Below are 60,948 nucleotides of genomic sequence, written 5' to 3'. Positions count from 1 at the left end.
GCAAGCAGGGCTGGTTCAGCTTGCGTGCGTGGACATGCAGGCACAATGAAAGCAGCACTGGTCCTCGTGCGCCGGATCCAATCAGTGGACGAACAATTCATAAGGATCCAGCACATTCATCAATCTCCTGCTTTTGATGATTCAGGCATCTTCAAGGTGATGAGTAGAAAAGTTGTAATGGAGAACTGTAGGAAATCCGACCGATGGGAACGAGCAGAGACTAAAGACTGGGGATTAGGGGGAAGCTGGAGGAAACTACACTTTCCCAGGTTCTGCCTCAAGCAGCAGAGGGATCCCTTGCTCTAGAGAGGCCAAGGAAGTGGGCTTGCAAAAGGAAGTTTAAATAAATCTAAACTTTGACTCTCCATTTCTTCCTAGATGTTTGTAGTATTCTAGGACTGGTAACCCCTCCTACTTCCAGCCCACCCGACCTTTGCATATATTGTGACGATTCGAATTGATAATTCCATGAAATAAAGTTGTCTTCCCAATGGTTCCACTCTATGCCCACATCATTGGCACAGGCTGGTCCTCTTCCAGTTTCATGGCTGAGGTAACAAAGATTTTCAAACGCAGCTGAGGGCTTTCGCTGCTCAAGGACAGTTATCGCTGATCTATTCTGAAGCCATAGCAATGAGAGTCTGGTGACGCAATATCTTGGGTTATTAGATACCAGATTTGGGGGGTCTTTACCGATCAATCATTTGACAGCACACCTTCAGATGAAGTGTAATACGGTGGTCTGTTTATACAGAACAAAGACCAGCACCAGACGTGACGGGCATTTGCTACAAGACTGTACAGGAAACACCACAGAATGACCACGTTTCCAAAGTCAAAGTCTGGAGTGTAGCCACACGTCCGAGGCAGCTCCTAAATACTCCTAGATGGTGGCCTCATTGTGGAGAGCAGTGCCTGAATCATGAGAATTTGCTCTTCCCAAACGGAACCATCGAACATGGGAGAACTACATGTTACGAGTTTTGTTAGTTTGTGGTGACTGACTGGGGTGGGGTGGGGTGGGGGGTTGAGTGGTCAGAGAGTTGTACTGTATTATATGGTGTTGGTCTGGGACGGGTGTGATCTGTACAGGAAGTGGTATCCGGGGGGAGGGGGGGGGGTTGCTAGGTAAACGCTTATGCTGGCACCAGTATCTCTGCCAGGTGGGGCAAGATTCCCAAACATCTACCCCATTTAGCAGTCATTCCTTCTCTGCTGCCAGGGGGTTGGGGGGGTTGGATAATCCTCCATGTCTGTGGCAGAAAAGAACCTGGAATGGCATCTTCTCCCTGTGCTCAGGCATTGCCTTGACCCAGACCGCAGGCCCCTCCTGGACAGTATCTTTAATAAAGGAGAGTGGGCACAGGGGTCGAGTCCCTTTTCAGGTCCGTGTTGACCAAAAGTTGTGTATACAAAAGATTTCTTCATAGAACCAGGTAGTAGAACGGGTACAAGTGGATCGATTTTTCACACCGTCAAAAATTACAAAGACTAGGGGACACTCGATGAAGTTACAAGGAAATACTTTTAAAACCAATAGGAGGAAATATTTTTTCACTCAGAGAATAGTTAAGTTCTGGAACGCTTTGCCAGAGGATGTGGTAAGAGCGGATAGCGTAGCTGGTTTTAAGAAAGGTTTGGACAAGTTCCTGGAGGAAAAGTCCATAGTCTGTTATTGAGAAAGGCATGGGGGAAGCCACTGCTTACCCTGGATCGGTAGCATGGACTATTGCTACTCCTTGGGTTTTGGCCAGGTACTAGTGACCTGGATTGGCCACCATGAGGATGGGCTACTGGGCTTGATGTAAGGTCATTCTTATGTTCGTATACATTAGACCTTTGCTAACATCCTATTTGAATGAAAGAAATGTCCCAGGCTCCTGTCAGTCTGACACGAGGCTTCTGCGTTTGCTTTCCTAGTGGGAGATGGGGAGAGAAAGGAAATTCCTATGCAATTCACCTGCCTTGAGGATAACCCTCGACATGCAGAGGAGCTTCTCCCCCTCTGCCAGCATCCCCACATTTTCTGTGTGGGCGGTGCAGGGTGCTAAAGAGATGGGGAGGGGCGGGGTGTCCGTTATCTCTCCTGTGTTGGCTGCGGTGCGGTAGGGGGAGTGTCACACAGGGTGCAAAGCGAGTTCAGGATGCTTCCGAGTGTCTCAGTCCTCATCTCATTAAATGGAAGATCAGAGGGAGTGGGAGCTTGAAAACATAGGCCTAGATTCACGAAACTCACCTTTCCGATCCGATCCATGGCCGAGTCTTGCCGGGCGACCGATTCACAACAATTCCTCCATTGAAATGATCTGATCGGAAGCACGCCCACAAGGGATCCCACGGATTGGTGTAGAGTGATCACGACACATGCGCAGGAATTATCTCAACTTGTGCAGAATGGAACAGAAAGTCCACCCAGTCAGCGCTACAGGGGGAAGGAGTTCATCCACCCACAGAATGGCAGTTCAGGGAAGTGGGAGACTCCTGCCAAAGCATCCCAGCCACAGCCACAGCATGAAGAGCTTTACGCGCCTCCACCTCCTCCTCTTGCTGGTCCTGTTCGTAGCCTGGACAGCTCCCTCGAAACTATGGAACAGAACACACTTTAAACCCGCGGGCTCGAAGGGTGGCAGAGAGCAGGGCACTTTTTGCACAAGGGAGATGTTTTATTTCAGGGTTGCAGGGCTGGGATTTCAGGACGGAAGCGAGTAGGACAGTCGGAAAGGACGTGAGTGACTGCTCCTCAGCAGTGGCTTCTTTTGTGATTGGCCAGCCCAGTCGATGTTCCTTCTTCTCTTTGGTGAATTCCTGCCTTCCCACTTTGCATGCCATTCCCCCTCATTTGCATGTGCGGATTGGATCGGGTGCGGATTGGATTGGGAGGAAGATTAGTGAATTGGGTTGGGGCATGATCAGTAAGCTTAGTGAATCTAGGCCACCATTTTTCATAGCCCTTCTCTAAAGAAGGCAGCGTGAATTCCAGGCTGCGCATGTGACATTTGTGTATGTGGCTTTGGACTGAATGTGGAGTTCAGATTTTGTTAACACTTTTTTTTTTCCAAACCTAAACTTGGTGAGTTACAGTTCAGGCATTCTTGTAAATCTTTCCATGCCTGATAGGTTGTACCTGAAGCCCAAGGCTGGAAGGAACAGCAGTGGGCAAACTGGGATTGGAACCCTGATGTCGGGAACAGAAGTGTTTTCATTGCGTGTATCTGTCTTTGCCACTGTGGGTCAGGTGAAAGAGCTCGTGTCACCGACAAACTGAGGCGCGGCTGGTGGTGACAGGAGCTTCTGCTCTCTCCTTGGCTCAGACCCGCACTCCAGGACTGAAGGACGAGGTTGGTGCAGTCTCTCTCCAGCGCTCCCTTCATCTTCTCCGTGACCACCGGAGTGAAGCCAGATCCACATTAAAATATACTCTGTCTCCTGTTTTTCCCTCGAGCTGCAGGAAGAAAGCACAATCCAAATAAGGGAGAGGGTCCCTGCCTGAAAGAGCTTACAGCCTAAGAGCTCCTTTCACAAAGCCACAGAAGCCATCCTAGGAATGGAATGAGCTTTGGTGCATTTGCCGTGGGAGAATCACCTACCTCAGCTTTGTAAAAGGGGCCGCAAAGGCCAGATTCGCTAAAGGGCGCCAAACGTTCAGCACCGTTTAGACGCCTAAATTAATTGGCAAAATCCCCTTAATAGCTTCAATAATTGAAAAAAAAAAAAAAATGAATTGGGCAATCAGTGCGTAGCGAGGGTGAACAGCGCCTGGGGTGGTGGTGCCCCTCCCCCGCCCCTTTTTAACTTCGGCACAAGCGGACACCATCTTGCTGCCCACATTGGCTTCAGCACTCTCTCTGATGTCACTTCCTAGACGCAGGTCCCGGAAACCACGTCAGAGAGAGCGCCGAATCCAAGATGGTGGCCGCTTACGCCGAAGTTAAAAAGGTGCGGGGGAAGGGAAAGGGTACGCGTGCGGCAGGGGAAGGAGGGGGAAGGGGGCAGAGAGGAGGGGGAGGGGGGCCAGCACCCAGAGCAGACCCCCCCCCCACCCCACTGTGGGCAATAAAAGGTAGGCACCTAGCGTATGGCTCTTAGCAGTGCCTGATGCCCAAGTGGGCATTTTTATGGGTGGAGCGTGATATTCGCCAAAAACTTCGGCCTTTAAAACCCTCACCCACATTTCCAACATCTTTGACACCCGGCTGGTGCCATTTTTTTTGGTGCCGTTTACAGAATCCAGGCCTAAATGTGTGCTGAGGAGACTCCCATTACTTAACCACACTCATATGTTGCCCCTCACAAGAGGTTGTAGAGCATTAGAACTGCCACCGAAAGTATATCATTAGATTCCTCTCCCCCTGTACTCCTGTAAAATCCGGCCCCATGGCCCTGCCCCTCGGCCTGTCCAGTTCTACCCATCCCCACCCCTTTCCATCCAAGTCATGCCCCATTCTGCCCAGCCCTGCCCCATCCCTGCCCCCTCAACCTCTCTTGCTCTCATCGGGAGAGCATTTGGACATGCGAAGGTGTGAGGCGATGACATTACAGCCATCATATGAATGAAGCAGTGAAGTAAAGGTACGTTATATATATGATTGCAAGGTGTCTTGCCCGTATCACACTACTCTTATCTCCTTGGCATTTTGAGCAGTTGACATCACCCTCTGGGTCCCTTCAGAAAGAATTTCGAAACATGGTCCGTGTCAGGGACCTGCTGACACAGTTGAGAGCTAAGTGGGAGCTTCTTTCTCTCTTTTGCCATTGAAAATTAGTTGAGCATTTGAACAGTTTGTTCTTTTTCAAAATAAGTCATACACAGTGATGGAGCGGTGGGTTTGGCTCTTGCTCAAATTTCACAATTCTGAGTGTATGTAAACACTTTACTTACTTTATATGCCAGACATATATGTTGCTTATTTGTATATTGAGAAGTCTTATCCAGTTATACAGTATTACACATATATGCCAATGCACGTGCAGATGCAATCCTGACGCAGTCCCATGCTGGAAGCTTTTCAAAACCTGGACAAAAGGCAACCCCCCCTATATGCTAAACTCCCCTCCCCCATCCCAGCCTGCTCCTACCTGTGTGATGGAAGATTGAACTCCGGTACCCCGGATCCTTCTGTAGCTGAACTTCTTTTAAGGAGAAGACGGAGGTGTCTGTGAGAAAGAGGAGAATGTGTCTGAGCTGCTGAAATGTTGGCAGAACAAAGTCCTGAGAAGTCCTGAGCCACAGTTTAGCATCTGCTGGTGCCGTTTACTGTCCGTGATCATGCATCCCCAAAGCCAGACATTTCATAACGCAGTATTTCTATCTGAATATCAAGGACTGGCCAGAACCAAGCGCAATCTTCCTGGGAGAATGCCTTGGATTTGGCCCAGAACCGGGGGAAATACAGCAGAAATGATACTCCCTATTAGCTAAGCTGACAAGAGGTTGGGGTGCAATTTTAAGAGGAAGATTCTCAGCATGCATGCACCCCTTTCCCCGTACCCCTAGTCATCCTAGAAACACAGGCCTCAGTCTCGGAGGCAACCAAAATATACACTTACACCCTGGAGCAACACCTTGAGGCCTAGATGAACTAACAGGATCGGTAAGACCATGTGGGTCTGGCCCGATCTGATTTTGTGACCGATTCAGAAAGAGCTATTGATGCACTAAAAAGTTTGCAGCCAAAAAAGGAGACGATCACCTCTGCACAACTAACCACAAGGTCCAAGAGAAGAGAGCAGAGTGCGCCTAGTCTTCAAAATCCATGCAAACAGTCACCTTGTCAATCATAAACACATGTAGCAAAACATAGTAGCTCATGGAAGCGTCACGGCTAGATTGCTTGCATCAGGAGCCCTAGAACATGTGGAGGGGCATAATCAAAACAAGCGTCTAAGTCTGTTTTGGGCCTAGGGCAGCGTCCAAAGTCCATTCTCGAAAAATACATCCAAAATTTTTTTCCCAAAAATCATCTACTGCTACGTCCAGCCATTTCACCGTCCAAACCGCTAGTACGTCTATCTTTATGCTACACCAGGTGGGCTGGTGACCTGGTCGAAGGGGCAGGGCAGCACCTGCCACCCCCGAGACCCTTGCTGGCAAGGACGGGGCCATGGGGCTAAAAAGCTGTTTATATGATATTGTTTGGTAGCTGGATGGTTGTGTTCTAATTGCAACTCAGTTTTTTCCAAAATGATTTTTGTGGGACTTATTAAGGGTATAGTAGGGAAGGGGTCTCTGGGGAATGGGGTGAGGGGGGAGACCGCAGGGCCTTTCCAGATCCAGTTGTTAATGACATTGGTTACACTACAGAGAAACTAAAACAGACTTTGACTGAAACAATGTAGCAAAAAAGGAACTCAATAAACCTCCAGTGAGATACATTTCTCATCTTCTGATCTGATACATTGTAGCAAAAGGTCAATGATTACGTGGAAGATTCGAAAAGAGAAGGAACGTCTTGATCCTAAAGGAGTATGCGTGGTACTTGTTTTGGTTAAAATATTAAAAAGCTTATAAAATGAACTAGTTTTTAAGCCCGTTACATTAACGGGTGCTAGAATAGATGTGTCTGTCTGTCTGTCTTTCTTTCTGTCTCTCTCCTTGGCTGCTGTCTGTCTTTCTTTCTCTCTCCTTGGCCACTGTCTTTCTTTCTTTCTTTCTGTCTCTATTCTTGGTCGCCTTCTGTCTTTCTTTCTCTATCTCTCCTTGGCCACTGTCTGTCTGTTTTTCTTTCTTTCTTTCTGTCTCTCTCTCTCACTCTCCTTGGCCACTGTCTGTGTGTCTGTCTTTCTTTCTATCTGTCTCTCTCTCTGTCACTGCCTAACTTTTCCATCTTAGCATCAATGTGTGTCATTCTGTGTATATTCAGTCGGCACCTCTTGCTTTACACTACCCAAACTGTGGCCTTCTTCCCGGTTCTTGTCTTCACCATTCTCATTCTGCTGGGCTGCAAATTCTCCATTCCCTGGGACAGAAACATCTGCACAGGGCTCCTTCCTCTCTGTCTCGTTCGTAGCTTCCTCTCCTGTTAGCTTCTCAACGTTCCTCATGCTGTTTTTGTTTGTTTTCTGAAGTGGCCCCCTCAGCACGGGCTTTGTTTTCCTTCTGATTTGGTTTCCTTGCTGACTCGGACTGCTGCTTCTTCACGTCATCACCAGTGTTGCTGTCACTATCACTGTCCTGCCCTTTTTCCATCTGTTCTCCGGAACTGCCACACGTGCCATAAACTGCCACAGGCTCCACCATTGTTCGCATCGCAGAAGCAGCATTGAGAGATAAGCGCTGCACCGCGCTACCGCTGGCTTTGCCGTCTTCTATCCACTGCGGCCCGCCCTCTCTGACTACTTCCTGTTTCCGCTAGGGTTGGCCGCAGTGGACAGACCTACGGATCAGGGAGGACAGATCACGCAGGTCTGAGTGCGCATGCGCGGCTAGCTTTTTATTATATAGGATGTTCTGTACCATTGTATATGGGGTTAAATCAAATAAAACCAATGAGGTCACACCCGAGTCAAGTGATTACAAAAAGAGTGTAAAACCACCATAGGGCCAGTGTCAAAAAGCGTGCTTGCAAGACACGTCAAAACAGAGAGAGTAAAGATCATGAAAATATATAAAGTTATGGTATTTAAAATGGAGAAACGGTCTCACTGCTGACGTATAACAAGAGGTTTATTCAAACTGAAAATAAAAGCGTGCTCCTTCCCCGCTAAAAAAAGAGAATAAAAACAGAAAAGATAAAACAAGCCAGCAGCATCAAACGAAACATGACAGCAGAAGGCCCAAGCACGCGAGATGAGTATGCAAAATTAAGATCTGAACAGTGTAAAGGTAACATAAAAGCGGTCACTTTTTAGAGCATCAGTCGCTCGACTAGCTTACATGGCATTTTAATATTAATCAGCTTATTTGCATGGTCAGATCGGGGAATGAGCGATCGTGCCCAAAACGAGGTGGCATCGGATCAGCAAATGCGATCATGGCTAAAGCTGTTAAAACAGGTTTAGTGATGATCACTGGGCCTCAGTTTTCCAACGTTCACCCACCCAAGAATTCCTGCCTCACCCCCAATAAACATTCAGCCTCTCATAAATGACCTCTTTCAGTCGTTCCCGCATTCCTAGGTCAGACCTGCGCAAAAGGGTGTCTCATTCCTAGGGCTTCCATACCTCAGGGAAAACCCAGATATGCCCTCTTGTTAGAGGACTGTCTGGGTGTCCAGGCCTTTTTTTAAATTATTTTAAATTAGGGGAATTTGTAGTTGTCTGGCCAGGTTTGAAAAAAGTGAATCGTCCACAAGTCCACCCACCCACTTTGGGATCAGTGTAAATTATGCATCCAACTTCCCTCCCCCTTCCCATAGTTTGGCTTGTCTTCACTCTTCCTCTTCTCCAGGCTGCCCTGCACTTCCTCTCTGGTCCCTCCCTGTCCCCCCCCCCCCCGTCCCCCCAGTCTTCCAAGCCTTGGATTCGTTACTGGCAACGTCAGTGATTGAGACACCCAGTGCCGGTCGGCTCCTCCTGAACTCTTCTCTCTGCCATATCCCACATCCTGTGATGCAATTTCCTGTTCCAGCACAGGTGGGACACAGCAGAGAGAAAAGTAGAGGGGCATAGAAAGAGGGCAGATGGTGGATGAAAGGGGCAGGTGCTGGATTGAAGAGACAGAAGAGGGAAGATGCTGGATGGAAGGGAGTGAAGAGAAGATGAGGAATGCAAAAACCAGAGATGACAAAGGTAAAAAAAAAAAAAAAAAAGAATTTTAAAAACTTTTTTCCCTTTAGGATAAAGTAGTATTGTATTGGAGGCGGGGCTGGGGGTAGGGCAAGGTCCTCTCTTTTGTCTTCACAAATATGGTGACCTTACTCATTCCCCCACTCTGCCCTGGACCAAGTCCCAAAACCTGGCCCCAATCCCTCCCTACATGCGCTTTTGCCATGGAAACACACTAGAGAGGAGGGGGTGAGGTTGAAACAAATAGGACAGAAAACCAAAATGGCTTTACTCCCTTCTCAGTTCTGTCCCTTTCTGCTTCCTGCAGGCTACCTGGAGGAGGGAGACTGGATCATTAAATGGGGAGGGGGAGAACCTGGGTCTTGACAAACTACATCCCCCTTTGGTCACTCACTGTCAGGCAGGCTATGCACACGTTCTCCCAAATGTTTGAAGTAGGGATGTCGCAGCCCCGCCTCAGCAGAGATCCGTCGTTTGGCTTCATACTAAAATAGAACACACATTAAATTATAGAGACCTGCAAACTCCAGCTCTCGTCATGCACACAACATGCTTTATCTGGGACTCTCTAGTCATGGTACATGGATTTTTTCTTGCCACTGGGGCTTGCGTGCATCTGTGAAGCTGAAAGCTATGCCGTCGGCGGTCCCACCCCCATCTGGGCAGCAGCGTTGGAGGCGGAGGATCGCGTTTGATGCAACAATGGCGACTGCATCAAGGCACAAGGACTCAAACATGAGCCGATGGCACCTACCAAATTCTCTGAGACTATTCAAACATCACCTCATGGCCTTCCTCCACTTGCTGCAGCTCCTCCCTGTGTTTTCGCCAACCTCTTCTTGCTCTCCCCCTTCTAAACTTTTAGTTCACATCCTCTCTTCCAAGGTCCTCTTTGCCCCATCCTGTCTATTGCTGTCAGCCTTCACTTAGAAAGTAAGCTCTCAGCGGTAGGGATTTCTCATCTGCAGCAACTGATGATTTTGTGTAGCTGTAATATGGCAGCCTCTCCCTCTCCCCATGTGAACATTTGACACTGCTTTGGCATTCTTTGACACTGCTTTGGCAAGTCTTAACAGAGATTTCGGCAGTTGGAACCCAAGCACAGGGTAAAGCTTTGGATTCTTGCCCAGAAATAGCTAAGAAGAAAAAATTAAAAAATTTAAATTGAATCAGGTTGGGCAGACTGGATGGACCATTCGGGTCTTTATCTGCCGTCATCTACTATGTTACTATGTTACTATTCATAAATAAGGCTTAATACAGACGGGCTAGTGATAAAACCCTTGCAAACAGATTGTACATCTCGGTGATTTTCTCATGCTTTGTTCCTCTGACCATCATTTCAAGAGCTACTGGGCCATGTTGAATCAGACCAATGGTCCATTGAACCCAACCTGGAAGTGTTCAGACTTTCTTGGGAAGAAAGGGGGGGAAATGTCACCCACTAAAACCCTTCTACCTCAGGTGGGGGCACCAGGGGGACTCCTGCCAGGCTGGGCTTTGAACCCAGGGATGCTCCTGAGGGAAGTGCTCGGATTCTACTGGGGAAATCTCTTTCCTTTGGCACACTCCCAGGCAGTGGCATAGTGAGGGTGAGGGGTGCCCTTCCCTGCCCCTTTCCGACCCCCCCCCCCCCCCCGCATTTTTAATTTTCCAGGTGTGAGCAACAGCACAAACTTGCTGCTCGCATCATGTCGGCTCACTCTTTGACATCACTTCCTAGGCGTGGTCCCGCAAGTGACATCAGAGGGAGCGCCGATGCCAATGCGGGTAGAAATCTCGCATCGGGGAAGTAAAAAAGGTAAGGGGAAGGCAAGGGACATGTGCGTGTGGCAAGGAGAGGAGCGGGGGTGAGGCAGAGAGGAGGATGCATGCCGTGCCCTTAGGAAGATGATGGCCAGAGTGGACCCCCTGCAAGACCTCTCTCAGATCTCCCCTCAAACCCCAACCGCTTTGGCTTTCCCACACAGAGGAATTGAAATGAGGAGCAGTTAGAGCCTGAAGCGAGAGAGCGACTGCCACCGTCACATATGGCACTGTGTCAAATGCAATGCTTCCTGGATGCTTTAGACACACCTTTACACATCTGGTTATAAATGCACCAAGGTATAAATTCCTTGATACTTCCCCTCCTCACTGCTAGAAGATCAGATGAGCAGTCTCCAATATTGGCCCCTTAGTACCTCTCATTCTGCAGTGCCCTCGCTTTCCCGTCTCACCTATTCACCCCATCTGCATTCCTAATTACTATTTATAAATCTCTTGGCTTAAAGATTGTTTAATTAAAGGTCCCATCAGCCCCTTGAGGATGGCATTATGGTCTGTTTATAGTCTTCGTGCACACAGAATCTATAGCATGATAAAAATATGTATAATCCATCCAGCTCTCCTTCTGCCTTTATTCCCTCCCCTTTCACCTTTCACTCTTTCTCTTATCTCTGCTGGCCTAACCTCCATCTGCCCCTTTATCTGTCCAGGGCCATCTATCTACAATTGTACTGAGTTTTGCATCTTCAAATGCACTCATTGATTAGAAGTTACCTGTGAGAGATTTAACCTACCAGAAGGAGGCTTGTGAGTAGGTCTAGACCTTCGATATCCAACCTGAGAAAAACAGAGGAGGAGAGAGAGACCCTTTACATATTACTGAGTTCAAAGTCTGATGAGGTATCTACAAATTCCATGAGAGATGAAACTTCCACCTTTATATCCATAATAAATCAGATGCTATGTCACTGGACTGACCAGTTCCTTCAGGGCTTGTGTTATTAAATCACACTGAACCACCTGCTCCTGGGTGACTGTCGGCTTCCTCTCCCCACCCTCCCCCCACCCCCCCCCCGTCTTAGTTTAAAAGCTGCTCTATCTCCTTTTTAAATGTTAGCGCCTGCAGCCTGGTTTCATCCCGGTTAAGGTGGAGTCCCGTCCTTTCAGATTAGGCTCCCCCTTTCTCAGAAGGTTGCCCAGTTCCTAACAAATCTAAATCCCTCATCCATGCACCATCGTCTCAACCACGCATTGAGACTTCGGAGCTCTGCCTGCCTTTTGGGTTCTGAAAATGCTACCCTGGAGGATCTGGCTTTCAGCTTTCTACCTATGAGCCTAAATTTGGCTTCCAGAACCTTCCTCCCACATTTTCCTATGTCATTAGTACCTCCATGTACCAAAACAGCTGGTTCCTCCCCAGCACCATCTAATATCCTATCTAAGTGACGCGCGAGGTCCGCCATCTACACACCAGGCAGACAAGTGACCAGGCGATCCTCACGCCCACCAGTTCAAACCTTTGGAGCCAGACAATGAATGCTAATGTACAAAAGCAGTTGCTGTATTTCTAAAAATGAATAGTCTTACAAGCTGCAGCTTTACTCAAAATCTTACAGACATCTGAATCAAAGCTGTTTGGCATATTAATAGGTTTAGCAATACAATATATTTTCTCTGAATGGAAGAATAGATCTGTTTTATCTGAGGTTGCACGGTGGAATGTCGTCTGTTTAATACGAAAATATGAAGAGGCTGCTTGAAAAAAGTGTAACAATTCATTTTAAAAGAGTTTGGAAACTGATGGATTTATATTTTCAGTCTATTGATTAATGTGTCGTATTGGGTAGAAAAATATTTCAATATAAAAACTGTGTGTACTACACTGGGGCAGGTTTACAAACCAGTAGACTTATTTCTGAGAATATCTTAATTGCAGTGTATTTAGTATCTGTCCAGTTTTGGTGCTAGAAGCAAAGAATATAACTGCAGTAATTTTAATTCTTTCAAAAATCATAATCTTGTTCTCCTGGGTTTTCATGGATGGTGTCATGATTGTTGTAGGTGTCCGGTTCTATCTACCCAGATGCGGCGAACCCGGACACCTGCAACAATCAGTAATAATCTTATTCCAGTAAATATTTGCTGTTCTTTAGCACGGAGGGTTGTGATTTGCTGAGATCTTACCGTGGTGCATGGTTTATCAAAGGCTGAGCTCTATACTGGGGGAAATGATAGCCTCGGAATTCTTCGTTAGCTGTTATTCCACACCAGGTCTCTTCTGTCGGGGCACCTGCAGTGAGCAAGAGAGATGGAACCAAACATATCTTCGAACTGTATATCCAGAGCTTCTGACCCAGTTCCCCAGGGCTCATAGCTTTACTGGACTTCTCTCTCTTTACCCTACGTCGCTCACTGCAGTCAATTCTGTAGCCACTAAGCTAAATTCTCAAAATGGATTAGCATAACTTTTGTGACAATGAACCCACAGTGATGTACCACTTGCCTAGCACCATATGCTGATATGGAGTGAGGTGTATAAATGTGAGTATATAGCTGTCTCTGTGTTACTTATTCACCAGGTTCCCAGAGAGAGAGATGTGATCCTTGTCTCCCTCTGGTGGTCAATAGGGAGAATGCAGACTCACCCAACAGCCGGAATATGAGATGCAACTCTTCTTTCACAGTGGAGCCAGGGAACATGGGCCGACCAGTGGCCATCTCGTACAGAATGCAGCCCACCCCCCTGAAAAAGACAGATGGAAACCAATAAGAGCCCAGCTCAGGTGCACAGGACAGTATGTCCACTTCAGGAAGCAGTTAAAAACCTGGCTCTTCTCTCAAGCCTTTAGTGGATGAAGGGTCTAACACCAGCTGACTTGCTTATCCCCTCCTACTCTGGCTGAAATCAATTTCCTATACCTTCACCGTTTCTTTTAGGCCTGTTCTGCGGTATCTTATCTGTCCATTACAATGTTTTAACTGTTCCCCTTAAGTGTATCCATGACACCTTGTTTGTCTGTCTTAGCTGTTTAGATTGTAAGCTCTTTCGAGCAGGGACTGTTTTCTTATTCTTTATGACTCTGATAGCACTATAAAAATAATTAATAGGAGTAACAGTAAAGTGTATTGCTCGGATATTCTCAGTAGGATACTATGCCAGGCGTATTCCTGCGATTGTCTATTGCTTAGATTCAACGTATTCTTGTGAATCTCTTCAAAAAGGCAGTAAATAAACCAAATAAAAATTAATTTTCTGTTTTCCAATGCTTTTCATAAGCATCAGCTTTTAGAATCTGTACTATCAAACTCACCAGATGACCATCCCCTATACTTCATGCGTTATCCTTCCCTTATACTTTTCTATCATAAATTGTATTTCTTCCCTTTGTTACGTATTGTGTTATAATTATTTTGTTGTTTTATTTTTTAATATTTTAATTATTTGTACTTATATACATGTAAGCTGTTACACGATTTGCGAGATATCAAAAACTAATAAACTTGAAACATACCTTTATATATCTGGTTATAAATGCACTAAGGTAAAAATCCCTTGACACTTCCCCGCTCCCAATTCTGGCCACTCAGAACCTCACGTCCTGCAAGGCCTTCACTCTCCCTTCTCACCTACTCACCCCAATAGCCAAGACACATAATACTACCTCCTATGAGAACAGGTGAGCAGGATTTTAAACATTACAGCAGGAGGTGAAATCTCTTTAAAACCAAGAGCAACCTATCCCTCTCAGATTTCTTCTGGGGACTACATGAGGAGACGTTTCTTTATTTTGTTTTAAAAAGGACATAGCCCACCTTCGGTACATTGAGGTTCAGCTGAAGATACCCAAGTAGAATGGATCAGAATAGTAATTCGTAGAAGGGGGAGGGGAAGGTTGATCCCATGATTCCAAGGCCCTCTTCTACCTGGGTATCAAGATGCCTATGCTTTTTTGTCTGACGAAAGCGGCAGCTCACCACATATCGATCTGTGTGGAGTACTCTGTGGATCCCAGGAGGACATCGGGCGGGCGGTACCACAGTGTGACCACCTCATTGGAGTAGGTTTTTGTAGGGACAGATTTGGCTCTGGCAAGACCTGTTAAAGGGGAGAGAGAAGGCATGTCACAGAGGGGATCTGCAGTAGGGATGTTACCCCGGAAACCTTTTGCAGGCATTAGAGCCCAGAAATCTCAACTCCTGATAAGAGGAAGAATGACCAGATCCAAAGAACAGTGTTTCTGCCCGACTAAACCTCCCCTGCCAGTTCACACTGTCCTCACCAAAATCAGCCAGTTTCAGCTCCCCATTCTCGTTTATAAGCAGGTTCTGGGGCTTCAGGTCTCGGTGCAGAATCTTCCGCCGGTGGCAATACGCAAGACCCCGTAGGAGCTGAAACATAAAGATCTGAAGCAAAGGGAGGGGTGGGTGGGGGGGGGGGGACACACAGAGAGTTAGAGCCTGGTTCTAGCCACGGAAAGGAAAACATGACATGGGCTACGTTACACAGAGTTCAGGGGGGAGATTACTGGTTTCATCCAGAACGCACTCTTTAGGCAGTTTGAACATGCTGCATCTTTCCTGTTCAACGTCCCCCACATGTCACCCCTCACCCCATGTCTAGCCTGGAGTTGGAGCTACAGCCAGTTAGGGAGTATATGGGGAGACGCTGTCAGCCCGCCTTACTGTCCGTCTCCCTGTGCCCAGGTCCGTGACCTGATGCATGCGTGCAGGACAATTGTGCCCTGTGCACTATCAATCGTGCTCCATACAGCGGATACTATTTTTTCTTTTTTTTGAGGGGGTGGGGTGGGGGGGGGGATCACTTGCCATCTAGTGTTAGGCTAAGATTTAGATGAGGATTACCCTAACACCAGCATGATTGACAAGCGCCATTGAACTGCGTGCACTTGTCAGGGCGCCATTGGTGTGGCCCAATTGTCCCGGTGCACGATTGACGGGACACATTTGTTGGGGCGCAATTGACGTGGTGCAAATGGCGGTGAACCGCCCAGGTCCTGCGCTGACCTTACCTTCATGTTGTGTATACTCATCAGGTTCCCACAGTTATCCAAATACTGCTTCAAGTCGCTGTCCTGAAAGCAGAAAGACAGCACTCAGGTCAGTGTCCGACATGGCCACACTCAGGCGCCACGTCCACAGGGCTTCCTCCAAAGAGTGGCTACACATCTCACGCTGCGGTCCGAAGGGGTCGGGGGGGGGGAGGGGACTCTTTCTTACCAGGTACTCAAAGACCAGCGTGAGGGAGCGCTCCGTGTGAATGATGTCATGCAGGGTCACAATGTTGGCATGTTTGAGGTTCTTCAGGAGAGAGACTACAAGAAATCAACAGTTAGCACTTTGGATCAGTCAGGATATTCGTCACGGAGCGCGGTACCACCCATTCTCCCAGAGTAAAGGGCGAGTGGGACCACCTTGCACTAGACCCCAAAGAGACTGTCTGAGCCAGGCTTCCTCTGCTGCAGGCTCAGTGCACAGAGAGTTCCTGGCCCTGGGATCTGCACGCGGCTTGTGCTGCCATCTGCTCAGTCCGTTCCTGAATAATTCCACCCAGTTCCGCTTTTTCAGCATCTGTTTCATGGTCGCTTATTGACTCTGTTCCAAGAAATGCTGCCTCAGAACATACTGCTACTTTGAGGGACCTCATTTGCATAAAACAGCTACTCAGGAAGTGAGACGGAACGGACGGGCAGAAGACACAGCTGCAGCGATTATCTCAGACCCTATGAAAGGGCCAGACTGCAGATACCCTCAGTCTGGAGACTGCTACAAGCAAGGCTGGAACTAGTGGTCCAGGCAGACTTCCAGGTTAGGAATAGAAACATAGAAACATAGAAAGGTGACGGCAGAAAAGGGCCACAGCCCATCAAGTCTGCCCACTCTACTGACCCACCCCATTAAGTCTGAGTGCTGATGACTTAGTTCCTTAGCTCGACCCTCGTAGGGATCCCACGTGGATATCCCATCTATTTTTAAAGTCGGATCCTTTTATTTCAAATGTGAACAATATTTAATCTCTTGGGTGATGGGAGATGGCTAATGAGGCTTTAACCTCTCGGTGAAAGCAGAAGCTAGCCCCACAAACGGTGACAGGACTCTTTGGCTCCTGCTTCTGACCTGGTATTTTTCTCACGCAAGAGTTTCCTACCTTCCCGTATGGCAGTGCAAGGTGCCCCCTCCTCGTGCTCCAGCCGGATCTCCTTCAGGGCCACCAGGTTTTCTGTCAGCTTGCTCCGGCCTTTGAATACAGTGGCATAGGTGCCCTGGAGTGACAAATACAGAAAACAGCATGAACCTCGAGGGAATGGGCCACTCCTTGGCTACTTCAGGACACTTGTTACAGGAACGTACACAGGAACCCAACACAGGCTGTGTTTCAATGAAAGGTCGCCTGCCTCAGGGGTCACAGAGGTACCGACAAGTACAATAATGAGAAAATCTTTCAACAAAGTCTGTCATTTCATTTAGAAACAGAGCATAGTCGGCAGGCACGTGTCCGTAATTAAAATATGAAAAACTCCAGGACCTCATCGGCAAAAGGAACGTTAGCGGGATACATGAACTGTCTCTTCTCCTGATCTGTGGCCTCCTGCACTGCCCAAGAAGCAGAGTCAAAGACCCAGAAATAATCACTGGGCTGCTGGTGCTAAACGAGTCCTCTTCCCTCCCCAGTAAGAACTTTTGTCCAGTCTTACCTCCCCCAGTTTGTCCAGTTTGATGTAGGTTTCCAGTTTCCCAAACCCAATATCTGACTGCAGAAGAGAAAAAGAAAATGAATGAGAGAGAGCATGGCCCCTTCTCTTTAAATGCTAGGAAGGCTGATTCGAGGACACAGGCCCAGATGATGGAAGAGGGTGGATGTGGAGGTGGTGGAAAGACCCTCTTCTTAATTTCTGCCCCAGCATGTCTAACACTGGCCCTAATGGGCGTACACAGCTGTATCCACCCACTGCAGCCCACCCATCAAGGGAAGGGACGTGCATACTGCCTTTTTATGCTTACACATTCAAAGTTGTTTACTTAATTTGTACCTGGAGGCCTAAGTGACTTACCCAGGGCCACAAAGATTCAAGGGCATATGAGGTTGTGTTGTGTGGATTGTACGTTTGCTGTCAGCGTTGGTAATGGACAAGCTGGAGCCTATAAGGCCACTGTCAGGCTGGGCTTTGGTGGAGGGGGTGAGGGGTGGGGCAATCACACTGGTTCCAGTCCCTGATGTGGACTGAGCTGGTTTGGAAATTCTTGTTCTGATCCACATTCATGCAGGGGTAATGTATAATTATAGATTATCACAATGGCTTCAGCTCTACAGATGGCCCACCAGTGTCACTGAGCCACGCCACATTCTCAGAAGTAAGACAACACCTGGGATTATTCATTAGGTAAAATTCGGGATCGTTAATGCTGGAGGAGTCCCTGTGTTTGTTTCCTTTCCATGGTGGCGCTTACCAGAGAGGCACGGCGGGACATTCTGCTTAGAGGCTTGGGTAGCTCCGGACTCTCCATCTGCAGCTTTTGCAGGAACTCCTGGGGCAGCCGGATGTCCATGGGCAAGGAGAGTCTCTTGCTAAGGTCCTGTGCGGAGAAAGCAAATGGGCAGTGTTAACATGCTAGTGCCACTAACCGAAAGCAAGGCTGCTCTGCCAGGGCTCCATGACATTGGGGTGCAGAGAACCAAGCTGCAGTTGTAGGGGCTGAGAAGTGGTGGAGAAATGCAAATTAAAAAAAAATCGGCCTAGCTGCTTCTCTTTCTCCGCCTTTTACGAGGTTCTTATCATTTTGAAGCGACAGACTTTCAGGTACAAGATCCTTTATCGAAAATGTTCATAACCAGAGACATTTTGGATTTTAGAATTTTCCATTTTTGGAATGGTGTCGCCAGTGGCCAGGGCGATTCACCTCCTGCACTTGCCATTTCCTGCCTTGTTGACATCACTTCCTCTTTCCTTCCTGGCTGGACACGACAGAGAAAAGCATGTGGGCAACAAAGATGAATCGCTGCGGCCACCGGTAACACCTCAAAGGTGAAGTAAGATGAAAAAACTGAACTGCTCTCAGCACAGAGTGAGGGCTTTAAAGTGACTTTGGGGCCAGGTTTCACTTTTGATGCTAAAAGTAAGCTTTTTTTGTACAAGTTAGTAATGCAACAACGCTACAGAAAAAAAATTCATTTTTTTGAGCTTTTTGGTTTTTAGAATTTCGGATAAAGGATCTTGTGCCTGTACTATATTCAAGAGAACAGACAGTGAGTGAATACACATGGGACTGGGTGAACAACTGCACCAGAAAGATCTAAATGGAAACGGTAACCCCCCCTCCCCCCTTGCTTCTATCACCGAAACTACAATCCCTTCATTTGGCCTTCTTGCTCAGAAGCCACAGGTTCTTCTATGGCTCTTAGGGGAGATCCACATCTCCAAATGCCTCTTACTCTCATTCAAGATTAAGTTCCGTAAAGCAGCTGTTTCATCATCTGGCTAAAGAGCCGTTGAATTCAGATATGGTTTTAATCACTCTGTCCCCTTTCACCTCCAACCTCTGCTCCATTATAGCAGAGCTTCCTTTCAGCTAAACGCATTTATCACTCTCTCACCTCTCAGCCAGGAAATGCCTATTTAAATCGGTGTCATGTCAAAAGCGCGCCGGGACAAAGGCGCGCACAGACAATTGAGCGCAGCGTGGAGGCGCGCGCTGCAGAAAATTAGTTTTTAGGGCTCCGACGGGGGGGGGGGGGGGGTGAGAGATTGTGCCGCGTTGTGGGGGGTTTCGGGGGTTGTAACCCCCCACATTTTACTGAAAACTTCACTTTTTCCCTGTTTTTTGGGAAAAAGTTAAGTTAAGCTGAGCAGGTGTCCTCCAGCTGCATTGCTACCACTAGGGGGTGGAATATTTTCAGTCGCTAAGGACAGGTATGTTCCCTGGAGTCCTGCAGAACTTGCCTGTCCCTCACAATTGAAAAATGTGACAGTAAAACAGCACCCTCTATTGGTGAGACTGTGGGTGGAGGACTCCTGCTCAGCTTAGAGGGAACGCCAAACCCCCCCACAACGCCGGCGCGATCTCTATTAAGTAAACTGGGGGGCTCCCCAACAAACCTCCCCGTCGGAGCCCCTAAAAACTGTAATTTTCTTCAGCGCGCGCCTTTGTCTTTCGCGGGGTTGTCTATGAACCGTTTAAATCTTCATGTTTTCCCCTATATGCTTAACAGCAAAGACCTCTGGACTATCACCTCCCTCTGGCCATTCCTCTCCCAATGCATCCATGCATCTTTCTGGCTCTTCCAATTCTCTTATCGACCTCTTTGGCCACCTTAAGATTATCAGGTATAATCACATCGCCTCTTGTATCTTACAGACTAATCAATACATTCAGCTTTCGAGGACCAGACTCCATGCTGTAAGGGGAAGTTAATAATAATAACTTTATTCTTTTATACCGCCATCACCAGCAGTTCTAGGCGGTTTACATAAAAGAGAAAATACAATCGCACAATGGATACACTAATTCCAATCTTAAAAGACTCCTAATTTAAGTAATAAATTTATCAAACAAATTGGTCTTAACTCATTTTCGAAAGGAACAATATGACAGGGCTTGACGGATACATTCGCCTAACCAAACGCCAATGTCCTTTTTAGGAAAGTCTTGTATCGACAAGCTTTTACCTTGGGATAGGTAAATAAATGAGATCTTTTAGTTTCCCTCAAAGGCCTGTATAATTCAAAGTGGGAGGAAAGATACAATCCCGATACCAATTTAAAGCAAGTGCAAGCAAATTTGAACAATACTCTTGCTTCAATAGGCAACCAGTGCAATGGTCAATAGCACCTATGGGCTAACGTGGTCGTTCTTTTTTAAGCCAAAGATCAAACGAACAGCTGTATTCTGGATTATCCTCAGTCTTCTTAAAATTTTCTTGTAAGATCCTAAGTAGATGATATTACAGTAATCCAAAGTGGACAAAATCAATGACTCTACTAGTAATCTAAATGATGCTGGATCATAATATTTACTGCATCTGATGCACAGAATTCCTTTGGAACAACACAGGATTCTCTGCACACACTGGTTGAAGAAAGTGAACATTACCTGAAGCACCACATCTCAGCCTATGACCAAGGAGGATTTTTGCACGCACAGTCTATAGCTTCAATCATTTCTCAACCACCAGACATATCTGCTTCAGCTGTACCAGTTTCCTGCCCTTCTCTAACCAGGGACTGTTTGATATAAAAGGTTCTTACAATGCCCCTTATAAAAGATAAGGGAAGGGGGCTGTGAAGCTTTTCAGAGGTCGTGTCCCATTGAGCTCTGGTGATCTCTTGAGGTTAAAGTGAAAGGCTGCACTTGCCTCCATGGAGAACCTGCGTCGACTGTTATTTCTGTAACGCACGGCAGTCGGGGATCCACCCTCTGAGGAGGACAGCATGCTGGGCTCTGCCCCATAGCCCCTTCCCAGGTGATTGAGATGCAAGTGTCCTTGTGCTGTACCTGGGGAGATGGAAAGAGAGTCTATCATTTCTTCACCTTCCTGCTCCCACTGGTCACACAACATTGTGCAAGCTCCCCAAATCCTTTCCTGTGTACAGCATTCTCTATAATGCTCATAAAACACTTCGCCTGTCATCTTGGCATTGGCTTCCTTATAAATTAAAGCATAAGATGTCCCTGGGGGTTGGTAGAATGGAATCTTGCTACTTTTGGGGATCCTGCCGGGTACCTGTGACCTGGATTGGCCACTGTAGAATACTGGGTTAGATCAGGGCTGGGCAACCACGGTCTTCCTTGAGGGCCACAACCCAGTCAGGTTTTCAGGGTTTCCACGATGAATGGGCATGAGAATGGTTTGCATCCATTGTATGCAAACCATTGAAGGCCATAGTTGTCCATCCCTGGGCAAGATGGAGGAAGAACATAACAGTTGCAATACTGGGTCAGACCAGAGTTTTGTGTACAGATTTGCCTTCATACCTATCATCGTTTCTGGTCTTACCTTGTTTGCAAAATGAACATCATCTGTCCTATCCTCTTTAGGGTCATTCATCGTAACTACTCAATAGTCTGCCTTCTCGGGCCTAGCTCCCTCTGCTTGCTTTCACTAGAGTCTAAATGACTTTATCAGCATTTTAAACTGGACTGGTATCTTTTTTCCATTCTGGGGTCTTCCTGGTCCACTGCGTGCATTGCTCAGGGGCTCACAGCCTGCCTGCCAGACCTCTCTGTCTCCTGCCACTAAGCTTTTCTCTCTTCCTCTGTTTCTTAGTTGATCAGAAACAGCTCTGGTGTTAATGCAGGAATGGCATAAACTGAATTATACCAAGCAAGAATTAACCTGGCTGGTTCCTTTCCAGCATTCTTTGAAGCTCCGTTATTCAACAAGTAAATATTCATTTGAAGTCTTTGATGAATAAATCTTTTGAATATGTAGGAACCAAACTTTGGAATGATCTTCCTGCTGAATTAAGGAAAGTTTCTTCATAATATATCTTTGGAAAATTTTTAAAACCTCATTATTTTTAATTGATTTATTGTAAATTTGATGAGAACTTTGATGTATTATTTTTAAATATTGTTATCCGTCTAGAATCAGATTGGAGATTAGAGCGGGCTATAAACATTATATAGAATAGATGCACTATCAGTTGCGCTGCCTTTCCGTTCATCGCTGCGTGCTCTTGCTGCACCTCAGTGCTGGACTTGGAAGGAGTGTCCGAGCAGCTGAACCGCTCTGATCTTTCCCTATTTATCACATAGATTTCCTCTTGTGACTCAGTCAGAATGATGAAATCTCAGAGGCTATCAAAGCGTAAAGAGCGTGAGTTGTGCGGCATCACCAATTTCTCTTTGTCATCTATTAAACACAGCCTCGGCTTTGATCTCCAAACACAGAGGGAGACATTTTCTCGAAGCAGTAATTAAAAAATGTAAATCAGCGCTCAGGTCTGGTCTGTTTCCCTAACTCTCAACGTAATGGAGAGTAAGCCGAGGGCAGTCTTCGTTAGAGACAAATCTTCACCCACCCCAAATCTTTCTCTTAGTGACCTGGACTGGCCACTGGTTCATTTAAATAGTATTTATTATTGAAGATTTAGCTTAGGTAACTCTGGGCAGGCTATACTCAGGTGGTATTTCCCTGACCCCTAAGTTCAAACCTGAGCCACCGGAAAGAAGTGATTTGCCAGAGCTCATGAGGGGCTGTGGGGGAAGTTGAACTGTGGATCTCAATCCTGCACCCAGCCCCTACCACCATTCTGAAAGACAACCAACTCATTTCTCAATCAGGCTACGGCCTAGACCAGAGGTTCCCAAATCTAGGGTTACCAGACATGTATTCTTTTTAGAGGACTGTCCGGGTGTTTGTCCAGGGTTTGCAAAGCTCTGGCAGCGTCTGGCAGGCCTCTGAGCATGGGTGGATGTTGTCACATGCATCCACACATTCTCAGAAGCCCTCAGATGCATCCAGGGGGGTCAGGAATAAAAAGATGAATCTTTCATGGGGGAGGTGGAATGGGGCAGGACTAGAGGCGGAACAGGGCAAGACTGGAGGTAGAATGGGGCGGAGCTAAGGCAGACCAAGGCAGGGCTGGGGCAGAAAGGGGCATGGCCACGTGGCTGGGATTTTTCAACACAAAATATAGTAACCCTACCCAAACCTGACCTGGGTTTTTAAGACATTGATAAGGAATATGCATGAGATAAATTTGCGGGCACCGCCTCCATCCCATGCAAATCTAGCTCCTGAATATTCACCGTGGCTTCTTGAACAGCCAACTGCTGAGGGTCCTCCAGTTCAGGGCTGGGAACTTCAGCTTTATACGCAGCCTTTTCATATCAGAGGTTCTCAACCCAGTCTTGAGACATACTTAGCCAGTGTGGTTTTCAAGATACCATCAATAAATATGCATGAATAGATTTACATACAGTAGAGGAAATGCATGCAAATTTATCTCATTTATTAATCACTTCCTCCCAGAAGAGCTTAGAATGGGTTCTAAGTTTACATAACAAGGTATAGTAATGTAGAGTATCAGATGATAGGACAATGCGTAGGGGAGGATATGACAGGACATGGGGTTTGGTATGACATTGACAGTGTCTTATGGTGCCTGGCAGGACATAACAGAGCATGGCATGGCGGTACGATACGTACTTGTGAATGATACGCTATGTGTGGTATAGCATGGAATATCTGACAAAGTGTGGGAGTATCAGCAATGACAGTGCATAATATGTTAGGTATGACATGGATGGTAGGGCAGGACGGTATCAGTGGTGGTTGATCTGGCTGTGTGTAGAGAGTGGTATTTTGACTGGAGCTATTTCATAGAAGGTTAGAGGAAGAGGTGAGTTTTTGTTGCCTTCCTGAAGTTCAGTAGTCCATCTAGTGATCTGATGAGAGGTGATAGTTGGTTCCAGAGATGTGGTAGGATCTTTTCCGGGCGTTCTCAAGGCAGAGGGAGTGTCCTAAAGGTGTGCGTAATCTTTTCTTCTTGCGTGTATATTTATTACGAATATCCAGAAAACCTGATTAGGAAACTATGTCCCAAGGACTGGCTCAGGAACCGCTGTTGTATATAATTAAAGACATGACTCCATGTCACCTTGAACAGGCTAATCCAGTCCTCATGCTACCCTGTTCCATGCATGGAATGAGCTAAAAGCAGAACTCGGTAGGGTTACCAGACGTCTGGGAAAACCGGGACATGTCCTCTTTGTAGAGGACTGTCCACAGATTTTCAAAGTCTAGTAGTTTGTCCAGGTTTCCCGAGCTTGGAACCACGTCTGGAGAGCCTCCAAGCATGTGTGAATGTGACGTGATGATGTATGACATCATTGCGCCACATTCGTGCATGCTTGGAGGTCCTTCAGACATGGCCCTGAGCTTGGGAAAGGAAATGAGGGGGCGGGGCTGGAGATGGAATGGGGCGGGGCCATATGTCCTCTTTTTGTGGAGAAGAAATCCGATGACTCTACCTCTCGGAGCTGAGGGAGCTGAGATGGGCATCAGCTTTCACTTTTTGCTGACAAAGCTCTCTTGCAGTTTCTACTGATAATTTGGATTTAGAAAGGCCCAAAGTGTAGAGACGTTATTATTAGCAACTGTTGACGAACTACATTTAGGAATGGATCAGGGGATTGGTTTTATATGGTTTCTCTTGATACATCCTCTGCTTTTGACTCACTTGATCCTGAACTGTTGCTATGGAGACTTAGGAAGTTGGGGATTGCAGGGACAGTGTGGGAATGGTTTAGGGCATTTCTAATAGGAAGAAAGATGTGTGTTCAAAGTAATAGGGAAATTTCAACTGAAACGAGAAACGAGATGTCCTTCAAGGATCAGCATTGTCTGCTATACTGTTCAATGTATACCTATCACCTTTAGGGAAGCTATTAGGAGAGATGGGTGTTTCCTACAGAATGTATGCTGATGACATTCAGGTTTTAAGATCACAGAATGGGGTGAAAAATTGATACTAGAGTTAAATGATTATATAAATAAGATCAATGACTGAATGCATAAGAACATAAGAATGACCACTGGTCCAACATGCCCAGCAGTCCGAAAACAGAGATAATGATTGTAAGGGATCAATATGAGCATCTAGGGTCCCATGAAGTGCTTCTAAATGGTTAAGGAGGAGATCATGGTGTTAGGGGTTATTCTTGATGCAAAATTACCATGAAACTTGCAAGTGGCGAGAGTAGTACAGTCAGCATTATTTTGCGATGAGAAAGTTATCCCAGTTGAAGAATGTACTGACTGGTTGGGACTTTAGACAAGTCCTACAAATGATGGTACTATCAAAGCTTGATTATTGTATGAAAGCATTGCAGATTGTTCAGAATTCAGCAGCTTGGGTTTTGAGAGGGAAATCTCGTTTTGAGCATATCTCTCCAATTTTGAAGAAACTCTATTGGTTACCGGTTTATCTTCATGTACAATTTAAAATCCTGAAGATAATCCAACAAGGGATTTATGGTGCTTTACCAGATTATTTTACTGAGTGCTTGGCATTGTGTAGGCCAAGTAGATCATTAAAGATCGAAAAATTGTATGTTATTAGACATACAAAAAAGAGAAGAGGTAAAGTATGTTAGTTTTATAAAAACAATCCGTTCTGTTCCAGGCCCAGTTTTATGAAACGAGATATCTGGAGTAATAAGATTCTGCAAAAAATGTGTTACAATTTAGGAAATTACTTTGTTCAAGCTTTTGGTTGATGCTAAAACTTCTTGTCAGTCGAAGTGATGGTGGAGTAAGACCTTGGCGAAGAGATCAAGATTTTTCAAATACCTTACTGAAGAATTTATAGGTCTTATTTTCAGATGTGTGGATATTATTTTGAAAACTGATTTGTATTGGTTTTCGTTTATGTTGTGACTCCAGGTGGTATATTAAGTTTTTAAATAAATAAAAATAAGATCAAATTGGATAGGATAATCTATTGTTTTTACTTATTTTGATAGTAAGGTATGTTTCATTGTGAGCCACTTAAGCGGATTATGAATATTTTAAATAAAAATAAATAAATAATTCTTCCACCATGGCCCAGCAGAGGTCTTTAACGAGGAGCAGCTAATGTTCACTCCCTCTCCTCCTCCTCCATCACAACACCTCTTCCGTTTCCTAAATTGCCAATTTGATCCCTTTCAGACTGCGGCAAAGAGGAACACCGGCTAAACATTGGCCATTATCAACTGCTGAGCTTTGCAGGGGTCATAGACCACAGCAGAGAAGGAAGAGCTTGTTTCCCACATGTTTAGTGGCTGTTCTCCAGAACGGATTGATGTCTGGCAAGCTCAGATCCAAAAATATGGCTTATTATTTCCTGCTGAATTCTAGAGGGTCAATGTTTAAAGTGATATAACTGAGCAGAAGAGGCTCCCGCTCGCTTAAATCACCTATGCAGGGTTATCCAGGAGCACTTAAGTGGATAATGTCACTGAATAACCCCTCAAACCGCCTAAGCCAAAACCATCTAGGTGGTCCACGGACAGAGTCAGCACTTATGTGGTTAAGTTAAGGTTACCAGACGTCTTTTAAGAGGACTATCCAGATACCCAGACAGACTTTCCAAAACCCGGCAGTTTGTCCAGATTTTAGAAAGCCACGATGAGCTCCAGCCACATCTAGAGGGCCTCTGAGCATGTGAGGATGACATGACACACATCCACGCATGCTCCAGGCCCACCATACACGGCTGGAGCTCATCAAGGAAGAAGAAAAGAGGCTTTGTGGGGGGTGGGGCTGGGGACAGAATGGGGTTGGGGATGGAGGTGTTTTGCAGCTCAAAATATGGTAACCCTAGGTTAAGTGATAGTATTCAGTATGTAACAGGATAAGGTAACCAATCAAATCAGACTGCATAAAAAGCACAGTTCTATCCTTCTCCAGTACGCCTGAACCAGGTTAAGCGATGGCCATCCACACATGATTGCTGGTGTGCAGACAAGGCACAGCATTGAATATTTGGGCTTAAAGCCACTGCCAGCTAAGATAATTGCTCTCCGCCCCTGGCAGAATATTTACCCCTAGGTTTTCTCCTCAACACTGCCCTCAAGTGGCCTGAGAACCAGGAACCTCACAGTTCAAATCCCAGCAATGTGTCCAGTGACCTTGGGCAAGATCCCTTAACCTCCATTGCTCTAGGTACAAACTTGGGGGCTTTGAGCACAGCTTTTGTGCTCAGTCTTGCGTGTGCCCTATATAGAAGCAAGTTGTACGCATGAAGCCCCGGGCAGGCATTAACACACAGCATCTTCAAATTCATGTGATGGTGCTCTTAGCTGTTCTAGGCAGATGTCAGAAAAGTGTCTTGAAATTGCAAAGGCTGAGTGAGTGCAGTGCCCGATGCTAAACAGAAGATCTGAGGAGCAGAAAAAGTTTAGATGGCTTTTCTGCAATAACATTAGAAAGGATTTCATGCCTCTTTCTAAAGATTCCTCAGTAGGCAGGAAGTTCAACAATATAATTTGAATGGTCTACTTGGGAGGCTGATATGGGGGTCTGAATGGAAGAGAGTGTTTCACGATGTACAAAAAACTTCTCCTTGTGTTTTAATAAAAGAAAATGCTTACAAGATATTTACATGATAGTATGATAACCCAATTAAAATTAAGGCAATATTCCCTAATGTAGCTACAGATGTTTTTTGGCAAGAAAAGGGTTCTTTTTAATATTTGGCAATTTTGGTTGTCTATTGTGGGTCTGGGCTCCTACCCTATCCCTAGACCCTAAAACACATCTACTAGGCCTACACAAGCCACACAAAAGAAAACCAATTCACTGCAAAATCTGTCTGCGCTGTTGAACTGGCCCCTCTGTCTGAAAAATTGCAAAATTGAGAGTTACTTGAGTGCCAGCTGGACCTGTTGTGCCAAAGCTCAGTGCGGGAAACTCAAACATACCATCAATCCTCCTGTTGTTCAGCTGGTTAAACTGCTCCGTGAACTCAGTCAGCGACTCCTCAATGGTTTCCGTCCGTGGGACCGAGAGAGAGAAACGGCGTTTAAAACTCTTCATTCTGTTCATTGTTTGGGGAAAATATGGGGTGACCCTGTAAAGTAAAGAGGTATCTGTAAGATCCGCAACACACACAAACCCCGTTGTCCTGGGGCTACATTTTGGAGTGGGTGGGGGTCCTCAAATGTTGTGAATACTAAAGCTGAATTGACCCCCCCACCCCTCAAAGCAAGCAGATGTCAAAATGAAATCTCTCATTAATAAATCGCATGATTACTTAAGAATGACTTTAGCATGTAAACTGCCTTGCTATGTTTCTCAGTAAGTCTAGTGAACCATGACTACTTAAGTGCCTCCCTTCCCAGGAGTGTGTAGGATCTTGAGTTAGGTGAAGGTATGCATTTGGTCTTTCAGCAGGATCACTAAAGCTTCAGCCATAGTGAGCATAATAAGTCTGTCTTGCTTCTGTTCATGGAGCTCCCCCTCCTGGAAGTGCTGTGGAACTGTGCTGTGGATTTTGGAAATTCTTAAATTTGATTTTTAACAGGACTGATTTGGTTATTGGTGGTATCTTTCCTGTGAATCTTTATGTAAACCTCCTCTGAGCTGGTGGCCTCTGATGGTTTGGGGTTGGTCTGCTGCTTATAATGGCAGTTTTACCAGTGAATTGGTTTTCTTTTGTGTAAACTCTAGCCTCATCTGTTGGCCTTCACTCATGTTTATATCTTGTGTGATACCATATTGTAATTGCAGCTTGCTGTGCACATCTGGACACAGCTGGTTTCACTGGGGAAGTAGCATTTACATGATTTAATTAAAAGAAACCCCCCCCATAAATTTCCGTTACAAAATAGTAGACATAGGGCTACATTATAGAACTCATTGCCCAAAGAATTGAAAATGATTATTCTTACAAACATTTTAGACAAAAAAAGTAAAAATTAGCTTTTTTGTAAATACCTGTTAAGTACATGGAGGGGCATAATCAAAAGAAAAGTCTAAGTCCGATTTAGATGTTGCAACATCAGAGAGAAGGCTTCCGGTTCAAGAGCAGGATGCCCGTAGGAGCCACTGCTCATGGCTTTGTGCACTGAATCAGTTAGGAAGAGGGAGCTGGCTCGAAGATAACGCCGCATCAATCGCACCGTGGACCGGCGGTAGAAGAACACTGTTTTGGGCCTGATGCATGTGCTAGCCCTCTGGACCGGCAGGAAATTTCTGTGGACCAGCACTGGTCCATGGACCGGTGATTAAAGAACACTGTTCTAGATAGAACCGAAGTCTTGTTCTAGATCTGATATATTTAAATGTTGCTATCGTGGCCCTCCTTCCCGCCCCAGGTTTCACATTTCAGCTTCATTTGTTATACTGGCGGTCAGGCTCAGAGTAACCCATGGGAATTTGGGATAAGCAAAGAATTACACAGAAGACAATTATAATGCAGAACAAAAAAAAGGACCTCTGACTGGGAGGGAGACAACCAGGGGACAGGGAGGATGGAGGTCCAGCAGCAGACACAGCTGAGGTTCTGAATCCAGGAGGAGTCCTTTCCAAAACGATGGTTCTTGAACTGGAACCATGAAGTGATTTCATTCAACCTGCCGACACCTCATACAACAAAAATCAATTCATTCAGAAACCTCCACTCTTTAAAACAACCATCAGAGACCAACACATCCATATGATTCGACATAGGCAGACTTGATCTTGATTTGTCCTTGCCATGATCAGGGCACAAACCGTAGAAGTCTGCCAGGCTCTAGCCAGATTCTCCAACTACTGAAGCTGTCATTGAAGCCCCACGCCAGCCCTTCCAAATCTCTCCAGTCATGATCAGGGCACAGGCCTTAGACGTCTGCCCAGCACCGGCTTTGCTTCTCAATGACTAGTGTTCCCATCTAATCATCATCTACCTTCTAACTTTCGCTTCTGTAAACCTTAACCTGTGTACACCAATCGAAATGAATATCCCTTCTGTGGTTCCTCATTTCTGAAAACTCCCTTCCAGTTAAATGCCACATCAAAAGCCAAGGCCTGCACCTCCAACCTCATCTCCTTCACGGAGTGAATCCTGCAGCAGCCATCTTGTACCAGTAGATGACACTTAAAACCATCACCAAACACTCCAACTCCTCACCTGGACCTGAGAGAAAGCATCAAACATACCCCAGGTCAACCAATGAAATTCTTGTAAATAGGGAGAGATGCTTTCTCAACTGAGACCCCATCAGCATTTTGAAAGAGCTGAAGAGATCTTGTCACACACGGAGAGACGAGCACGGTTGCAGTGCTCTTTGTGGATCCACAGGAGTCCTCGAGGCGTTTAGTTGCAATTTGTTGACGGACATACAGATTTTGATTTTGATCCCCTCTTCTCTGTCTTTCCCTTTCACTCCCACTGTTCTGTCTTCCTCACACACAAACACAAGGCCATCCCTGCCCCCAGGTGAATTGCCAGGTCCCATTCCCACCACTGCCAGCCAGGAGGGATGGCGACTGAGCACTTGCACATGTACTGCCAGTCTAGGGTCCACCACCACCAAGGAAAGCATAGCTCTATCAGTGGATGGAGAATAACAGCAGCAGGGAAAAGGAACGGGGCGAGATGCTGGACACCACGGGGATAGAAAAAGAGGGAGATGCTGGACTATGAAGGGGAGGGGAGGACCTTGAGATGCCCTTGAAAGTTCACCCCCTTGAGCTACCACCCGAGATCAGCAGGTTTCTGCCTCCATGTCTGCTGCTCCAGCTGAAGGGCTTGTGGTTGACTTTCCTGCAAATCTGGACTTTTTTCTCTGAGAAATCGCAGTGCAATGTGCCAGCCAGAGCAGCAGAAACGGAGCTCAGTACCAAATGCACGAGAAAGGCAAGATAAGCAGCAGTCTAGGGTGAAGGTCCCCTCTCCCCCTGCTTGGCCAGCACTGCTCCTTCCCTTTTGATGCAGCGGTGCTGTTCATCACTCTCCTGTTTGTCATCATTTAGACAGCACCACACTGCTCCCTCGTTTGTGGGTGTGCGGGGGAGGATGTCTTTGCTGCTTCTGTTTTTAAGGCCACATCTTCTGACACATACTGAATATCTTAATGAACCAAAATAGATGAAATGAGCAGACACAGGGGATAATTGCCTTACAGTCCTCTTTCTCTCCTGTGCTCCAGTCACTGTGTGGGTGGCTCTGGAGGATTATGAGCAGACTTTGGAAGTGACAGATTTATAGTAATCTCTGTAGCAGTAACTCTCCAAGCCCCAGAAATCGAACCCTGGCATTTCGGCTCAGCTAATGAGCTGCAGTGATGCTTTTTCAATTAATTACCAGGGGGTGCCGAAAAGTTCTCAGCCCAAGCAACCAGCTTCCTAAATTCTGAGCTGAAAAGTGTTACCTTGTTTCGTTAAGTGCCAATGTGTAGGAGTCAATCTGTTCCTGGTTGGGCCGAGAACTTTTCAGCACCCCCTCATATGTCTGGCCAAAAACAAAACCTCTGCCCTGCTGGGCTGTTGGAGCATTGAAGGGCCTCAAGGGATTTGGATCCCCACAAACTGCCTCACGGTCAGAACACCTGTGTCTCCCCCTCTTTCCACAAATTGTACAGACTTCACTGCTCTGCACAAATCTGAAATCTCTTCTCTGCTAGCTTGTCCTTAGAAGGGGTAGAACAGATGGTGAAGGCTTTGCAAAAGCAGAATGTTCACATATTGCTTTAGTTAAAAAAAAAAAAAAAAGCAGCACTTTTAATGTTTGAATTAAGATAATTGTGCTGGTCATGCGGTGCAGAGCTCCAGATTCTAATTCCACTACTTTCAATTAATATGTGATCTTGAAGAAAACGCTCCCTTTCTACAGGCAGAGTAAAAAAACAAATGTCACCATTCCTCCCCATCCTATGCCATATGCCCAGAAATGACCTCCTTGGTCATATTCAGTCCCGCCTCTGGACCAGAATGTAACTCGCCAGTCATCTCAAATTTAGTCCATTTTCGGTACCATTCTCCCAGGTGGTTTACATGAATTTATTCAGGTACTCAAGCATTTCACTGTCTGTCCTGGTGGACTCACAATCTATCTAACTGGGGCAATGGGGGGGGATTAAGTGACTTGCTTAGGGTCACAGGGAGCAATGTGGGCTTGAACCACTGCACCACACTCTCCCCTTTAAGCAATGTTTTTCAAAGGCTACTTTTCTCTCTTGAATCCTAACTCTCCCTAATCACAGCTCAGCTGAGTTTTAAACCATGTTCACTATAAGAAATACAGTTCATGAAGCCTCTTGTTTTTGGCTGCGTCTTGACTAGTCTGTAAGCTCTTAAGAGAAGGGACCGGTTCTCAGTGCTGTGTACCTCTAGAAACCAGATAAAAATGATTAGTGGGAAGGGATAAGTCTCATGACCCTTCCTTCTGCTTTCACATCTTATCAAATGACTAAAACAAGACTCACAGGTCAGCATAATCCTGTTTCTCCTAGGACAAGCAGGATGAGTCAGCCACAATGTGGCTGACTATCCTGCTGTCCACGGAGAACCTACGTTACAGGTAAGTAACTACACTTTCCCTTCAGCTCATATTAATTTTATATCCCACTGTTCACAGAAGTAACAGTTTACAAGAACAGGTAAAAACAAATACGTTTCTAAAAGCCATCAATCAGACAAGCAACTTCCTCTGTGGCTCCAGCTCATTCCCAGAGGAAAGGTCGAATTTCAGTCATCACATGACATGGTCGTATAGTCAAATGACTATATTTTGAATGGACTGCCGTTTTGTAAGGACTGGAAGACTGGAAGACCAGCAGTCCAACTTTGAGGAAATCAACACGTATCAACGTAAGGATGGCCAGATTGTATAAGACAGAGGGAATGGAAACAGGACCATGTTCCTGGCACGGAGGGGCGATATCGATCCAAACTCCCAGGTATTTAAAAGAACTTACCAGAGAGAGAGGGGGTGATAGAAGGCGAAGATAAGGAGCCTGTAACTCAACGTGCTACTGTCTTCTGGGTATCCATTGCCAGTCGGTTATCAAGCAGCCAAATTTAGATGGCTCTAAGATCTGGGTACGATCTGAAAGGACGTCAGCTGCATAAATAAAGCCATGGATTTGAGATTTTTGAATCACTAAGACAAGTGGGGTTGGGAAACAACAAGGGGGAAAGTACCAAACCCTGGGGGACCCCACAAGAGAGACGGCAGCTAGGAGATTCTGAAGACTCAAAGGAAACAGGGCTCCTTATCACCCTGGGCAAATCACTTAATTCTCCATTGCCCTGGGCACCATGTTGGTGTGGGTGCGGGCACCCATCCTCCTCTCCCCCCCCCCCCCCCGGCTTCTTCCCATTTCTCCCCTCCAGGCGCTCACCCCTTTCCCATCCTGTGTACCTCTAGTTGAACTTGTGTTTCATGGCGGTCAATTCGCTCTTCATGACCCCGTCAGCTCTCCCACTGGTGTCGCTTCCGGGTGCCAGAGGGAGAGCCGACAGGGTCATGAGGAGCATGTTGTTGACCGCCGCAAGCAACAACATCAACTAGAGGTACACAGGAAAGGAAGGGGTGCGTGCGGCAGGTGGGATCGGGGAAGGGGTGGGGTAGGTGCCTCTCCCCCTCACTACACCATTGATTGCCCCACTGCTTTGGTTGTACCGCAGAAGGGCAATATATTAAATCCATGACCCTTTACTATTTATTTCCACCTTCAAAAGCGTCACAGAATGGTAATGGTGTCAGTAGTGGGATTGCGCCAACTCCTCTAAACAGCTTTAAAGCGGATAACAGAAAAACTTTTAAAACAAATGTCTTTAACCCCCACATTTTGCAAAACCATAGCATGGCTGGCGCTCTAAACCACGCTACGGTTTTGTAAAGGGGGGAACAATAAGTAAGAAGAAAATGATGTCAGTTGAAGAGGAAGTGAACGCTAAGCGGTGACGGTTCGATACGGAAATGAAGCTAAAAAAGATTTCTTGTATTTTACCCCAACGAAAGATGGAAAATCAATCAAATGAGAGATCCCAGTCCTTGAATTGAACAGAGAGAGTAGAATAAATATTCAGGACCAAAACCTGCACAAACCCGGCATGACAGCTTGAAAATCACATCCGGAATCTAATCAGCAAACGTGTAGCAGGATCAACCCTTTTTTTTGCTTAAAAATCATCTTTGCTGAGGTATTTTCAATCATTTGTAATCTAGAGACATCATAGCCCACTACAATAGTCTATTTTAAGAAAGTACAATCCAAAAGATGTTGAAATCTCCTAAGAGAATGTCATTTATAGAAAGACAATTTCCTTACTCGATTTTTTAGCTCATCCTCTCAAAGGCGCTCAGAATGAGTTACAAATCAGGTACTCAAACATTTTCCCTACCTGTTCTAGTGGCTCACAATCTATCTAATGTACCTGGGGAAATGGAGGGATTAAGTGACTTGCCCAAGGTCGCAGGGAGCAGCGCGGGGTTTGAACCCACAACCTGAGGGTGCTGAGGCTTTAGCTCTAACCACTGCGCCACACTCTCCTCCACCACAAAACCTATATGAGCATCTAACGATAACTTGGAGTCTAGCTATTCACCAAGTTTCATAATTACGTGGTCTACTTTCAATGGAAAAACCATCAGACCCTTGACAAGACCAGAGATAGCAACACGGAGGAGCAACCCAGTGGCAGGACCAGCTCAAGGGGCTGAAATATTTATTTATTGAGATTTATTAACGCCTTTATGAAAAGATTTACTCAAGGCGGGGTACGGCAGGTATAATTCAACATAAAATGTTTGCATTGACCCCTCTCACTCCCGCAATCTGGTATCTCTTTTCTTCTTCCCCCCCACCCCCCCATTCCATGATCAAATATTACCCCCTCTCTCTTAGGTCTTCCCTTCCTGCTGGACCAGGTGAGGCCCTGCCTCAGGGCACTGATGATCAAAGGAACCAAAATCCCTGTCACCCTTTATCACTGGCGCTCTGGGCCAGGGCCTCACCTGGGCAATAGGTGGAGTCTAGTGGTTAGAGCAGTGGCTTCAGAACCAGTGTAGCCAGAGTGGAAATCCCACTGTTGATCTTATGACCCTGAGTGTGTTACTTAACCCTCCATTGCTAGACATCCAAGACAGGGGAATTCGTAGGGTACATGAATGTAATTTTTAGTCTTGATCTACTGAAAAGATGTGAGCTAAAACCAAAACTCCAGACTTGCCCTTAAACATGGAAACATGATGGCAGATAAAGGCCAAATGGCCCGATTTCAAATTGCAAAAAATACGATCATGCTTCACTGCTTCTAAAGAGAGCTCATTGGCTTTCTGTTGCACATAAGATAAGCCTGTTAGTACATGAAACGATTAATGCAAAAACGCCTGAATTCATATACAATCACTGGTTGTCAATACAGGTTATTTTTGGATAGGACTTTTATGCTTCAAGCAAGTAAACTGCAGCCCTGGTTTGGTAATTACATTAGGGCTAGTGTTTTTAGCGCACGCAACGGATTAGTGCGTGCTAGCTGAAAAATTACCGCCTGCTTAAAAGGAGGTGGTAGCGGCTAGCGTGCTTTTCCATGTGTTAAAGCCCTAACGCACCTTTGTAAAAGGAGCCCTAGTGTAGCTAAGACGACCTCTGGCGCTTTTCGGAAAGAAATTAAGAACATAAGAACTGCCGCTGCTGGGTCAGACCAGTGGTCCATTGTGCCCAGCAATCTTTAATAATTCTGTTCTGAATATCCTTTTGAAATATACTGTACTGTTACTATTACATAGCTGTTCTTGAAGTACCTAGGTAACGAATCTGCACAGTCGACCCCATCACAATCTCACCCCCAAATCTGATCCCGTAAACTGTTAACCACTAATCTCTAGCTATGAATGTTCCATTCAATTTGTAGAATCTTCTAATTCATTGTAAACCGCATTGAATCTTTTTAATTCATTGTAATTCATTCTAATTCATAGAATCTTTCTAATTCATTGTAAACCGCATAGAACTTCACGGTCCTGCGGTATATAAACTGTTATTATTATTATTATTTGTATTTTGTACTTCACGGATTGTCCAGTCTCTCTTTGATGTAAACCGCTGAGCCGTCGTTAGATTTCGGCGGTATAGAAGAATAAAGCTATTATTATTATCGACACACTACAATCTACTGACCAGCAATTATTAACTGTACCTTCATTCAAAATAATAGGTACAAGACGCTTGGAGGTCTTTTCTGTCACAGCTCTTCCTCCAGAGCTAAGAGAAGAAACTGAAAAGTCATCTATTCAAAGACCGATAAAGAAAGAATCGAGCCTCTTCTTCCTAACCCTTCTTAATTGTTCTGTTCTTGAATGTTTTTTCTTTTCTTCAACAATTCTACTTCCTCCCCGTCTTCCCTTCATGTCTGGTGAGTTTGATTTGATGTCAATGTATTTTTTAGCCCTGTACAATTTTATTTTTGTATTTCGCCTAGAAATCTTTGAATAGGCGATTATATCAAATTTCAAGAAAACTTGAAGCTGAGATTACTGGTCTCCAAATCCTACAGAGTGAACCTGCACCTTGTATCATGTCTCGGATGATGGAGAAATTCTTCTGGCCCAACCTCCGGTCAACCTGTAAAAGCCTACAAACACAGGGATCGGGCTGTATACGATTTATTTAAAAAGGTTAAGCTTATAATAATAGACATCAGGGCCTGCAAGGCAACTGTTAGAGGTCTATCTCCGGGATGTGCTCCGCTGACATGTTTTTATTACTGTATGTGATTTAGATCACACCTCTTTCCGGTAGTAGGTCAAGGTGAGCTAATTCAGGTACACCAGGTACTTCCCTGTCTCTAGAGGGCTAAAAGGATCAGCTTCAACCTTGTAGTGCTACATAAATGTGTCAGGTCTGTCTCTGCAATTTTCCTCTTCTAAGTAGAGAGATTTGACCTTAGCCCCAAATTCAGAGTTTGATCACATTGCTCTCTGTGCAGTGTACTGTGCTGTCCATCTGTCCTTCTCTCTGCTTGCTTCCCACAAACACAAAATGGGGAAAACCCCCTTTAGTGCTGAAATATTCACTTTTGGTCCCTGAGGATTCTAAATGCTCTGGGGGTTTCGGGTTATCCCTAATGAATATGCATAATGCCCCCTCCCTATAAGAAGCTATTTGATATTATAACATAAAATACATATTACCAAAATATCTAATTTTATTATAATGAATATGCATGAGACAGTCCATGTATCTCATTATAGATATTCTGGGAACATGGTTCATGTCCAGCTCTTGAGGACTGTTAGGGAACAGAATGGGGTAGTTTCTAAGGTTTGATATATCTCCTTCTCCTAGGACAAGCAGGGTGAGTCAGCCACATATGGGCTCCTCACTGTCTGGGTCCAATGCATGAGGACCAGCCCTGCTTGCACTGTGCCCGCATGTCCCCACGCACACACAAGCTGAGAAGACAGGCCCTGAGAGATTTCCTCAGGAGGAGTGAGGCCCAAGGATCATCCAACACGTGGCAGCAAACGCGAAGACAGCATGGCTAAGGAGCCCCCAGGACCCCAGAACCCTTTCGGCAGCACCCAGGAGCCCTTTCCAAGCACCAGGTCATGAACTTATTCAGCCCCGGTTGTAGAAGTTGGAATTCAGAGGTGCAGATCAGTGCGTCTCGAGTTTTTCCAGTATTTTAGGACAGAATCTGCTGAAATACTCTTAGGGAGAAATGGTTGTGTAAAGCCAACACATAACTAGTTATCCTTGCAACCTTAGAAACAAGACAGCTTTCCTTGGTACTAAGGGAGGACAAAAAAACACTGGAGAATTAAGGGGATAACCCCCCTCCCCATAATTCCTCCAGGAGTGTACTGCTGAATAGCAGCTGTTTACCAAATCCTAAATGTGCTTGGGAGCAGGAGTAACTCCCAATGACAATCTTTCAAAACATGGATTCTATATAGGGCATCTGAAATCTGAGCACACGCGTAATAATTGGATGCAAGCAAGCAACTGCTGCAGTTACAGTAATTAGCGTCAATTAGGGTCTTACAGGTCGTGCCCTTCAACTGCACACCGCCCAACGACGGTCCTATTTCCACTTCATACCGAGCCGCTGGAATCAACTGCCCCCACGGATCAGATCCCTTGAAGGACTCCTCAACTTTATAGCAATAAAAACTTACCTCTTCACCTAAACCCCTGCCCTCGACCCATGGACCACAAAGAAATGTAGATTGGTACCAGAACCAGTAGGTTCTAAACTTTAAGAAAAACCATTTTTGATTCCATTGACTATGTCTTTCTCTAATTTAGTATCAGAATTATGATTGATTTGTGCAAGATCTCTTTACGCTGTATAATTGTGATGTTATCAATTGTTTTTAGATAAGATTGTATTATTTTTCTTACATTACCGGTATGTATGTTAAGCTGGAACCGCCTAGAAATATTTTGATAGAGCAGAATATTAAGTAAATAAATACAGTAGACGTCTTAAATGTATCTGGTCTGTAAGGTTCGGTGCCTAATTCTCGTAAAGCATGTTTGAAAAGGGGCATTTCAAAAGGTTGGACACTGAATGATAGAATTTGCTCAAGGGCCTACGTTGGGCACCGGCATTTCACACCTGCTTTTAGCAGGAATAAGTGCAGCAACCGATCTGTGGCAAGTGCTATTTTCGAAAGGGTGCGTTCCCTTTATAGAGCGGTGCTTAATGCTCACTTTGGGGGGGGTGAGCCTCACCTTTGGCCGCTATTTATTGAATAGGTCTAGATTTTCAAAAATTGCAGCCATTATTGTAGCGATTTCAAAAAGGTGAGTCAATCTCAAAAAAGCGAGCATGCAAATGAGGTTGGCAGAGAGTAGCGAAGGTTCGCTATATTTACATGAGACGAGTCCATTGCAGTGAAAGTTGGTATTATATTTATTAAAGTTGTGTGAAGAAAGGGGGGGGGGGCAACAAATGACAGTGAGTTCTGAAATAGCTGAAGATCCCGATCCAATTTAAGTTCTGATGTTTCTCTCCTTCATCTTTACTTCATCTCCTTTATTTTGGGGGATTTGGGGATGTTCTACAGAAAAATGTATTAAAGAAGAAATATTTTGTAAAGGTGTTAAAACAAAAACCAAAAGATTTTCTATGATATAGAATCAGAGAGGTTTTATTTATTTATTTATTTATTTCATCCGTCCTCCCAAAGGAGCCCAGAACGGGTTACAAGAGGACATTCACAGTAAAAGCAGGACAAACTTTGGTGGCAAAAACAAATTTGGTGTACATAGAGGTAAGGAGATTATGTACTTATTCTGGTAAGATCTTTTCCAGTAGATAGGTGAGACATTCTAGACCAGTGTTCTTCAACCACCGGTCCATGGACCAGTGCCGGTCCACGGGGCCGGCATGTGCATCAGGCCCAAGTCAGGACCAAGGGACATATTTGTCCCATAACTTTAAAATCCTATAAATTTTGATTGGGATAGTCTACAGTTCTAAATTTGATATGTACGGATTCCATATGATACTGCCTTTATGTAAACAAACTGGTTCCGACATTCATTCATTAGCGTCGTTGCTAGATTGACGAGAAGATTCACTTGCCACACTGTCCATAAGCCAGAAGTGTGATTTTTTTAAATAAAAATAATGATATTTCACAAAAAAAATTGATTTTTTGGCATCTGCAAGCCCTTTTTACCATAAAAATGTCGTCAAAACCACAAAAATTGGCCTACGATCCTTATGGTCCTGAAAGGGTTAACTGCCAGTCCAGGGTGCGATTGATGCGTTGTTAATAAGATTATGTTGTGTGTATATATGAATGGAAAAAATAGTGTTACAATTAGGACTTCTTTCTTTCCTCTGATCCTCATCTAGCCCTTACCTTGTAGTTCCTTTCTCATTACAACTCCTGTAAACCGTGCCGAGCTCCACAACCATGGAGATGGTGCGGTATATAAACCTAAGGTTTAGTTTAGTTTAGTTTAGTTTAGGACTATAGGGGCAGAGTCTGGGGTGGAGATTGGGTAGAGATGGGCAGGGTCTGGCCCACAACTTAGCCCAGTGTTCTTCAACCGCTGGTCTGCGGACCGATGCCGGTCCACAAAATAATTCTTTTATTTCTGCCGGTCCATAGGTGGAAAAAGGTTGAAGAACACTGTTCTAGGCCATAGGGTTATTTCAGTACCCATTCTGAATATACAGTATTTAATGCTACCTCATTTTTTGTGATGGTTATATTATTTGGGGTACACAAAAAATTTTTGGGTGCATTTTATAAAAACCTCCTAGCACTTCTGTCTGCCCATGTCCTGCAAATCTACCTTAGAGGCAACTAAGACTAAAATGCTAACTGTGTAGCCAAAGGCAAGAGAAAGTGAAGCTGAATTGGACCCCGAAATGCTCAGTGCCGAATATGGTTTGGTTTCTGGTCTGGTGGAGAACCCAAGTTTAGATAACACTCTTCCTCCTATAAGCCTCAGTTATAGATATATGATTTCTTTCATCCTTACCCCATAAACTGGTTGACGCTTATCATATATGGCCTACCATGAAAGAGCCAAAAAATGCAAGATGTGAGAGGCACAGTATCACACTATTACATCAAATTAACACTTAAAATATGAGCCACCTAGCTAAGAGAATTGGGTCACACTTGCCCTTTTCAGACAGAAAGTGCCAAGACTAATTTGGGTTCAGCCCAGCCTCTTGTAAGAGTGGATAGCGTAGCTGGTTTTAGGAAAGGTTTGGACACATTCCTGGAGGAAAAGTCCATAGGCTGTTATTGACAAAGACGGGGGGGGGGGGAGCCACTGGATTGGTAGCATGGAATATTGCTACTCCTTGGGTTTTGGTCAGGAACTAGTAACCTGGATTGGCCACCATGAGAACGGGCTACTGAGCTTGATGGACCATTGACCTGACCCAGTAAGACTATTCTTATTTCCTCATGATGTCAAAGTCCTTATTTTAAAGGCATTGTGGGCCCAGAACCATAGGGAAGAGAGAGTCACATCAGAGCAGAGTAAGTGCTGTGGCTAGTGGTACTTCTTGGCAGAAAGTGACATTTTGGGGAACAGCTGCCACTCTCAGCCCACTGAAAAAGGACAAATATGGAACAGTTCAACTGCAGCTTGGCAGATTAGTAGTCCAATTTCCCAGAAAATAACTGCTTTCCTGTGGACCCAGTTTACAGTATTCCCTTGAAAACAAATTCATCCTCCACGATGGAGCCATATTGGTGGGAGCAGAATTCACCATCTGTTGAGCCTTTTAATTACAAATGCAAATATGACTTAATTGCTAATGAGCAAAGCTAGCACTGAATTTAGAGATCGTTTAAATATCTGTCCTCCTGACATCTCTCATGGCTTCCCTACTGCACCGACCTTCATCCATTTCCCTGAAGTCTGTATTTTAGGTGGTAAAGGAAAAGTCATGGATTTGATGTATCGCTTTCCTCGTCCCTAGCAGGCTCCCTATTGAAGGGGCTTCTATCACACTGCAGTACAAAGTGGTCCTAGCAAGTATTTGCAAGGGTCATTCTTGTACGCTAAGGCCGTTATTCCGCACTGGTAAAATGGCCATTAATTCAAAAAATAGAAAAAGCAGCCATGCCCTAAATTTTCTGTTAGTGCATGGCCATTAGCATATAAGAACTTACCGACACCTCTGGGTCATGCGCTAATCACAGCGGAGATACAAACAGTATATAACATAACATTTATTATATAGCGCAGCTACCTTGCGGTTCTGTGTGGTTAACAAAAATTAAAATACAAGTATGCACGATATAAACACAATTAATTCATTCAAATATTTACTAAATAGATCATAGATTTTCTAAATGCCAAATAAGAGGTAGAGATAGAAAGATACATACTAATTTGTTTATCCCGTAATGCCGGCTGATACACTGAGATCTTACTAAAGAAGCGTTCATACACACGTCCTTTTACAGAAGGAAACTCAAAGATCCGAAGATCACGCAGATGTTTTCTATTGGCAAATTTAAAATGATCCATGAGATAACTGAGTAATAACCCACTGAGAGCTTTGAAACAGATTCAGCCGAACTTCGAAATCACTCTTGCTTCTATTGGCAACCAGTGCAGTTAATGGTAATACTGCGCCATCCTGAAAACCTTCCTGGGTGTGTCCCCTGGATTGGGTTGAGAGAACCCTTGATCTAGAACCACAGATACCAGTAAACTAGGGAAGCAGGAGAGCAAAGAAAAGTCAACCGTTCTTACTGTGTCTGCTGCCTGATTAAAATCTAACTCTTCGTAGGGCTGCAAACCATTTTGTCTGCGTTTCTTTCCAAGCTTCTCGGAAAATGAATTCCTTGGAGGACAGTGAAAGAGCTGGTTTCCAGGATGCTGGCTGATGCATGAATTCAGCTGATCTGATCCCCAAATTTAACATCCTAAATTCCCCCAGGTTCCTCCTGCAGCCTGTGAATTTCTCACATTCAGATGGTGAGATCTAATTGGGCTCTTGTCAGTCACAGAACAGATGACTCCATCCTTAAATATGCTCCCTTCCAGCCTGACCTGGTTAATGCAGGCTTGAATTAGCCCATCTGCTGAATTCAGGATTCGAAGTGTGACTTCTCAAAGAGCTGCCTGGTGCTTAACTTAATAACACTGCTGTCCACAGAACTGGTATATGGCAAGTGAACGCCAAATGCAGAGCCCTATCAGAGGACATTGTACCCACAGGTCAGCAGTGGGTACAATCATAGCCATGAACACGGCAGTCACAGCCTCTTTTGTTGCTCTGAAGAAGCCCAGCGCTCAGCCGAGAACACAAGAACTGTCAAACTGGGTCAGATCAAAGATTCATCTAGCCCAGGATCCTGGTTGCAAAAGTGGCCAAGCCAGGTCACAAGTACCTGGCAGAATTCCAAAAAGTAGCAAGATTCCAGCGTATTTACCCCCCAGAGATAAGCGGTGCCTATCCCCAGGTCTATTTTAAGAAAGGTTTATGCATTTTACCTCCAGGAATTTGTCCACACCGTTTATTAAACCTAGCTATGCTAATTGCTTTTACCATTCCCACTGTACACTGAGCGCATATCAGCCTGATCATCATTTATGATATTGGTCTGGTCGATGCATGGAATTCAGGAGAAGGGCTGGCTGGGTAGCCCATAGTTTGCAGTTGATGGTAAATTAGAGGTGAGGGAGGGCAGCGCCTCCAAATGGATTGTGAGAATAGAGTGACAATAAGAAAGCCCTCTCCTAGGCCGCAGTATGTGGAGTATGACCTCGGTTTCTCCGATTTATTGGTAATGCTCACTGGGGAGAGTGTGGCGTAGTGGAGTGTGCCTATAGCCTTGGCACCCTGAGGTTGTGGGTTCAAACCCACGCTGCTCCTTGTGACCCTGGGCAAGTCACTTAATCCTCCCCTTTGCCCCAGGTACATTAGATAGATTGTGAGCCCCCCCAGGACAGACAGGGGAAAATGCTTCAGTACTTGAATAAATTAATGTAAACCGCCCAATCCCTATGGGAACCTTTAGTCATGCGTCCTCCCCCTGCCGTATCCCCTTCCCCTGAGTATTCAGCATTTGCTCTTCCTTTCCCAGCAACCTCTGGAAGTGGCCCCCCCCCTCAGTTTGGTCAAAAGTGTAGGTGTTATGGGATTCTGTCCCCACTTTGAGCCAGAGCGAGTGATGGCTTTTGAAAATTGCTTTCAGAGGGCTCCGAGATGCTCCCGTCCACACGAATGCCAGTAAGAAGACTTGCTCTGTCTTTGCTTCTCATATTTCAAGTATAATATAGGCTCTGTAGCTCTGGCAGTGTTCTCCATTTTGCGGCCGACCATAACAGAGGTCTCATGATGTCATCCGCTTAATGCTCTGATCAATCACTACAAGTGAGGATGAGGGACTCAGCTGTGAACCAGCTAATGTAAGACATTTACAGAGGAAATGTCAAACCCCCCCCCCCCCTCCGTCTTATGCAACCACTTCCCAACAGAGACACTTGACTACCCGTGGACTAAGATGACCACTCACATGGGCAGTATCACCTGGATGGACAGCAAGGCCTAGGTGACCATCCATACCCAAATCTTGACGATGCAACCAAGAAGAAAACTATAGAGCACAGATGCATGGAAAACTGAGTACAGGAAGACAGTGCTGGAATGGCGAATAAATTCTAAAAGGCATCCTACAGTAGCATAGGAAACATTCAGTGTCATCCAGTTATGGGAATAGACTGCTAATTTAGAGCTTTTCCCAGTAAAACCATCAAGCTTCCAGGCTGGAGAAGAGAGGGGACTGCTGAATATATGTGCATTTGTACTGGAAGAAATAGGGAATGTGCAACTTAAAGACCAGGGGTAGCCAATTCCGGTCCTCGAGAGCCGGAGCCAGGTCAGGTTTTCAGGATATCCACAATAAATATGCATGAGATAGATTTGCTTCTTAAGGAGGCAGTGCATGCAAATCCGTCTCATACATATTCATGGTGCAGATCCTGAAAAATTGACCAGGCTCCTGCTCTCGAGAATTGGAATTGCCTACCCCTGGCATACACCAACCTGCTAGATCAGTGGTTCCCAATCGGGTTTTCAGGCTAGCCCTAATGAATATGCATGGAGCAGATTTGCATGCCTGTCATGTCCATTATATGCAAATCTCTCTCATGCATATTCATTAGGGCTAGCCTGAAAACCCGATTGGCCTGGTGGGTTGGGAACCACTGCTCTAGATACATAATCAGGTTTCTCTATAGCAGGGGTGTCAAAGTCCCTCCTCGAGGGCCGCAATCCAGTTGGGTTTTCAGGATTTCCCCAATGAATATGCCTTGAAAGCAGTGCATGCAAACAGATCTCATGCATATTTATTGAGGAAATCCTGAAAACCCGACTGGATTGCAGCCCTCGAGGAGGGACTTTGACACCCTGTCCTAGAGTATCTGTCTTTTAGGGGCTGAGTTGGATCTATAAGGGATCTCAAAGTCCCTCCTTGAGGGTCGCAATCCAGTCAGGTTTTCAGGATTTCCACAATGAATATGCATTGAAAGCAATGCATGCACATAGATCTCATGCATATTCATTGGGGAAATCCTGAAAACCTGACTGGATTTGGCCCTCAAGGAGGGACTTTGGGGACCCCTGGTCTAGATCAAGGGTTTCCAAAGTCCCTCCTCAAGGGCCCCAATCCAGTCGGGTTTTCAGGATTTCCCCAATGAATATGCATTGAAAGCAGTGCATGCAAATAGATCTCATGCATATTCATTGGGGAAATCCTGAAAACCCGACTGGAATAGGGCTCTGGAGGACCGGAGTTCCCTACCCCTGGCCTAAATAGTTCAAAAGGGGATGGAGAAAAATTCTACTTAGACAGCTGAGCAGCACAAGGTGTTCTTCCTGGGTTCACATGAACTGCCCAAGAGTCCCATCAACGAGAACGAAATATTCAGCTATGTAAACAACCCTGATTATTTTGGAGATTAATAATTCCCCCGATTTTATGCTTAAAGGTCGGGTTTAGCAGAGAAGACAGAGAAACCGATTAGGCTGAATCGATAAACCGATAACACATGGGGGGGGGGGGGGGATCTGTCTTGTGCGCATGAAGCGGCCAAGAGCTGAACTTTAAAAGAAAAGCGCAGCCCAGCCGAAATCTCTACAGACTTCGATAGATGAATGGTGCCCCCCCCCCTTAAAGCTCCAGGATCGCTCAGGTGTGGGTGGGAGAGAGAGAGAGAGAGACTGCGAGACACCCCCCCCCCCCTTTAAAAGCTCGTACTGGAACTACGAAGCCGAAACCTCTTGCTCTGCAGGGCAAATGCCATTTGCAGCCACTTACCCGGGGGCACCGACACGATGAGGCTCTCCTCCGCTTGCCAGTCCCTCTGCCAGGGTAGGTGAGGCTGCTTTGGGAGGCAGGGACTGGCAGAGCCTTTCATGTGTCACTGTGGCTCCTCCCTTGGAGGCTGTGTGACATCTCTACCAGGCAACTGCCAATCCCTGGCAGGCTCTGGCTGCCCGGCCAGACGGGCCAGGGCAAAGGTGGCCGATTCCAGCTTTCAGGTGACCCGTACAGGCTCCAGCCCTGGTTTTGCAGCTGGCTGCCGAGGCATTCTGGTCCTGGATGTCTTTAGCAAGGAGCAGAACTTATGGAACCAGGATCAGGGGCGTTTCTCTTTCACTTGGGGTGAAGCTTTCATTTTTCCAGCTCCATAAAGGGATGGGATGAGACGCGGATTGTAAGCTCTTCTGAGCAGGGACCGTCCTGCAGTGATCGCTTTCTGCCCCCACCTGAACCACAGGTGTGCGATTGTACAGCGCCGCAGAGCGTCCCAAGTTCCAGAAGGATGAGGGCAGATAAAGACCTGAACGGCCCAACATGATTAAAGAAGTCCACCCCGTGCTATCCTGAGGCTCAAAGCTCACTTCAGCCTGTCCAAACCATCTGCTCATTTGCCTAATACATATCTAGTTAATTGCCATATTTCTATACTGTTCTCTCAGAACAATTTACATGAATTTATTCAGGTACTCGAGCATTTTTCCCTGTCTGTCCCGGTGGGGTACCTGGGGCATTGGGGGGATTAAGTGACTTGCCCAGGGTTTGAACCCACAACCTCAGGGTGCTGAGGCTGTAACTTTATCCGCTGCACCACTCTAGAAATCAAACTGTAGCAAAAGTGAGCCAAGTCTAGGACAATCCAGCCATTGTGACATCACTGATGAGGCTGGTTCTTATTGGTGGAATGAGGCATTGTGACATCACTGATGAGGTTGGCTCTTAGGCATTGATAACCAGAGCTAATATTGTGACATCATAATACCTCATTCCACCAGAAACTTTTCACACTATTTATTTATTCCATTTTCTATACCGTTCTCCCGGGAGAGCTCAGAACGGTTTACAAGAGTTTATTCAGGGCTCAAGTATTTCCCCCCAATCTGTCTAATGTACCTGGGGCAAGGGGGGGATTAAGTGACTTGCCCAGGGTCACAAGTAATAGTGTGGGATTTGAACCCACAACCTCAGGGTGTTGAGGCTGCAGCTTTAACCACTGGGCCACACACTCTCCCATCCTGGCACTGTCTTCATGGTCCAAATTACCAGAAGCCCTCCCCAGCAGTGCTTTAGCAAGGGTGAGAGGCACTCAGGGCAGTAGCGCCCCTCCCACACTCATTTCCACTCCCCTTCCCTTCCCCCATACCTCTAGTTGAAGTTATTGCTCGTGGCGGTCAACCACATGCTCCTCGCAACCCCATCGGTTCTCCCTCTGACATCACTTCTTATGTGCAGCACCCAGAAGTGATGTCAACGGGGTTGCGAAGAGCAACAAGTTTAACTAGAGGTAAGGGGGGGAGGGTATGCATGGAGTGGAGGAATGGGAAGAGGTGGGAGGTGGAGAGAAAGAGGGGGGCCATAGTGCTCGGGGCCCCCACGGCTTCCCAGCCCATCCTAAATTGAATTTCCATGTACACCGTTCAACACATGCTACCGTTTATTTTCTAATCGGAGATCATGTGTTCGTTTTCATCACCAGGAGGGCATTCGAAGCATCAGCCACCCTCTCCGTGTAAAAGAATTTCCTATCATTACTTGTCGCCTGGTGCATTAGGGAACTACAGTGATGATTTGAATGGACAGGTTCAGGAACTACAAATTCCACATTGCTTTGGAGCAGTGGCGTAATGTGTATGTGTGTGTGTGTGGGGGGGGGGGGTGGACCAGCCCAGGTGCCATCTTGGTGGGGGTGCCAACACTCCTCCTCCACCCCCAGTCCTTCCCCTCCGTGCCTTTCTTCACCAGCAAAAGCAGCAGCTCCACCCTGCTGCTCGTGCTGGCCTTGGCTCTCCCTCTGAAGTCACTTCCTGGTTGCAGAACCAGGAAGTGATGTCAGAGGGAGAGCCAAGGCCAGCACAAGCAGCAGATTGGAGATGCTCCTCCCACTGGTGAAGTTAAACAGGTACAGAGGAAGGAAAGGGTGCGTACATAGTGGGGGGTGGGGAAGGAGGGGGTGAGTAGAGAAGAAGGTGGGGGATGCGGATGCCCCCACTCTGGGTGCCTCCAACTGTCGCTATGCCACTGCTTTGGGGTATAAGTTTAAAACCAGAACTGGTCAAAATTTTAAATGGAAAGGGTCAAGGTCAGCTTTAGAGTAGGGCACTGGTTCCCAAACTGTAGATTATGACCTCATGGGGTTGTGTGTGTGTGTGTGGAGGGGGGTGGGAAGCACTACAGCTGTGTGTGAGCACAAAATAAAGCAGTAAGCCAGTAAAGAAATGGAAATCCCTAGAACCACCCAATTCCAGAGGGAGACGTTTTCACTAGGTTGGCATTTAAACTTACTTCCCAAAGCAGTGTGGAATTTACGGTTCCTGATTCTACCCATTAAAACCAGTATTGCAGGTCCTAGAATGGTCCACACTGGGGACCATAGAAATTCAAGACTAGTGACCAGCATGGCGCTTTCTGCCAGCATAGGGTTACGATATGACTCCAGAAAAAGGAGGACGGATTGAGACATCCGGGTTTTACTTCCACTGAAAGCAATGGAAGTGAAGAGGACAGATTGCTTTCAGTGGAAGTAAAACACGGATGTCTCAATCCGTCCTCCTTATTCTGGAGCCATATCGTAACCCTACGGCCCGGATCCCACTGCAGTTTGGCGTTAATGGAAGGGGAATATGAGTGAGGGCTGTAAGTGTGGAGGAGAAGATGAGTCTGAGGAAGGGATGAGAGAGTCCCTGCACTCCTACCTCCCATAAATACAAACACACAGTGTGCTAGCAAGCAACTGCGTGAAACAACTCCCCCTGCAGGTGCTTCCTATATCAGCAGGGCCCATCAATCACACCCCTCCCTTAGACTCACCTCCCCATCCTTGTCCATATCCCTCTCACAGCACAGGAGAGCAAATCATCTCACCTCGGCCCCACAGACTGTCTCTCCGTTGTCCCTTTCCCCTTTCAGACCAGGCACTGTTTATTTTCATGCCCTTTCCAGCCCAGTTCACATGCTATTGGCTAACCCAGACTTCTGTTGTCCTCCTGCCACAGGTTGCCTTGTGTGGCTCTTCTCTACTGCCACTGGGAGGAATAGGATGAAATGAGTTTGGAGCAAGGAGTGTTTGCAAGATTGGAGTGAAGTGAATAGAAGCAGCAAGCAAGAAAGAGAGAGTGGTAGGGACAGATTAACGGAACAAAAATCGATTTAAAAAAATAACACCAAGTTCATGGAGCTACCTATGACTCTAAAACCGTCATATGATGGAAATTTACAGTTATTGGGTCATACGCATGAGATAATGTGGAACACTATTTTTGGTCAGAAGAAGGACCAGACTAATCTCCAGCCCTGCTCCCAAGTAGAGAATGACATGGGGACAAATTTGTCCCCGCAGGAACTCAATGTCCCCAAGCCATTCCTGTAGCTCTGCCTTAAATGCACAAGCCTCGAACACCTCTGATTTTCAAGTGTTTGAGGCTCGTGCAGATGAGGACAGAGCTTGCAGGGATGGGGCAGGGGCAGGGGCAGGAAAATGAGTCACAGCGGGGATGGGGGAGAAATGTGAGCCCGGGTCATTCTCTACTCCCAAGCTCTTTTGTTCCTGATGCTGGTAGGGCCATGGTACCAGTGACTCGGCCCCATTCCACTGCCATGATTTAGTGGCCTGCTGTGTACCCAAAGAGAAATGAGAGAGGATCACCGAAGGGTGCCCAGAGAGCTAAAGAGGTATCAAATCCCTGTGGTCTTTCAAAAGAAGGGACCAAGGATGAAGAATCCCACATAGACTGTGATAACGCAGCGAGGCTTTATTGTGGAAGTAAAATACAGGGCCATGTTTCGGCAAAAACACATACTTAAAAGATCCAAATGTACATGAAAATATATGTATAGAAAGGAAATTAAAATATAGGGCCACGTTTTTTACATATAAAACAAGCAAAAAACCCACACCATTTAAAACATTAGTTGCTATATCTATATTATAATCAAAATAAAAATAATTGGCCACCAGACAAGGTACCCTCCACGCCTGCCAAATGATCTACGAACCAATGGAAGCTCCAGAGAACATCTACTTTCTCCCCACTGGAATGTTGCACAACGTACACCCCCAAAAACATGACCGCCTTCAACTCATAAGGGAAAGAGTGTTACCAGACACAAGAGACAGTCCCTGGTCAAAAGAGCTTACAATCTAATTAGGACAAACATGGCGAATCTGCTGTTGGCTTCCTAGATCTTCCCCATTCTGTTCTAAGATTTCCCTGTGGTCCAAGAAGGAAGGAGTAGAGAAACTTCTTGCCCTGGTGAATCCTTTGAGCCGTACTCTTCTCCTCCACTGCCAACTCCAGACTCCGTCCCTTCTGTCTTGTTGCGCTGTATGCCTGGAACAGACTGCCTGAGTCAATATGTCAAGCTCTGTCTCTAGCAGAATTTAAATCCAAGCTAAAACCCCATTTTTTTCAGGCTACTCCCACTCACTGTAAGATACCTATGTCCATCCTATCATTTTCTCTGCAAGAAACTCCCCAACCCCACATGTCCTCTTTGTATGTCCAAATTAGATTGTAAGCTCTTCTGAGCAGGGACCGTCTGTTGTTAAATGTACAGCACTGCGTACATTTAAGAATTGCCGCTGTTGGGTCAGACCAGTGGTCCACCGCACACGTGGCGGCCCTTAGGTCAAAGACCAGTGTCCTAACTGAGACCAGCCCTACCTGCGCATGTTCTGGTACAGCGGGAACTTGTCCAACTTTGTCTTTTGAATCCCTGGAGGGTGTTTTCCCCTATAACAGCCTCCGGAAGAGCGTTCCAGTTTTCCACTACTCTCTGGGTGAAAAAGAACTTCCTTACGTTTGAACGGAATCTATCCCCTTTCAACCTGTCTTTATCTACTAAATCTATTCCCTTCAGTATCTTGAGTGTTTCGATCATGTCCCCTCTCAGTCTCCCCTTTATAATAAATAGTTGACGTAGTAATAGGGAGGGGAAGTGCTGACATTATGATATCCATCCACAAGCTGGGCAATGCTACTTAGAGGAGACTTTTTCCATGGGTATCATGACAGCATGACCTGAAGGGGACATGAGACTGGATGGCTCCAATGAAGTCATCGTAACCTTATTTGGTTCTGAGTCATGGTATAGGAAAAAGAACTAAGGCAGTTTCAATGCCACTAAAGTGGAAAGTCTTGCCAAGCTGATGTATGTCAGTTAAGTACAAACTTGAAAACTGCAAGAAAAGTCTTTGGTGTGTTGGGATTTGGCGTGTTTTTAGTAGATTTAATTACTCATCTTTTCCAAACACTTGCGTAATGAAGTTACAAGCAGTAACACGAGGTTTTCTTTGTCCAAATGGACTTGCTGGGGAATTCTATAAACGGTCCGCAACTAACTTTTATTTTTTAATTGGCTTAATTGGCGTGGTAATTGACCTTGATGGTTTTCAATCAATCATTTAAAAAAACCCTAAAATATTAAACAATTTAAGAGTTTGGTGCTGTACTCTTAGGACATCTAGTGATGCCTAAGTGGAGGCAACCCCCACACCTAAGGACGCCTAACAGTAGGCGTGGTTATGGGCGGAGATTAAACGTGGTTGACTTAGGCATTGTTGGGCATGCAACACAGGCACTGCCAAATTAGGTGAGTGGAAAGCTGGCCTATGTCTGTCTAGACCAGTGTCTCGCAAACTTTGCAAAGCCGTGGCCCACTAAATGTAGTGGCCATGGCTCAAGGCATCCGGAAGTGCGCAGATGTTGATGCGACGATGCCACCCACATGCTAAACATTATCATGTTGACATCCGCTCATGCGTGAAGGCTCTCCAGATGGGTGTGGAGAGGAAAATGCTGGCGCAGGCCAACTGCCTGCAGGATGTGCCTCTCGCCGCGAGGGGCACATCCAGTAGTCAGTCAGCCAGTGCCTCTCCTCCCCTCCCATTCCTTCCCCACCCTTCACCACCATGCGCCCCTTCCTTTCCCACATACCTATAATGTTCCCAGCTCGAGCAGCAACTCCCACCTGCTGCTTGTGCTAGCGTGAGCTCTTCCTCTGACATCATTTCCTGGACCCGTGCCTAAGAAGTGACATCAGAGGAAGAGCCAACGTGAGCACGAGCAGCAGGTGGGGGTAGCTGCTCGTGTTGAGAATGTTAGAGGTTCGGATGAAGGGAAGGGGTGCACGCACTGCAGGTGGAGGTGGGATAGGAGCGGATGGGGGTGGGGGCAGATAAGAGAGCAAGGGAAGGGCACCCCCCTCTCCCCAGGTGCCTCTCACTCTCACTACCCCATTGGTCAATGGAATTCTAGTTTCCCTGCTGCTCCCTCTTCATTCCTCCACCTCAGACCCCCCTGGTGAAAGGGGGTTAGCACCCCTCATCTCCCCCAAACAAGGAGGCAAATGCAACCAACTGCACGGAGAGAGACAAGTTTCCCCTCAAAGACTTTTAATGTCACCATAACAATGTACTCACCAATCAGCTCCCGGGATCCAGTCGCCTAGCAACGGACGGGCACGAAATATCTGTAAAACCTAAGGCAGAAAATTATGCAAATGACTTTACAATCCTTGGGAAATGCTCTTTTGCCTGCCCGTGATATGTTTCCGGAAACCAGCTCTGAGAAAAGGGGATTTCCATCCCAGGAAATTGTCTTCTCTCCTCCAGGTGCTGGTGATGATACCAGAGGGTACCAAAAGAGAAGCCCACGAAATAGGTTTGGAAATATGATTTGAAGCAAACTCAGATACTTTTATCTGACTGTAATACAAAACAGGTCACAAATGAACCAGTGAGAATAGGTAGCCAGGAACTACCACAACATGTGCGTGAGGCTGAGATCTAATCCCAATGCAATAAACCACGCTAACTACAGCATAGTGGTTAATTCCTGTTTAGCACTGAGTTTCTGTGCATTTTGATAACTTCCTAGGTAGCAAATATCAAAGTGCTCCAAATAAACCATTGTATTACTCTTAGTGCATGCCGATATGCTGTGTACTGAATTACTCTTGTTGTGGTAAGAAGAACTGACCTGAAGGGGGTGCTATGGAAGCTTAGTTAGCAAACACAACAGACTGTGCTGAAGATTTGAGTGGCTTCTTCTCCAATTTTTACTTCACATCTGACTTCAGTGGTATTTTAAAAAAATGAGCCCTATTCTCCTGAGTTAGAAAGCCCTGGAGATGGGCTCCCCAAGTAGAGGGCCTACAGGACTCAAAGTGTGGCTTACCAGAACACCCAGCCACCCCAAATCTGGGCACCCGGCATAGGGAGACCTTTGACCAGAGAACCTCCAAAGTTTTGGCACCTTTTTGTTATGGATCAATATGAGGGGCCGTTGACAAGTTCTCAACCCAACCAACAAAGCTGGGGCAGTCTCTATTGAGGGCTATACACTTTTTTTGTTCCATATTTTTCCGACGGAATGATGGAGACTGCCCCAACTTTGTTGCTTGGGCTGAGAACTTTTCAGTGGCCCCTCGTAATATTTCTCTGCCTCCAGAGAAGTGTCCCAAGACATCCTCTTCAAAAATGGTCTAATCAAGACAGTGACAAGAGATAATCTCCCGCCAGTATTTAGTCCCCTTTGGGGATTGGTTTATCACAGACAGGAAATGAACCAATCCCCATATGGTACTGAATACTAGATACCGATTGGTCATCTTTAAGGAAATGAGCCAATCCCCAGGTGGTATAACGTACTGAATAGAGATTGGCAATCACTGACAGGAAATTTATTTAAAATTTTTTTATTCTGCATAAATCCTTTGTGGATTATAGTCAAAAACATAGGGGTCCTTTTATAAAGCCGCGCTAGAGGGGTTAGCGTGTTGGACATTTCATCACACGCTAACCCCCGCGGCCGGCTAAACAACTAACGCCTGCTCAATGATAGGCGCTAGCGGCTAATGTGGCAGGCGGTTTAACGCGCGTCAAACCCCTACCGCAGCTTGATAAAAGGACCCCAAAAATAAGCATTTATCCACAAAAAAAAACCAACAAAACATCCCTTTGACTTCATATCACAGCCTCCTTCTCCATGCGCCTTCCTGGTACTATCACTCTTCATAAAAGGCCTTCACAAATACATGTGTCTTCAACAAAATGAGCCAATTCCCGTCATATTCAAATGGAGATTGGTGTTTTCTGTACATTTCTTAACATCTTGGTAATTGGAATGCTATTTATTTACTGAACCTAGATCACAACTTCTCAGTGCCATGTGTTAGGAAACTGCTGAAACTCTGTACCTGGCGCTCGGGGCTGGCGTTCGGCGGTTACATGTGAATTGCTGGTTTATTCTTTCCAAAACTACTAGGACTAGGGGGGTCATGCCATGAAGCTGCCAAGTAGCACATTTAAAACAAACTGGAAAAAATATTTCCTCACTCAACGTGTAATTAAACTCTGGAATTCATTGCCAGAGAATGTGGTGAAAGCTCATAGCTTAGCAGGGTTTAAAAAAGGTTTGGATAATTTCCTAAAACAAAAGTCCAGAAGCCAATACTAAGACAGAATTGGGAAAATCCACTGCTTAATCCTAGGACAAACAGCATAAAATCTGTTTTACTGTTGCCGGGTACTTGTGACTTGAGTTGGCCACTGTTGGAAACAGGATACTGGACTTGATGGAACTTTGGTGCGTACCAGTATGGCAGCTCTTATGTTCTCCCCTAAAACCTACACTAGAGCAAGCATGGTCCCTTTTTAAGGACAAAAGTCACCGAGGTGCAAAATTTATATATACCGCATATCAATGAGGGATCCAAGAGGAAAAAGAACAAGGAACTGGCGTGGCTCACTGTAGCAGTGAAGGAAGTGATCAGAGACAAGAAGACTTCGTTTAAGGAACGGAAAAGGTCAAAAATGGACAAAAAACTGGAGAAAGAACAAACAACATCAAAGCAGGTGCCATAAGGCGGTAAGAGGGGCCAAAAGAAACTATGAGGAAAAAATAGCCAAGGAGGCAAAAAACTTCAAGCCGTTCTTTCGATATATTAAGGGGAAACAACCCGCAAAGGAAGCGGTGGGACCGTTGGATGATCATGGAATAAAGGGAGTGCTAAAGGAGGATAAAGCCATTGCCGACAAACAGAACACATTTTTTGCATTTGTATTTACCAAAGAGGATATACACAACATACCAGAAGCTGACAGGCTATACGCAGGAAACGAAGACGGGAAACTGACAGGGTTGACGGTCAGTCTAGAAGACGTATGCAGGCAAATTGATAGGCTTAAAAATGATAAATCCCCGGGACCGAGTGGCATCCATCCAAGGGTAATCAAGGAACTGAAAGGGACTATAGCTGAACTGCTTCAACTAATAGCCAATCTGTCGATCAAATCAGGAAGGATTCCGGAAGACTGGAAAGTGGCAAATGTTATGCCGATCTTCAAGAAAGGTTCAAGGGGAGATCCGGAAACTACAGACCACTGATAAAGGACCGCATTATTGATCACCTTGATGGACATGATCTGATGAGGACTAGTCAAGCATGGCTTCAGCAAAAGAAGATCTTGCTTGACGAACTTGCTGCACTTCTTCGAGGGAGTAAACAGGCAGATAAACAAGGGTGACCCAGTCAACATTGTATATCTGGATTTTCAGAAGGCATTCGACAAAGTTCTGCATGAATGACTACTTTGAAAAATTGCAAGCCATGGAATCGAGAGTGAAATACGTGGATTAAAAACTGGCTGGCGGATAGGAAACAGAGAGTGGGGGTAAATGGACAATGCTCAAACTGGAAAAGCATTATGAGTGGAGTGCCGCAGGGTTCAGTGCTTGGACCAGTGCTCTTCAACATATTTATAAACGACCTGGAAATTGGTACGACGAGCGAAGTGATTTAATTTGCAGACGATACGAAGTTATTCAGAGTAGTGAAGACGCAGGATGATTGCGAAGACCTGCAACGTGACATAAACATGCTTAAGAAAAGGGCCGCAACATGGCAAATGAGATTTAACGTGGATAAGTGTAAGATGATGCATGTCGGTAACAATAATCTTATACACAAATACAGGATGTCCAGTGCAGTACTTCAGTACTTGGAGAGACCCCCAGGAAAGAGATTTGGGAGTACTGGTCGACAAGTCAATGAAGCCATCTGCGCAAGGTGTGGTGGCGGCAAAAAGGGCAAACAGAATGCTAGGAATGATTAAGAAGGGGATCACGAACAGATCGGAGAAGGTTATCATATCGCTGTACTGGGCCATGGTGTGCCCTCACCTGAAGTACTGCGTCCAGCACTGGTCGCCTTACATGAAGAAGGACACAGTACTACTCGAAAGGATCCAGAGAAGAGTGACTAAAATGGTTAAGGGGCTGGAGGAGTTGTCGTACAGTGAGAGATTGGAGAAACTGGGCCTCTTCTCCCTTGAAAAGAGGAGACTGAGAGGGGACATGATTGAAACATTCAAGATACTGAAGTGAATAGACTTAGTAGATAAAGACAGGTTGTTCATCCTCTCCAAGGTAGAGAGAACGAGAGGGCACTCTCTAAAATTGAAAGGGGATACATTCCATACGAACGTAAGGAAGTTCTTCTTCACCCAGAGAGTGGTAGAAAACTGGAACGCTGTTCCGGAGGCTGTTGTAGGGAAAAACACCCTCCAGGGATTCAAGACAAGGTTAGACAAGTTCCTGCTGAACCAGAACGTACGCAGGTAAGGCTAGACTCAGTTAGGGCACTGGGCTTTGACCTATAGACCGCCGCGGAAGCAGACTGCTGGGCAATTCTTATGTTCTTAGAAGGGGGGGGTGCTTTTAATTCAGGCCCGTACTAATTTTCTGCCCTGACAGAGCTAGTACACAACTGACTACACCTTTGAATCCCCTGAGAAAGTCAATGTAGTTCCCTGAATGCTCCAGGAAACTGACTTTTTAAATTAACAAATTACATGAACCATATTCTCTACAGAGTGAGGATTCCTTTCCAAAGGTCCTGCTCTCAGCAGTGTGAAACTAGCCTAAGTTGGGCTGAGTCCCAGGAGGGTAATATATCTCCTGGGAACACCACTGACAAGGTTCCTCTTTCGGAGGAATTAATCGACACTGGAGATCTTCAAATGGGTTTGTTTTGTGCATATCAGGAAAGGAATGAGCCTCACTCATAAACCAGGGTGTCTCACATTTATTTCTAGTGGTTTCTTTTGGGAAACTGAAGATACCGTGGGGCTTATTTTCAAAAAATGGCATAACGGAGTAGAGAACCATTATTTTACCTCGCCATACCTTCCATCTCTACGAATGTAGAGATGATGCGGTATACAAACCTAAGGTTTAGATTAGATTAGATTAGATTCCAATTTATTCGTTTTGAAACTTATTTGTAGATGGTTCTAAAAGATAGACCCACCGTGCAGAAACACAGCTGAGAAATTTTTCAAAACAAAAAGATGGATGTTTTCCTATTTTGAAAATGGTCATGTTCTGTAAAATGTCTAAACTCAGATTTAATCTGATCTGAGCCCTTGTGAGCCAGGAAGAATTCATTCCTCTAATAACATAAATGTTAAATTTTGGCTTTTAATATTTCATGTTTTCGGATGTATTAAGTAATGGGAAGCAGTTCCCTTTGAGACTCTCTCATCTGTAAGGAGAGATAATTAAGAATATCTCCCTGGTTAGATGGTTATGGCTGTGAGATTCAGAAAACTAAAGAGTATGAAATATTTATCCAGTGACAGAGATAGAAACCTAGAGAAGTCATTATTTTCACTATCCACCTATGTAGGGTTACCATATGCTCCAGAAAAAGGAGGGTGGATTGAGACATTCGGGTTTTACTTTCATTGAAAGCAGTGGAAGTAAAACCTGGATATCTCAAACCATCCTTCTTTTTCTAGAGCCATATGGTAACCCTACCAGGGATCTCAAAGTCCCTCCTTGAGGGCCATAATCCAGTCGGGTTTTCAGGATTTCCCCAATGAATATGCATTGAAAGCAGTGCATGCACATAGATCTCATGCAGATTCATTGGGGAAATCCTGAAAACCCGACTGGACTGCGGCCCTCGAGGAGGGACTTTGACACCCCTGCGCCTACACCCATGAAGACGAAGAATGAAAAACCCGTGTGTCCTTTTTCTGCATGATAGCTTCCCCATGAAAAAAGAGACTGCAAACTGTGGATGGAAAAAGGTAGAGAACATCTTAAAAGGGGAATTAAAAGTAGATATGGACACTCCCCCCCCAGCCCCCATCTCCACCAGTCGCTATTGGTTCACACCTTCTGCTCATCCAGCCTCAACAATCCCTAATGACATCACAATACTCAGACATTTAATCCTCATTAGCTGCACTTTTGCATAATATGTTGTGATGTCATCACCTGCTGTATGTGACCTCATTCAAAGTCTGCTGTTGCCATGAAGCAAAGGGAGGGAGTGCACTGCATTAACCTGTATGCCTTCTGGCTGCAAGCATTGTTTTCAGGACTTATACTGTATTTCCCTCTTGTCATGCTTTGCACTCTGTGGAAAGGGTGGACACTGACCTTTCTTGAGAACAGGACAGTTCTTCTGCATCCAGCCGGAAGAGGCATTGCAAAATACTTATATTAGGATGTTGCATTTGAAACTCAGTGCAGGAATTGATTCTGTAAACTACTTAGATATTGCCATTATTTGCAGTCTAGCAAATAAATGTGAAGTTTGAAATATTGAGGTAACCCAGAGCTGGGAAATGACCTGCCTGCAGGAAGCTCTTAGAGGCACTTGCTCTGGATCGGTAGCATGGAATCTTGCTAATCTTTGAGATTCTGGAATGTTACTACTCTTTGGGTTTTGACCAGGTACTAGAGACCTGGATTGGCCACCGTGAGAACGGGCTACCCAGTAAGGCTATTCTTAGGCCAAGGGGCTATTGCACAGGGGAAGATGCTTCCTACAAACTTCCTGGTTCTATGCAAAGGAGCCCTGGACCTTGGTCCTTGTTTTCATAGGAGACGTGCATGTGCAGTTTCTTTCTGAAAGTGGTCCCTGGGTACCAAGCACCTGTGGACTTTCACCTGCCTTTTGTATGGATGAAATATCACAGTGTTGGACAAGTTACTCTGTGAAAATAATATATTAAAGTTGCTAGTTATTTGTTTAATGAAAGTAATATGTTTCTTTAGTTACTTTTTAATGCTTCAGTATAAACAGTTGATTCAACTTTACAGAAAATTAATTAAAATCCATCCATGATCAAAGGAAACATCTAGACAGAAAATGCTCAAGTCCTCAAAGATAGGAATCCACTACAATTAAACATTTAAATCAAATAAGGAAATGTAAGAGCTGCCAGACTGGGAGAAACCCAAAGAGTAGCAACATTCCAGAGCTGGTATTGTGATGTCATAATGCCTCATTCCACCAATGCCTAAGAGCCAACTTCATCAGTGATGTCACAATGGCTTCATTGTCCTATATTTGGCTCACATAAGAACATAAGAATTGCCATACTGGGACGGACCAAAGGCCCATCAAGCCCAGTATCTGGTTCTCAATAGTAGCCAACACAGGTCCCAAGTACCTAGCCACTGCTTGCCCTGTACTGGTAGCATGGAATATTGCTACACCTTGGGTTTTGGCCAGGTACTAGTGACCTGGATTGGACACCATGAGAACAGGCTACTGGGCTTTATGGACCCAGTAAGGCTATTCTTATGTTCTTATCCTAGGAATAAGCTGTAGGTTTTCCCAAGCCATCTCAATAATGACCTATGGATTTCTCTTATAGGAAATTATCCATACCTTTTTAAAATCCTGCTAAGTTTACCGATTTCACCACATTCTTCATCAACTAAATCCAGAGTTTAGTTACAAGTCGTAAGAAGAAATATTTTCTCTGGTTTGTTTTAATTCTAGTACTTTGTAGCTTCATCGCATGCCCCCTAGTCCTAGTATTTTTGGAAAGAGTAAACAAGTGATCCACATCTACCCTTTCCACTCCACTCAGTATTTTATAGACCTGTATAATATCATCCCTGAGCTTTTTTTATAGGGAAGTCGTCCCGTCAATTTTATCATTTTTGTTGCCCTTCTCTGTACCTTTTCTAATTCTGCTATATCTTTCTTGAGATATGGCAGCCAAAATTGCACACAGTATTTGAGGTGCAGCCATACAAGTTCATTCTAACATTTTCCTCTTTGTTTTCCATTCCTTTCCTGATCATTCCTAACATTCTATTTGCTTTCTTAGCTGCTGTTGCACTTTGAGCTGAGGGTTTCAACGTATCCTCAACAATGACACCTGGATCCTTTTCCTGGGCAGAGACTCCTAACACCGAACTCAGCATCACATAGGTATAGTTCGGGTTCCTCTTTCCCACATGCATTATTTTACACTTGCTCGTATTAAACGTCATCTGCCCTTTTGATGCCGTCTTTCAGTCTCACAAGATCCTTGCAATTTTTCACAATCCTCATGCAATTTAACAACTTTGAACAAACTATGTGTCATAAGCAAATTTAATTCTCTCACTAGTTATTTCTGTCTCTAAATCATTGATTAATATGTTAAAAAGCAGTTTGTCAACCAGTTCTTATCCATAATAGGATGTGCATCCAGGTGGAGATCGGGCTCTTGCATTACACTGCTGGAGTGGAAAGATCTATTGTGCTTCCCAGGGCCTTAACAGTCCACCTTGGTGCTAGGAGGCCTAGGGATCCTTGGATGTCATTGAAAACCAGTTGCTCAAGGTGATGTACCCCAGATCCAGAGATCTGCCTTTGGATTCCTGATTGCTGTTCTAGACCATGCTTTACTCTATTGTGGTAACAAGGGCCAATGTGCGGATGGTCCTCTATTCCTTAGGAAATACGAAGAGCAGAATTATAATAGCATCCCTCCCAGTCATTCTGCTTCTTGGGTTCACGCTGTGCACTGGTCTGGTGAATCAGCACAGTTTGATATTCCAGGATACTTGTTCACCATACTGGCATGCTTGTATTTATGAGCAGGAGCAGCGATGGTGGGTGGGGCAGAGCTTCGAACAATGCCAGCACCAACAACCAACCTGGGGATTGTAGAGGTACCACGTCA

The 60,948-nt window shown here is 45.5% G+C and overlaps 1 protein-coding gene across 2 annotated transcripts; it reads right to left on the bottom strand.

The window, feature by feature from the left end:
- Positions 1-1,744: 1,744 nt before the first annotated feature.
- Positions 1,745-45,799, bottom strand: CDK18 (cyclin dependent kinase 18). Of its 2 annotated transcripts, none has more exons than XM_033918439.1 (15): positions 45,747-45,799; positions 20,861-21,000; positions 17,959-18,084; positions 17,205-17,261; positions 16,658-16,772; positions 15,730-15,824; positions 15,522-15,584; positions 14,772-14,895; positions 14,467-14,587; positions 13,137-13,234; positions 12,676-12,781; positions 11,286-11,328; positions 9,119-9,209; positions 5,077-5,154; positions 1,745-3,442 (listed from the first exon to the last, which is right to left on the bottom strand). In XM_033918439.1, the coding sequence occupies exons 2-15, from the start codon at positions 20,936-20,938 to the stop codon at positions 3,408-3,410; spliced, it is 1,230 nt and encodes a 409-aa protein (XP_033774330.1). In that variant the 5' UTR covers positions 20,939-21,000; positions 45,747-45,799; the 3' UTR covers positions 1,745-3,407. The 2 variants fall into 2 exon arrangements, with proteins under 2 accessions (XP_033774330.1, XP_033774329.1); XM_033918438.1 differs by lacking the exon at positions 45,747-45,799 and adding an exon at positions 27,919-28,042.
- Between the last annotated feature and the right edge of the window lie 15,149 nt (positions 45,800-60,948).

This window comes from Geotrypetes seraphini, chromosome 13, assembly GCF_902459505.1.
Source record: "Geotrypetes seraphini chromosome 13, aGeoSer1.1, whole genome shotgun sequence".
Taxonomy (NCBI): Eukaryota; Metazoa; Chordata; class Amphibia; order Gymnophiona; family Dermophiidae; genus Geotrypetes; species Geotrypetes seraphini.
The sequence above is the reverse complement of the archived record's forward strand: the minus strand, read 5'-3'. Positions and strand labels throughout refer to the sequence as shown.

What these genes read in the sequence shown, in the direction of transcription:
- CDK18 (XM_033918438.1), bottom strand. Translation starts at nt 28,042, where the DNA reads ATGAACAGAATGAAGAGTTTTAAACGCCGTTTCTCTCTCTCGGTCCCA. An exon ending in GCTGAAACTGGCTGATTTTG is followed by an intron (nt 14,588 to 14,771) that starts GTGAGGACAGTG and finishes CCCCTTTAACAG; the next exon opens with GTCTTGCCAGAGCCAAATCT. An exon ending in TTGATAAACCATGCACCACG is followed by an intron (nt 11,329 to 12,675) that starts GTAAGATCTCAG and finishes TGTTTTTCTCAG; the next exon opens with GTTGGATATCGAAGGTCTAG.